Here is a 72,089-nt window from a genome sequence, read left to right on the forward strand (position 1 = left end):
TAAAATAACATAAAATATTTTTAGAAATATTAAATATTAAGTTAAGAATTAAAATTGAATTTCAAAATAAATATAATGATGTGGCAAGTGACTAGACCAAATATTAGTTGTCATGTCATTAAAAATGCACTTAAGTGACGGGGGACCTTAAAAAATTCACCTAAATTAAAAATGGGGATCTAATAATTGACTTTTTTAGTTTGGGGACTAAAAAGTTAAAATCATCAAAATAAGAAAACTAAAAGTGCATTTAAGCCAAAGAAAAAAGAACGAGATTTATGCTCTAAAATAACCTAAACTACTTCAAGTGTTTAATGCTACCAAAAATAAAAACTTCAAGTGTTTAACTTATTGCAAAATAATATTCAAAACCTTTATTTGTTTCAATTTTTTTTAGAAGTGTCAAAGTCCACATATAAATTATAAAAATTTAATAGATAATGACATTGTGAAACAAAAGTTATGAACAACTTATTTAAGAAAACAATTAAGAGTGTGTTTGGATGAAACATTTTAACGAGGAAAAATAATTTTTTAAAGTAATTAGTCAAATACCCATGTAGTCGCACGGGTAAATTTATTTGATATGATATAAATTGTATTTAAATATGTATCAAAATTCAAAATTAGCTATTAATTTTAAAATGAACAATAATTATATAAACTCAATTGTATTAAATAATCAAAATAATTATTGTTTAAAATAATATGTATTGTGCTGACAGTGACTCGTAAAATAAAAAGTTTATTTGATACAATATAAAATTTATTTATATACAGATGTAAATTTATTAATCAAATTCTATTGTTTGGACAAAAAATATGAAAAATTGCTATAATGACATAAATTTATGAAGTATTTTATTGAAGTCAAATTTAAAATATTTCAAATGACATTAAAAAGTCAAGAATTTGAAATTACTTCATAATTTGAATGTTAAATGGTTTATTATTAATTTTTTAAAATTTGCAAAATGGTTCTTATATTCTATAAAAATTACAAACTTACCCCCAAAATTTTCAAAAAATTATAAATAAGTCCCTAAATAATTTTTAAATTTTACAAATTGGTCCTTGAAATTTTCAAAAATTGCAAATTAGTCTATATTTTACATATTTTAAATTTGGCTCAAAAATCTTAAAATTTAACAATGAATCATTTTAATACTCCATCAAAACAAAATAATTTAAAATTAAATAAATTTCAATTAAATCATTTAAATTAGATTAAATTTTGAATTCCTTAAAAAATTTCAATTTCCATCTAAATTCACTCTAAGTGTCTAAATAAATTCACTCTAAGTGTCTAAATAATTGACACATACTGTTGGATAGGGAATAAGTAACATAGGTAATGGTTAATTTGGTTACACTACTAGAGACATATATTCAATTATTGTTGATGACATTTGGCTTAGAATCCTATGCAGATTTTTGGTTGTTTTATGTGTATACCCTTGAATGAATGAAGAAAATATAAGAAGGTAAGAGTAAATAAATTATCAAGAATCATCAAAAGAATAAAACTATGAAAAAAGAAATATATAATGACAATGGTGAGAAATTTCAAGGCGAGTCTTCTTCTTCTTCTTGAGTCGAGGATCAGTGCCATCATGTGATATAATAGTGCCAAAATTGGAAGCATATACAACAACAATTCAAAATATTGTATTTCTGTTGATCATGCGTAACATTTTATATAATTGTTCATAGACGTGACCTTAAAATATAATTTCTAAAATACTGTTTTGAATTTGGCCAAAATAATTCTATTTTGTTTTGCAATCGAGATGAATAGTACTTTATATATGATATTCATATATTTTTAATTTAATTAGAAATCTTTTTAAAGGTCCAAAGAGAGTATTCTCACACACAAAGCGGATAATGCTGTGTAGCTATAGTGGCGTTTATTTAAAGTTGATCGAACATTAATCGTTATTTATGAGAATTTGAAGTTCATACCATGTCCTTTAACCTCGACTTGAGTCAGTTGTTCGACTTGAGTAAGTTGTTCGAGCTTGTCAAAAAGTTTCACATTGCTTGAAAAACAAAACTAATAGTAATTTATACACCTCAATCCAACAAGGTGTTTTTCTAAAGGACGGAGTTATGAGATTTTCCATAATGAAAGCGGACAATATCCCGTAACTACAATGACGCAGATTTAAACAATATCTCGTAACTACAATGACGCGGATTTAAAGTTGATCAGAACATTGATTAAAACAAGATAAATCACTTCACAAAGAATTATTTTTGTTAATCATTATATATGTTCTTAAGTGTTAAATCTATTTGAAAAGAAAAGCTCTCTACATATAATTAGGGATGGTAAAAAAACCATACTCGAAAGTATCAACATATAAAATCCGTCATAAACACAGGACATATTGTTTAATAAATATATGCAGATAAAATAAATAGATATTTAAATATTCTATTTTTTATTGGATACAAATGTGAGTTTGATGATACTCGTATCCATATATATTCATATTCGTTATTAAATTATAAAATTATTTAAATATTATTAATTTTTTATTATACACTCTATTTTTTTCATCTTCTAAAAAAATTAGTCTTCTCATAAAAAAAAAATCCACTCCCACTTAGTACCCCCACTACCATTAAATTTTCTTGATTTCCCTTATTTTTATTAATTTTATTATCTATTTATCCTTCTTAATTTTAAGATAGCAAGCTTAATAAAAAATAATATTGTTTTTAAAATATAAATTAAATAGAAATGATCAAATATTATAATAATTATTAAAATGATTAAATATTTAATTTAATTATAAATTTTTGTTGATATGAAAAAAAAAAATATAAAAGAAATATATTTTTTGTGTATGAGTGCGGAATTGAGAAATCTCTGGCAATGGCAAAAAAGTCAATTTTTGGTTGGATAATTGGACTGGAGAATCTCTGGCTTTGAAGTACAAAATTTCTGATAAATTTCATGCTAATCTTACTTCTAAGTTGGCTGACTGGTGGAAGAATAATAATTGGTCTCTTCATGACAACTTCACTCTTGCTATGCCCAACATTCGTGACATAATCTCTGCTTACTTCATCCCTGATTTGAACTGTGAAGATTTCTTGGCTTGGAAGATGGCTTGGAAGAATATGGAAAATGGAATGTTATCTATTAAAATTGCTTATAAGGTTCTCAAAAAATCTTCTGGTGCTAATACTTGGTCTTCTTTCCCTTGGGACGTTGACTCAGCCCCAGCTCACTCACACTACTAGAAATTTGGCCTACGGCCACGCTAAAATTGTCCACAGCTCAGAAACTGTGGCCACATATATGATTTGGCCATGGTTATCAAAGCGTAGACGTATGTTATAAAATATTGAATCTGGAGTAAGAAACTGTGGCCTTTACTTCAATTGCCACGGTTATAGAATTGCGGATATTTTAAGCCACAAAGAAAAACCGCGGCCTTATAATTTTGACTAAAAATAGTGGCTCAAATCCAAAAATTTAGTGCCCGCCATGTTTTCCCTCTTTTCTTTTCGTTTCCCTCTTTCTCTTGTTTTATATTTTATTTTTTTAAAGATAAAATTAAAAAGAAAAAAAACTAAAACAAATAACGTAAAAGGGGATTAGGGTTAAGTGACCTTTAGATTCTTCTCTTCTCCCTCTCACGGTCGTGAAGCAGCAACGGCGCCGCCGGGAAAAGCCTTTCTCCTCCAATGGAACCTCTCATCTATCTCTGGTCTCCACGCGTTCTCAATCTCTCTCTCTTCTCAAATCCCAGGTTCTCTCTCGGTTCTCTCTGATCAATTGAAATCACGCCTCAACAAGAACAGAACACGCTAAAAACGAAGGTCACCACTCAGGTACGTCTTCGACTTTTACGCTTCGTTTTCTCCATATCAAATTTCCTCCTCTTTTGCTTCTGAGTTTGAATCGTCTTCTGTGTTTTTGGTCTTTGTTCCAGTTGTTGATACGTGGATGAAGTTGATGCGGGTTGAAGGTTCCTTCTGAGTTTGTGAAGACTTGAAGGATCGATCGAAGAAGATGAAGAGGGGATGCCGTTTTCTTTGAAGGTTTCATTGAGTTGTTTGATTCTGCAGTGAGTATAACATTGTCTCTTCCTGATATCTATATCAATTGCATTTCATTGAGTTCTTTGATTGTGGTACACCTTTTGTGATGTTTTTTGGTTGATTCATTATGTGTTTTTGATCTATCCAACAGGTCTGAGATTGATCATTTGACAGCCCTTATGCAGTCAAGGACTGTAGATGCACCTATTAGGGGAGAAGATGGAGAAACTTCAAAGTACTGTTGATCTTGTTCAAAATAGCTTGAACTTAGAGGTTATTTCTACTGCACTGTTTCTTGAAGTATTATGCGATTCTATTATGTATATGAAATGAATAATCTGATTTGACTGGTTGTTGTATTAGCTCTTAATTATTGTACTGAATTACAGGTGATCTATGGGGATACAGATTCAATAATGATTTACAGTGGGCTAGATGATATTGCAAAAGCAACTTCAATAGCTAAGAAAGTTATTCAAGAGGTAAGGTTTGACTGTTACTATTAACTATGCGAAGATCCTTTGAAACCTGTATGATGAACTCATGATGGGGTTGATGTTTATGTCACCTTTCTGCTTATCTTTTGCAACATGGTATTTTAGAAAAGTTCACCAAGAAGGAAACAAGAACCTCACCTTATCAAGTTCCTTCTCATGTGTATTACAAATGTCTACAAATATTGAGAAAAGCAATATAACTTTTAATTGAGATTTATTTTAAGATCTGTCTCACACTGAAAGCTCATGACAAGCATATATTAAAAAATGTTTTTGGGGAAAACCAAATTTGAATGTATCACTGTTGTCAAGGGTTTATTAGGGGCTGGTAAGACAACATTTATTTCAAATTTGAGAGCAAAAGAGAATCTCAGATTCTGTGATAGTTGCACATATATTATGTTCTTGACTATTTTACCTACAATATTTTCTTAATCAGTTTACTTGCTTGTGCTCAAGTTCTCGCACTTACTTATTTATGCTTGTGTAATTGTTTACTCAAATGAAATACTATTGTTTAAAGTTATTAGCTGATTTGTAAAAACTAGAAACAATCTTGTTGTTGAAAGAGTTATTAAATTCTTAGAGCTTTTATCTATACAGAATTATAAAGTCGGAACTACGGACAAGCCAAGGATCTCTGGAAGTCAAATGAAGTTTGTAAATGTTGGATCTCTGAAATTCAAAGGAAATTTGTAAATGTTGGATTTGAAATGGTTATGGAACCTTCAATTTTGATGTTAGGCGAACCAACTTCTGGACTGGAATGTGAAATGACTGGAATGCGGATCATCTCAACTCCCTCTAAGAGCTAGGAGATATGAAGTTCTTGAGAGTGAACATTTGCTTGGGGATTCCCTAGCCTCGGTAAATTTTAAATTCATGGATGTATCTTAGAAATGTTTTGTTCATTACCATTTGTAGCTTTGAAATTTTATTTTATTAACATGAAACAAAGCATCTCATGAGTGTAAAATTGGAACTAAACACATGCTTCACATTTTGTGTCACGTTAAATTGATTGTCACAACTAGAAAGTATAAAGTTTTATGTATATTGAATAATTGGGTCATTGGGTCATTTTGTGCTTGTGGTAATTGGTTCATGTCTGAGTAACTACTTGCACTAAACTGTATTTCAACTGACTAGACCACAATTTTGAAAAGGGAGTATGGTTTATCTTGGATACATTGTGCAGCCTCGGATAGCCTTAAAAAATAGATCTCAATTGGGCTGAAATTTTATGGCAAGAGACATTCTTACCTTCTTTGCGACTTGAAACCAAGAAGCAAGAAGAACAAGATTTTTGTACCTTTCATTTCAGCAGCCTCAATCTATTGTACTAAAATAGATTAAGGTTATTTTTAATCAACAAAATGAGCATAGAAATAAACCGTGGCAAGATTAATGGTTTAGAATGTACAAAATATAACCACGGTTTTAAATTTGTGGTCATAACCAAACCGTGGCTATATCTTGAACCAAAATTGTATGTTAAATTGAAACCGTGGCTTTACCATATGGCCACAGTTCTGTAATCATGGCAAATATAAACCGCGGCCTTAATCAAGCTACCTAAACCGTGGCCTAAAAAAGCCACGGTTGTAAAAAAGGCGTGGTCTATACCAAAAAACCGTGGACTTTACTTTAGGCCACGGCCGTATACTCCACAGTTGGATTTTCGTGGCCAAACCGTGGCCTAAGCGTTACGCCACGGTTATTTTGCATATAGCCTCGGTTTTCTGGGCGTGGCAGGAGGCCTTTTTTCCTGTAGTGCTCAATGCTTGTCTGGCGGCTCCTGCATAACAGAATCCCTACAGATGAAAATATTGCTCAGAGGGGTTTATCTTTTCCTTCAAAAATCTCTCTCTGTCATGGCTCTAATGAAACTACCACTCATTTGTTTTTTGAATGCCCTTATGCTACTAATCTTTGGAAATGGTTCAATGCTCTTCTTCCTATTCCTTCCCCTATATCTTCTTTGTCTGACTGCCTTCTTATGCTTAAGAAAGCTTGGAGTCCTCAAGCTTTGGCTGTGCTCAAGGCTCGCTTAGTGTACATTCTTTATCAAATCTGGCAGGTTCAAAATTTGCATAGGTTTGAAAACAAAAACATTCATTGGAAGACTTGTATCTCCAACATTATGGCAAAAGCAGATTTGGTTGGAAACTTGTCTCGTAAGAAGGCTGATGGGTCTTTACATAGCTTCTCCTTTCTTAAGTGTTTTGGTGTGAATCTTCATCCTCGTCCTCCCTCAAACACGATTGATGTCATTTGGTATCCTCCTGCTAGAGGATGGATGAAGTGTAATATTGACGGGGTTGCAGTCGGTTCTCCTGGTATTGCTGCCTGTGGAGGTATTTTCCGGGATGATCAAGCTAATCATATCCTTAGCTTCAGTGCTTTTTTAGAAGTTGGTTCCTCAATCATTGTTGAATTTCTGGCTGCAATTTATGCTATTGAGAAAGATAAGCAGATGAATTAGACCAAGCTATGGCTGGAATCAGATTGTATTTTGGTTGTGAAGGCCTTCTCTAACTCAAATTTGGTGCCATGGAAAATCAAATCTCGTTGGCTTACGTGCTGGGCATACACTCTTATTATTGATTTTAGGATCACTCATATTTTTCGTGAAGCCAATTTTTGTGCGGATTTTCTGGCTAGTATCGACTTAAAGACCAAAAGGATCACCTGGTTTAACTTTGTGCATAAAGATATTTTTAAGGATTACTTACTAGACAAGAAAGGAACCCATAAGCTTAGGCTTTGTTCTTAAGAGGTTTTGGCTTGGTCCCCTCTTGTGTTCTTTGTACTCCTTTTTATTTATGAATATAATCCTTTTTGATTAAAAAAAAAGAAGTCCGTTCACAAAGACGGGATGGATGATGAATTGTTACCTCTAATTAAATTTCAAGGTGGAGGGGTAGTGATATAGGAAGGCAGTGTGGAAGTGGTAATGCTTAAATTCACTTATGCAGAGATATAAGTGAGAAAATTAAATATTAGCTTAACTATAAAGTTTTGAAAAAAAAAATCTCATACCTAAACCAATTGTATGCTTTCTCTATCATGTAATGATTCTATGAGCTTCTTTACGAGTAAAATATGGTATTATAGTTGATGATTCAATTCACTCTTAGAAAATCGAGGATTGCTCTCTAAATCTCATGTGGTGCTTCCATACAACTAGAATTTAAAGATACATCTTCGGACGCACCCTTTTTATACACTCGCTAGTCTAATTTACTGAGATAGTGAAACACCTATATTTTGCTAGAATTTAGTCCTAAGATGCATCTCAGTATCTACACTACGTGGAGTTCGGAGATGCATTTTTCGTAAAAACCATTAATTTAAAACTCAGTAAGTTTTACGGAGGTGCATCTTCGAAACATGTTCTGTTTGGTCAAACTATAAAAAAATGCATAAAGTTGGAAAAATAACACAAATTAACATTCAAATACTTAACATTACATAGATAATCGTTAACATAACTTAACATTAAATTTCGTTATAAACAGGTGGTTAAGGACGTTAAAATATCTTTCAAATATATTCAGTTGATCTTGCAATCGTCGCATTCATTTCAATCAGACCCTTTGGTGAGTAACGATAAAATGTACTCCACTTAACCTTTAAATCTTCATTCATCTTTAGTTCAAACTTGAGGAACCATATCTTCTGTTTCTCATCAATCAACGGTGAATGATACTCGAGCTGGACAACTTTTCAATTTTCTATAAATCGCACAAGAGTTTTCAGTTTGGATTTCAGATCAGCGAGAGGTATGTCCTTTGAGACTTAAATTGAAGTGGGGGTTTTACGCTATTGAAATACAAAAATGCCAGATTTTGATATGTATTCTTTATGGTTATTGTGTTTTTATAAAGAACGTGGGATAAGAGACCCTTATTTATACAAGTTTAAGATTAATTTGGACTTTAAAAATAATATCCTTTGATAAGGGTATATTTCAGATATGCATATCCAAATACATTCTATTTTTTTACTGTTAATTCTCTGTGTGTATGGTTAGCATTAATCTTAGTAAAAAAAATTAGACAACATGTTAAATATGTTAGTCTAACTTGCAGAAAATATATGTTGGACATAATGTTGAACAAGATATTCTATCTACTGTAACTAGTATGACATGTCGAGTAAGATGTCCTATGCAAAGATCATCCGACATCTTGACTGTTTGCAAAGTTGGGTTTTTTGGATTCTATTTAAAGCCCAAGTCCAGACTAGAGAGGTGCTTTAAATAGAATACTACAAACTTAATTGAAGAGCAGGGCTTACGGGAATAGGCTAGGGTTTGTATACAAATTGTGAGCCTATTTAATATCATGTTGATAGAAGAGTATGACTGATTTTTGAGTTTTAAGTTTTGTCATGCATTCATAATCTGTTAAGTATTGAATGTATGTGTGTCATTTAGGTATTGTTGATACATGTAGCTAAGTGTGTGTTGCTTGTGTTTCAAGCTATTGTTCTTGATCAAAGCTTTTAAGAAGGATCAAATTTTTTTTTATTAAGGGAGTCTTAATCGTGTATTGTTTGTAATTGAAGATTATGGTAAAGGGTCGTCAATATTAGTAACTAGGGTAGTTATTGTGAGACATCACTGCTATGATCGGAAGTGAGAGGGGTTTCTCTTATCTAGGAAGTTGTTAGGTAGAAGTTACACTGGGTATGGATTAAGTGAGAAGGTTGTAAACTGGAGGTTGTTTGCATAATACTTCCATTTGACACTGCTAATAGCGGATTTCCTTCCTGACTTGGTAGCCCCCAGAGTAGGTGTTGTTGTACATCGAACTGGCTTAACAATCCTGTCTATTGTATGTTGTATCAGATCAAATGTCCCAACAAGTTATAGGACATCTGGAATTTGAATACCAAAATTTCAATTGGTATCAAAGCACACATCCTGCTCTGTATTTGGGTGAGACTCGAGGAAGATATTTTCTAGTTCAATGGACAGGGAAGAAGGATTTAATGATCAAATCCATGAAGAACAAGGAACACAGGTTCGTGTATGATAGAGGAAAGTGTGTGGAATCCTTTTACTGCAAATAATAGGGTACTATCTATGCATTGCAGTATAAAGTATCTGCAGAGACACTTAACTCAGACAAGATGTCTTGACATGTTTGAGGAAAGTTAGGAGAATTTATTTTTCTCCACAACAAACCTATAAATTTTGTGTGCAACATATGTGTGAACCATTATGGTCATTTGCCCTGAAGGGGAAGTAGTGTTATGAGTCATGGTCTGAAGATGTTAGTTATGATCTCTTATTGATGTGCTGATGTATTGAGTGTATGGTTGATATATTTTCAAACCAGTGTTTGGTCTGAAGTCAACTAGTTGGTGTTGCCAGTGTGCAAGAATTTTTATGACGTGCCTGAAGGCTGTTGAGGAACGTTGATGTGTGTTCCGCTGCATGGCGCCTAATGTAAAACTGGTTGTTCCTTGTCTTTACCGTTGAGATCTTAATGATATGCTCTTCAAATACCAATATGGGAAGAACATTAGGGTTTGGCTTCCTCAGCAGTCTTATCTCATGTTGTTGGGATATGTGGCAGACCCCTCAACCAACTCATTAAAGCTTCCAAAGATTCTTGAGGTTCATCTCAAGTCCACTTATAAAGGCACTTATCAATAAGTTTGATATGTTGCGTAGCAGATGCTTTGGACGCCAAACAAATGTGTGTTGATCATATATGTTTAGAACCTTCTCCTGATTTGGAAGGGGAGGCATCTGGGGTGTGCATCTAAGAAGTTTCTATCCAGGAAACACATCTTAGATAATTGTTCTGATCAAATAATGATCAACATTTTATTTACTCCCGAGGTCGAGCTCAATTGTCAAGGACATTCTTCCTCACACTTGGAAGGTCTTTCTGATAAAAGGAGCCCGATTTGTGTGATCTTGTTCGAGTGGAGCAGGTTCTGATTGAGTTGGTACAAATGGAGTAATATGTGTGTATGTGCACTAACCACGGGTTGTGTTGCTATTAAGGAGGAGAATGTATGATTCTCTAAGGTGTTATTGGCAGTTGTTGAAGGGAGCCCCAAATCTGAAGTTGAAGAGCTGTGAAGATTTGTTAGATATAATGTCTTGACATCCAGGTGTTGAGAATTTATTTTTCTCAATATGCCCGATAGTGTGTCTCATAAACAGAATGGAGGTTGTTTGTAACACCCTAATTTACCTCGGAGAATAATAAAAAAATCATAGTACAAAATTTCATTTAAAACAATCCATCACAAAACTAGGATGTCACATATCTTCATAACATAAACATTGCTCACAATTATTAATGGATACATAACACATTCAATATCGGATGAATCGATCAAAACAACATAATCCTCAAAACATATTTTGTTACGTAGTGAAAAATATTCATAATTCAAATAAAATCAACATAGCAACTTAATTCAACAATGGCCAACATCAATACTTGAGAAGGCCTCAACAATTATTCAAAGTCCAACAAAGAAAAAAAGGGTTCATCCCCCTAGTGTTATGTATCAGATCAACAACACCGAATCGAACTAACTGAAGGTAAACATCCTTCAGTCCTGATCACCTGCACGTTACCAACATAAGGGTAAGATTCAAACATAAGAGGTGAGATATCATAACAATATAAAGAAACGTATGATAATAAGTATATGAAGAATAAACTCATACACATTTCACCACTTCACAAAATCATCATCATCATCCATCAACAAGTAATACCTCGTGAGTTTAAGAGAGACTTTGAGAGAGGTGGACTTGAGAGAGAGAGAAATGTGAGTTTCGTATGAAGCTGATAAGCCGCGAGTTTGAGAAAAAACGTTGCGTTTGGGTTTTTTCTTATCCTCTTTTTGCGGGTTTAAGTTTTATTTCTGCATAAATGGTGGTAATTGCTGTGGGCCTCAGGGCCCATTATGCTGCATATACCCCCTGTTTTACAAAACTGAAACACATAATACCATTGGGCTTCTGGAGCCCTTGACCCATTAATTTGACACTATATCCCCCTCTATATGCTTTGGCTGAAGAAGAAAGGTTTTTGGGCCTGTCTGTCTTGGCCCTTGTGCCAGCCAGGGTGTGTGAGACCTTTTGCTGGTCCACACCCTTATTTTTGTTTTGCCCCTCCTTAAAATTTTCATTTTTCTTTATCATTTTAGTTTGTTTTCAGGCAATTTTTGTGTGATATTTTTTCATGGTATTAATATTTTTCAAATACATGATAAAATGACAAAAATATTAGATTAGAATTTTCTTTCTATTATTTTTTGTTAATTTGGTTGGTTGAACCGCATTGCTATGTTCCCTTAGGAAATGCTTGATTCAATTTAATCAAATTTGTTGATTTGATTAAATTGAACCAAATGTAGACTTTAGGTTTGAGCCATGTATGATTACTTTTAGGCCAATAATCTCATTCAAAAATCCTAAACATCATGTAGACTTGTACATGATAACAATAGGTTAGAAACTCCCATTTTCTCATCATTTTCTTTTGTACATAAAACTAAAACTCCTTCTTAAGCAAAATCCAAAAACACTTAACAAAATACAAACTCTTTCACAGTTAAAGGAGAAGTACTTATATATCTCTTGTTTAAGAGAATTACTTGAGGTATTCTCCTAACAAAACACCAACAAATATAATCTTTTTTTATAACAAGTTATTTACATTCTACTGCATCGAAGGTCGTGCCTAATATTAGAGTACGGACGTTAACGCCGCCCATTAAAAAACACAAACCAACAAAACTGTTGAGAAAAACTTGATAGTTTAAAAAAATGGTCTTTATCTTTTTTATGTGTATGACTATTGGTCTCTCATTCCATGATACTATTACTTAACACCCACCATAAATATTATTAACTTCGGAATCATAATGAATTGTCCCCTGATTATTGAAAGCTATTGGGAAAGGATACCTATCATCTAAATTGAAAAAATAAATAAAATTATTAAACTATTAATTTTTTGATCTTGTACTTGAAGTACTTAGAGCAAGCTTTGATTGACATGACAACAAACGGCAACCACAACAACTAAAGTTTTGGTTTTATAGAAAAGAGAAGATGCAAACAAGTCTAAAGAATAATGAGTAAATTATTCTGAAAAAGTGAAGATGTAATAAGAAAGATATGGTGTGCTAGCTTTAATCTTGATCAAAGCCAAAACATTAATAAAGCAATGAGAAAACATAAAAAAGTGTTTAGAATCATCCAAGTAGAAAAGTGACACTATGAGTGATAAAAGCTAACCCTAACCAAGTATATATGGATTATTGCTGAGTAATAATTACGTAGAAAGTTAGGTTAAAAGCAAAAGCTCACTGATTCAAGGTGAAAATGGGAAGAAGAAAAACGTAGAAGACAAAAAAGTGAAAGAAAAAGAAAAGAGGGGACCAAAGGAGAAGTTATTGGGCCAATTGAATAATTTTAGTGAATAGTTATGAGCTTGACCTTATATTGTAGATTTTACTTTTACCATTTGTTATTTTATTTTTAAGAGCTTAAATATTTATTAATTAAGAGTACAGAGAAATTATACCACTATATTATACTACCGCTCAATAATTATTTACTTGATATTTGTATTATATCATCATGTAAATTTTTATTTACCCATCTAAATAATTTGGATACTGATACTCCTTTGACTTGTCAAAAATAGAAGCATATTTGTGAGTTTATTTTTTTCCTGTCATTCCTAATTTTTTTTTAAATAATTTCATATTTATCCCAAATGAATTAATGATAGGGTTTTCATTTCTAATGAGTGTTTGCACTTTCACTTCTTCTTCTCTTTGTTTTTATCATATAGATTAAATAGTTGGAGAGTATGAATAGAATATAATTTGTAACACACTAAATGAAGAGGTGATGGTAGACTTTCGTGAGTTTGATTGTTGAAAATTTAAAATTTTCATGTTTGTTAGTTTATTTTATACGTTGTTTCGATGTTGAAAATTCAAATTGGTGTTCGTTCATAATTGAAAATAGTAAGTTAAGAAAGACCTTTTCTAGTGCGATAAATGTGAAATGTGATATGCGAAGGTGATGGTGGAAATGTAAAGGTGGCCCTTTAGGGGTTTGATTGTTGAAATCTTTGAATCTATATGTTTGTTATTCGTTTTACATGTTGTGGACGGTCCAATGTTGAAAATTCAAGTCGATGTTCATCTAGGATTGGTAATGGAGGATCTGAGATGTCGCGACCGACAAAAATCACAGAGTCGCTACCACATTTTCTTTGTTCCTAATGAATAGGGAAAATAATGATAAATCCTAAAGGAGAGATAAGACAGTTGTCGCAACCGAATATTGGGTTCGAGAGTCGGTTAAGTGAAGGTGTTAGATACCCCTCGTTTTCTTTGTACTCAAGGGAAACCTTCTCTAGTCTAGGGTTAAATGTGTTTGCTTGCTAAAGTTTGTTTGCCTATTTGCTATTTCTTTCTTCTATTTATTTATTTACAACGATTATTTACAAGGAGAGTAAAACCGACAAAATGTTAGTTTTAAGTTAGTCAAGCTTTTGCAATCTTAGGTCTATGTATTTTCACTGTACAATACGAAAATCAGAGTCTTGTTAGTTCGGCTCAATTTTAATGATTAGTTAAATTTAGTTTATGAACAAATCTTAAATGTTGAATTATGTTAGATAAAGAAAAAGTTTGATTCGTTAAATTTTTTTTTTTATAATAATTTATGTACAAGTCATGGATTATTTACAAGTGGGTGATGATGATAAAAATTGAGAAGCTTAGAAATTACGTACAAGAGTGAGTGATTATTTTTAATTAAAAAAATTAAACCTTTTTTATATTTTTGTATTTTTAGTTATTTGTAGCTAATAAGTAAAGTTAACTAACTAAAAATTAGAATAAGGTAAAGGACTAATTAAATGGGCATGTTATTTTTTTTGGATGTTTTTATAATATTAGAATAAATTAAATTAAATAAGTTATTAAATTAATTAAACATAATTAATACTATTCTTAACATTTAAGAGATTTTTTCATTGAGATGCATCTCCAAACGCACCTTATAATAAAGGTGTTTTTGGATATGCATTTCCGAAATAACCTAATATTAATTAAAAAAATTAAAATCAAGATGTATCAATTATATTGATTGTATTATTAATTGTATTAATCAGGATATATAATTAAATATATATCATTTTAATTCAATAGTTTTTTATTCAAATACAATGTTTATATTATTAATTGAATAGTTAATTATTACAAAAGAAAATAAATTTAAATTCAATAGTTTTTGAAATTCAACCGTTTTTTTTTTGAAATTCTATAATTATATATTTTTTTTAACAAACTAAAATTCCTTTATAGTAATGCTGCTTTAAGGGAAATTTAGTGTTTGTGTCTACTAAATGGCTGGATCTTCATATATCGCAGAGTTTGTAATGGTTTTTTGAAGTAACAAAATTTAAAATTTTCTTCAAAATAAATTTCTTAGGATCTGTTTGGTTCAAATGAGGGGGAGGAGAGAGGTTTTAAAGGGGAAAGGGGAGGTGAGGAATTTTTTTTAATAAAATAAATGTTTGGTTCAAAATAAGAGAGAGGAGGAAAAGACAGATATTTTAATTAAAAATGTGTTTGGTTCAGGAGGGGAGGAGGGGAGGAGTTTTATTAATAAATTATATTTTTACCCTTATGATCTTATATAAGTGATATAATATTCAAATATGAAAAATTCATAAATATTTTTTTGGTAATAAATTTTTTTAATATTAAGGGACTAAAACGTTATTATTTATCGTAACGTTAATAAACTGAGTAAACTTGATTCAGATTATAACTCTCTGACACAAATTAAACTATATGCTAATAACAATTTTTAAATAGTGAAGAATCATCAAACAAAACAAATACATAAACTAAGTTATTATTAAAATTAATAAGTTAATTTTTTAATAAAATGAATAAACAAACAATAAAATAAAGTGAATGATTTAAAATTTGATATAAAAGAAAATATAATAGGATAAATAACAAAATTAGAAGAAAAAATAACATAAAATAAACATTAAAAAAATAATAAAATAATGCAATGATTATGATTTGTATTAAGTAAAAAAATTAAAAATAATTTGAAGGTGGATAATAGTTATAATAAGTTAATGAGAAAAATCTTAAGATCATATAATGGAATATTTGGGAAATGCATATAAAAAAAAACACCATTTTTTGCTAAAATAAAAATAAAGATTTGGTAAATTGGGAGATATGTCTTAAAAAAAAATCTCTAAAAAATGAAATCTGATGCATTCAAAGATATATCTCTAAATTTTAAGAGTAAAAAAGTAATTGCACCAGAGGTGCTTGAGAAGATATAGAGATGGAATGAGAAATTTCCAAAATTAAATCAAAATAGGGTGTGAATAGAAATTGGGCTGAGAGATTAGTAGAGAAAATGACTTTGGGGCCAAGGCCCAATTACCTCTAAACCTTAATTTATTAAACAAAACAATATAAAACCAAAAAAAAAACAATTAATTAGATGTTAGGGGGCGGCGCCCCTTTTCCTTATGATTTATGAACCCTCAGATTGTTAAAAATGGTAAAAATAACAAGAGAAGAAAGAAAAAAAACATAACATTGACCACATTTCGTTGTCGGAAAAAGTGCCCGGCGGCTGGCAGCTCGAATGGTTCATCTTCCTTTTCATTTTTGCTTCAGAAGTTTTCTGAAACTCACATTTCATCTCTCCGATTGTGTGATTCCGGCTAATGCTTTCGGACTATATACCAATATCCATATTTATATAACAACCATACGCACAATTTAATAGTATAAGAATCGTAATGCACTTGAAAATGGCAGGGCTATTTTGAAACATCTACATTAAAAACAAAATTGACACCTATAAACCAATCTTTTAAAAATGGGATTGAAGATCACATCGGCTAAGCTTCTAAATTGATTCAATCTATTAAATCTATGATCGAATTCTTGGTTAAATAAAGAATTAAATATGTTTTTTTTTATAAATATATGAACATTTAATTTTAGGCTTAAAAGATTTTCTTAAATAAATAGTTTCTTTAAAAAAAATTTATGTGTTTTTAGTCATGTTATTTTTTAAAATTTTTAAAATTATTTAATTATTTTTTTAATTTTTTAATAATTTTTTTATACATGTTTAAAATACTGTAAAATATTTATTTACCAAATTTTAGAATTTTTTTAAAATGATAAGAATTAAATATGACTATTTTAAATTTCAAAAAATAATGATAAAAGTAATAAAAATCTCTACTTAAAAAATAATTTTTGATTTTTTTTCAAGAAACCTTTTTAAACGTTTTTAACATGTCTCTAAAAGAATCATTCAAAAATACACATTAGTTTAACAGTAGGGATTAAAACTATGTGCGTAATAATTTTATAGAGACAAAAAACATGTCATTTTTTTTATAAGGATGAAAAACAGAATTTGCTATTTTATAAGGACCAAAAACATATTTAACCCTTAAATAAATTAATAATATAAAACTAATTTTTAATATATATCACACATAATCATATATTCACAATTTAATAAAATAAATATTTTAAAAATCAATTACAAACTCAATACAACAATATTGAAGTACATAAAATAACACAACATAATTGTACGCTTCATTTCAACCTTCATTTAATAATTATTTGAATAAATTAAAGTATTACAATAAATTAAGTTAAACTAATTCAAAATAAAAATAAAATAATAGAACATAATAATTAAAATAAATTTCAAATAATTAAGAATATCTAAATTAAAATATAGAATACAAAAAATAAACAATACAATACACTTAACTGAACAACAAAATACAAATTCGAGTTAAACTACGACAAACATATGATAGAGTGTGGTTGATAGAAAAATATAATGGAGTGACAAAACTTATAAATTTGTATGTTTGTAATACAAACTCACACTACAAAAAAAAATCTCAGTAGTGACGTGAATATCACGCCACAAACCAAAAAAACACATCACAAACCAATATTTGCGAAGTGAAAATTCACGCCGCAGACTACTTTATCTGTTTTCAAATTTTTTAAATTTATTTAAGTGTTGCGACGTGTTTTTCATTTCGCAACTGTTTTTAAAAAATAATATTTAAAGACACCTCATGTGCCAACGTTCGTTTTAGTTTTTTAATATAAAAACCCTATAGTGACATGATTATCACGTCGCAACTCACTTTTTTGAGCCACGTGATAATCACGTCGCAACATTTAAGTGGCTATATCACACTTTTCTTGTAGTGTCAGAATTCTTTTTTGTGATTGGAGAAGGTATGTTAAGTTTTGATATTTACATATTAAAATTTTTAAGAAAAATGATCCATTTTGATGCATTTTTTTGAACCAAACGATTTTACAAAACATGCCCCGATTCTATGGTTCGAATCATTTTAAACGGTCCAATCCAATTTTTTCGATTCTACTCCAATTTTGACCCACTAGCGGTTTTAAAAAGTTTACCCAACCTAATTCATCTCCGGTTCACAGTTCAACTAGTTGAATTGGCTGAATTGATCCAATTTTTAAAATATTGTTGTGAACATTTTATTATCTCTTTTTTAATCACAAATCATTTGTAAATTTCACGAATATTAGAAAATATAATTAAAGCATAAGAAAATTATAAATTTCTTTATAAAATTATTTTTCATTAATAATATGAGAAAAATATATTTAAAAATAAAAAATAATAATAATATTTAAAAATATAATAGAATAATATTAATAAATGATAAATATTGTAAAACGAATGATAATTTAATGAAAAATTCAAAATAATATATAATAAAAATGGAGAGAGTAATAAAATAGGAATGCATATGTATAAAATAATTATCCTTTAATTAATATATTTTTTAACGATATAGGAAATTAAATGTATAAAATATCAATTGTTTAATAGGAAATTAAATGTATAAAATATCAATAGATATTTTATACATGTGAATTCCTATTTTGGATTAATTAAGTAAATTTATAAAATAAAATGGGAAATATGTTTATAAAAATGATTTCATTTTACATTTTATATTTATAAGTTAATGAAAGTATCAAACTACTAATTTACTAAATACTTTAATTAATTATTAATTATTAGCTATAAATTATTAATCATCGGTTATAAATTAACCACTATAAATTATTAATTAACTTATCGCTTATCAACCTTTTTTTTACTAAACAAATCCTTAAAAAAAATGAATTGAATAATTAGCACATGTGAAACTCAAAGATATTCTGAAAAAAACGTGTTCTCTCTTGGAGAATTATCATATAAATACAAATTAAATTACAAGTTAAGGAGTTGACTCAATCTTATTAATATGTAATTATCAATATATACATGTAAGCGTAATTATCAATATATACATGTAAGCAGTTTATTATACTAATTAAAAATATTAATCCCATCAGTAAGTACGTGCATTTCACTAGACAATGCTAGATTATGAAGGTTGTTGCATTTCACTTTGGTGGTCTAGTTAATTGGACAGTTTTTAATAATGTGTTCATCCTTTTTACTGTAATTGCATAATCTTTTTTGGAGGCATAATATCCAGAGCGCTTATAGCAAAAGCATTAATATGGGTTCTTAACCTTCCTTGTGCAATATATGTCACTCAGACAATAGTTAATTTTTTATTCTTCAATGATGGATTGTGTAAGAAGACGTTGTTCTTCATGTAACTGGTTATTGAGACACACACCCAATGAGTGTATTGAGTTTTTATGCATCAGATCAGAACGGATACCTTCAAAGTCATATATCAATTTCATAAGCAATTGATCTCGATTAATAGTGTCATGAGTTGTTTGTATCATACTTAGACCATGGGTATCGTACTTAGGCCATCAATACTTAAATTTGAATAAACATATCAACGTATTCAACCAAAAGATTCATGAGTTAAGAATAAAAAAGAGATATAGAGATTATTCTATTTAAATACTGATATGTCGTGCTCCAACTAGAATCTTCAGGTAGAATTGTTTTAGTTGTAGATTTTGTTCAAATAAGCCCACATTGTTGATGCAGTATTGTAAAGAGGAAGATTTAGAACAATATTGGGATTCATCGAAGAACATAAAAACATCATTTTATCCTTTACACATTGAATCGAAGAACATTGAAAATACCAAATTAAAATTTGAATTTCAAAAAGAATAACTAAAAAGGAAAACACAAGACCGAGAAATTTTGACAAGGCGAGAATACACTATTAAAGAACACAAACTTAAAGGTAGTTTGAAAATTGTGCTCTCTCTCTCTCGGAGAATTCTCATATAAATATGAGAGTGAAGACTCATTTTCGTCCTTCACAAAAATTACATAATCTAAATTAATCTCCCATGAAAAAAGGACATGATTTAATCGTTTACAAATTTTTCTTGGACCATATCAGTCTCTCTATTAATATTTTTCTCAAATCGATTTTTTCCTAGTTTTAAACCGTGATTGGTCTACCATGTTGGATATGACTTTTTATTTTTATTTTTTAAATACAAAATTAATTTTTATTTTTAAACAATTCAGATTAAAAAATATTGAAAAAAAATAAAAAATTCTTCCTATAAGGGGAGTTGAACCCATCAACCTTTAAGTCATATCATATGCCTTTACCACTAAACCAATGTACATTATTGATAGATAATTTTCATAATTTATAGTAAAATTAAACAATTCTAAATTTTACACAAAAAATTTCAATTAACAAACAAATATTTAGAATTTTTTTTAAAATAACCAAGTTTTTCAAAAAAATTACATAAATGACATTTTTTCACTCATTTTACACATTTTCGTCATCCTAGGTGGCGACTACACCTAAAAAAGAGACCAAGTCGCCACCCCATGTGGCGACAACACTTAAATTTAAATTTTTGTAAATTGTGGCGGTTCAAAACTACCATAAATATAATTTTGTTTATTTTTTGTCAATTGTGGCGGTTCAAAACCGCTGCAAATTTATTTAATATTTAAAAATGTTAAATTTACGGCAGTTTTGAACCGCCACAATTTATAAAAAATATAAATTTTAGTGTTATCGCCACATGGGGTGGCAACTTGGCCTAATTTTTAGGTGTAGTCGCCACCTAGGATGGCGAAAATGTGTAAATGAGTGAAAAAATGGTCATTTTTGTAATTAAATTGAAACATTGGTTATTTACGAAATTGTTTTGAAAATTTTGGTTATTTAAAAAAATTCAAATATTTACTTATTTCAAATAACTCAAAAATAAATATTTAGTTATTCAAATAATATACAAATTTTTTTTAAAAAAATTAATAAAATGTAAATCCTAAATATAATAAATCAAATAGAAAAAATTAAATCATATTTAAATTACTATTAAATTTATTTATTATTACTTTATGTCAATTAATTATTTACTTATTTATCAATTTTTAAATATTTAAAGTTAATTCAATTAAATAAATTTAAAAATAATAATTCAAATTTAAATATAATATTTAATGTCAAAAAAATATGAAACCTAGCTTTTAGAGTCTTCGTGATGGCGCAAGGACGAGGACGACCAAAAACAAAGGTGACCTTGCCGGTGGTGCAATCCATTCTGAGAGAAGATTCTGATACTTTTAATATACAAAGTAATGTAAATAGTGAGACATGGGAAGAGGCTAACAAGGTATTTCAGGAAGGTGGGATACTGAAATTCCTAGAAAGCGGTGGTAATAAAGCAACAAGTACTGATAAAGAAAATCAACGGGGAAAACTCTTGGTTGATATTATTGGTGGAAACCGTCTATCGGCGAATGGGATGAAAATTGAGTAATAGGAGCCAAAGGTTGTAGATGGAGAAACTGAAGTAGAAATTGAGGATGTGGATGTGGAACCTAAGATGAGGTTCTGGGAGAATACGCTAATCATGAATGTCCTTGGTAAAGACTTGAGTATGAATGGAGTAAAGAACATTATGGTCAGATTTTGGGGATCTGTTCAATTGCTTGAGCTATTTTATCATGATGAGGGATATTTCCTGATGAAGTTTCGAGGGAGTAAAGAAAAGGAGATGGTACAAATAAGGGGGCCATACTTCATACATAACATGCCAATGATACTTAAAGAACCCTTACTTCAGCTTTAAGAGGGATATGATCAGAATCATTCCAATTTGGATAAATCTCCCGAATTTCCCTCTATAGTTGTGGAGCGCATCAAGTTTGCGGAAGATTGGGTGTGCATTAGGTAAACCTCTATTTACTGGCGAATGCACTACTAAGAAGTTAAGCGTATCTTTTGTGTACATTTTGGGCGAAGTGGGTATTTCGCAGAAGGTAAAGGAGAGTAATGTGATTAAGGATAACAAATGTAAGAAGATCGCTCAACCTCTGGAGTTTGAATGGAAACCAAAGTATTGTGAAGCTTGTCAGAAGGTTGGGCATACATGTGTGTAAGAGAAACCAAGAATAGTGAAGCAATGGCAACAAGCAAAAGAAAACAAGAAGCAACAAGAGGAGGTTAGTACGCCAAATAACCCTATTGAGTATGCTTCTACTTCTAATGTATGGACACATGTAAACAAGAAGAATAAGGGTAGGACAGTTGAAACAGTGATCACATCTAACGAGGAGGAAATACCCTATAGTAATGTCTTTGAAGCCCTTAGGACTTGGAATGGTCCAACTGTATCACAGGGGTGGGGACATGATTGTAGCATGGAATGTGCAAGGGCTGAATAATGCAGGGAAGTGTAGAGAGATTGCAGCCCGTCTCGGAAATCTCAACCTTGAAATTTCTGTTATTGTTGAAACACGGGTGAAACATGGTAAAGTATTTAGTATTAAAAATAAGTTGGGAATAAGTGGTCCATTATTGATAACTACAATAAATATGTTAATGGTAGAATATGAATTCTTTGGGATTCTTCCGAAGTTAAAGTTGTTGAAGATTCCTGTTCAGACCAATACATACATGTTGGTATTCAATCGTTAGGAGGGGACTTGAGGATGTATTATACTGCAGTCTATGCTCAAAATTCATTAGAGTTGAGGAAAAGCAGTGGGTGGATATTGAGGGCATCCAGAACATGATTAACATGCCTTGGTTTGTGATGAGGGACTTTAACAATGTCATGATTGTTCATGATAGACTTGAGGTGTACCTGTTCATGAAAAGGAGTACAAGGACTTTATTGAAATGATGGAAAGAATTGGTCTCTATGAGAAGGAGTCAAGAGGTGATCACTTTACATGGTCCAATAAACATAGCATTGGAGCAATATAATCTAGGATTGATGAAGTTATTGGGAATGGGGCTTGGCATCAATTGAATGTGGATACTATTTTGAAGGTCATTAATCCTAGGGTATCTGATCATGCTCTGTTATGTTTTCAAAGTCAAGATCATAATCGACAAAAGAACGGGATGTTAAGATTTCCTAATGTGGTGATTAGTACTGAGGGATTCTATAAAGTTGCTGAGGAAAGTTGGAATAAGGAGATATAGGCGAACCCGATGTACATTGTCTGGAAAAAGTTACAAAGGCTCTAACAGGTTATTAGGGAGAAAAGTAAACCATACTATGGTATTGACAGACAAAAAAAAGATGTCAATGACCAGCTGAATCAGGCCTAGGATGTGTTGGTTCAAGATAGAATGAATATGAACAAGATTGAAAAAGTTAAGGAGCATACTATGAAATTTTTTAATCTGAATTGAGGAGAATTTGTTAAGGCAAAGGGCGAATATAAACTGTATCAAGTTAAGGGATGGTAATAATGTGTATTTATTTGCTAACTTGAAAATCAAATTCACTCAAGCTCATATTGGTATTATAAAGGATAGTTTGGATAGGAACCTTGTGGAAAAATAAGATATTAAGGAAGAGATTGTGCAGTTCTATAGTGCCTTAATAGGGATATCAGCTACTAGCCTGCAGAAGATAGACATTGAGGCCATGAGGAATGGAGCTCAAGTGACTATGGAACAAGGTGTCATGCTTAGTGCTGAGGTAACTGAACAAGAAGGGGTGGTTGCTCTAAAGAGCAATAAAGATGATACTGCACCCGATGGTGATGCTTACGGGGTGAATTTCTACAAGAAAACTTGGAGTATTATTAGGGCGGGTGTGCTGACACCATTTAGATTTTTTTTTCTCTAGAGGAAGGATGCACAAGCCTGTAAATAATACTTTGGTGACTATCATTCCTAAAACTAGTTTTGCTTGCAGGGTAGAGGAATTCAGACTGATATCGTGCTGCACAATTCTATACAAGCTAATATCTAAAGTAATGGACAATAGATTGGGCAGGATATTATGCAGCATTGTGGATGTGAGTTAGGTCGCCTTTGTACTTGGACAACACATACAGGATCATATTCTCCTGGCGTATGAGTTGATAAAGGGTTACAATGCTAACAGTAGGGCTCCTAGGTGTATGATACAGATGGACATACAAAAGACTTACGATAGCGTGGAGTCGAATGCCCTTGAAGACATCCTCAGGGAACTTAGCTTACCAAATTAGTTTATCAAGTGGATCATGATCATGGTGAGATTGGTTTCATACAGATACAAGGTTAATAATTCTGTCACAAGAAATATTCAAGCTAAACATGGGTTAAGACTACGGGGCCCCTTATCTCCCCTTTTATTTTGTATTAGTGATGGAGTACCTTCATAGAATCATGAGAAAGATGACTAAAAATCCTGACTTCAACTTCCATTCAAAGTGTGAAAAACTGCAAATCATTAACATAAGTTTTGTGGATGAGCTCATTATCTTCCTACAAAATGTAAATTTTTCTTCGGTAATGTGGGGAGTGATACCAAGTAGAAAATTCTGACAACCACATTCTTTGAGGAGGTAGCCTTTCCTTTTAAGTACTTAGGTATACCTCTAACGACCAAAAATTTATATGTGAATAGTTGTAGTGTGCTGGTGGAAAGTATAGTGAAATGAATACGACATTAAAGCTCGAGACTTTTTAGATTTGTAGGTAGAACGCAACTTATAAGAAGTATCATCTTTGCTTGTAGTAATTACTAGATATAGGTCCTTTCGTTGCCTAAGCAAGTAATTAAAAGAATTGAGGAAATTTGAAAATCGTATTTCTGGTATGGTTTAGAAGGAATGACAAGGAAGTCCCCAATTTCCTAGAGTAAGGTGTGCATACCTAAGAAGGTGAGTGTTGAACCTAGTCTAGCAAAAATATTGTGGAACATGTGCGGCAAGGCACATAGTTTGTGGATCTGATGGATTCACACGTATTATTTAAAAGGAGACAATATTATGACTATGCCCATGAGGAATTCGTGCTCTTGGATAATGAGAAAGATTATGAAACCTAGAGATTAGGTGAGTAACATGAGGTCATGGCAAACTATGATACAGGGCATGAAATATTAGTGTAAGAACATATACATTGAGTTGGTTGAGGTTGGTCTTGTGGTTCAGTGTAGAAGCCTTATGTATGGGAATCTAGCTAGAGCTAAAGCCATTCACACAATGCGGATGGTCTGCCATGGCCGGTTTACTACGAAGGAAAGGCTGCTGAAAATTGGACTGCTTAACAATAATCTGTGTGTTTTTTGCAGGGATATTGAAAGTGTGGAACACCTTTTCTTTTCCTACCCAACTATGAGGAAAGCGTGGTTCATTGTGTTGAACTGGTTGAACATTGATCATAGCCCGTAGGGATGGCATGATGAGATGCAATGGATCATGAATAGATGCAATAAAAAAGGCTGGAGAACAAGGATGCTAAAGTGTGAAATGGAGAACGCTTGAGTACTGATATTGTTGGCTTAAAGGTTATAGTGTGATTCAGATAGCTTAGAATTGTATCAAAATGAGGCAACACCTTAGTAGATTAATGAAGTCTTAGGTCAATGATTCCTTTGTTGGTCAAGGTTTTTTGGATCATATGGGATCACATATTTGATAAGTGTTAAATTGTATATATTTTTGTATAGTTTTACGGCACTTATCATATCTTTTTCCTCAACTTGTTCGTGAATGCGTACATTTTCGTTATATTTGTACATATTACGTATTACTTTTTTTGATTTGTTTATGTACCATTTGACCTTTTTAAATTTATTTTGTAGGCATTGATGCGTATTTGGAGCATGGGCAATAAAGTGTCAAAGACACAACTTTAAACGCGCGATTTTGAGCAATTCATCAATGAATAAGACTCACAACAAATATGATAAAAATCATCAATTTGGTTTATATTTATTCATTGTTAGATAGAGCATTGAATAGGATTTCCAACGCTTCAAACCGGGCGCAAATCGAAGTTACGGTTCTCAAGTTATGGTGAATATAAGATTTTAAGTTGCTGTTGAGCGGACTTATAGGGTTATGTGCGCTAAGCGCGGTCTGCGCGTTTTGTAAATTGTATAAATAAAATTGTAAATATATTTTTAGGGTTATAATTTTTGGGTTATTTGTTTCCAAAGTCATCACCTTCATTTTTCTTAGGTTAGAGCTTAGAAAACAACACTTGAAGGTTGTAATCGGATGATCCGGAGTCGAAGCTTCTTTGCTCGTGATTGACACCGCGAAAGATTTGGTTTTATTCTCCATTTTTATCTTCGTAAGCTTCATTTGTTGGGGTTTGTTTGTAAGTATATCTTATTTGTATGTATATTTATTGTTCATGGTATTGTATAAAATCTCTTTTACAAATCAATGTTGATGTTTATCCTTGTTTTTGCTTTGTGCATGGATTTGAGTTGCTTTAGATATAAACTCCTCAAATCTTGTTCTTGGATGAATATTTGCTAGGTTCTAGACTCTAGAGAGATATGTAAGCTTAGTATTTGTTTTGAGTATCGACTCTTAATGCCTCCGTGTTAGTTGAGTTGCGTGAGACATCGCCGACGAGAGCAAAACGGTTGATTTTTCACTTTGCGATAGACATAAACTTTGTGTGAGAGGTACGTAATGATGTTGACAGGTGAACTAGGTTGAGTACAACAGAGTGATGAGTTTAAGTATTTAACGGGTATGTGAAATTCAATCGCCAAAGTTCTATCCTTTCCGAAGAATTAAATTCCTTTTCTGTTCATATGTTTAATTCCCGCATTTACCGTTTTAAACTCATTCAAACCCAAACTAAAGAATGCGAGACTTGTCGAACGACAATTTGATAATCACTAATCTTTGTGAAAAATATATAATAAAACTAAATAAATATTTACTTTTGCTTGCCGCTTTACCACTTGATTAATATTATGTAATTGTTTTCTGAATCCTATCAATGAAGTATTTACTTGATATAAAAAAAAAGATAATATTTAATAAATAAATATTATCTTATTTTTTATTTATTGTAAAAATGCACTTTACACTGTTACTTTACACTGCCACTTGATTAATTGTTTTTTGAATCACATAAATAAATATTTACTTATTTTAAATTAAATAATAATTAATTAATTTAATAGTAATTAAATTAAGGGAAAAAAGAAAATGCACTGACAATGCATTAGAATAAATCTTATTTTTAATTTTAAAAAACTGAAATTATATGGCAAATTAAAGTATTTTGATTAGTTGTATGTGTAAAACTGTTTTACACTGATAGTGCACTATCTTTAAACTCTTATATTAATTATTAAAATATTTAATTAATTCAAATTAAACAATCAATTAATTTTTAAAAGAATTTATTTTATTCAAATAGATTTTAGTAAATTAGTTTAATAGTAATTCAATTAAATATTTATTAATTTATTTTTATTTAATTAATTATATTTAAGATTTACGTTTTATTAATTTTATTTTTGAAAATGTGTATTATTTGAAATAAATAAATAAGTAGTTTTTATTCTAAATTATTAAGTTAAGTATTTATCATTAGAAATATTAACAACATAAATTAGAAATTTATTGGTCATGTTGTAAAGTGATTATCATTTAACTTGAAGGGAGTTAGGTTCATATTTTTGTTTTAAATTCATAATTGTTTAATATTATATATGCTCAAGTCACCACACTCATTTCCAATGTGACACTATTATCCACACTCACACTTGCATTATTCTCAACACTCCCCCTCAAGTGTAAAGTGATTATCATTTAACTTGAAGGGAGTTAGGTTCATATTTTTGTTTTAAATTCATAATTGTTTAATATTATATATGCTCAAGTCACCACACGCATTTCCAATGTGACACTATTATCCACACTCACACTTGTATTATTCTCAACACTCCCCATCAAGTGTATCAGTTGACTCTCTTCAACTACATGTATTTGTTGACTCTCTTTAACTACAAGTAAGCCGGTCCCTTTCTCGAACCAAAGGTTCATAATACCAGTGTCGGCCCTGAGGCAGGGCAAGAAGGCCTACTGCCCAGGGCCTCTTAATTCCAGGGGCCTCGTAAACTTTGTTATTGCTATTCATATAAGGTTCTTTGTTTTATATGCTGTAATGAAAACATGAAAACATAAATAAATATTAATAGGTAAAAATAGCATAACAAGACTAGTTTGTGATGTTTTACGTTTCCTTTCTTCTCTTATTTCCCTGCAGTGATTAAATATTATATGTTTTTTTTTTAAACTTTAGCATAAAATAATATTAAAATAAATATAGTTATATATTTTCAAGATAGTATAGTAGTTATTGCAAGTAGGGGTAAGCAAAATATTTGATTGTGAGGCTCAAATTCATAATCAAATTCAAATCCGTTTTAAATATTCAAATATAATTAAATGGTTACTAACCGGTTTAATAATTAACAGTTTGGTTATCCATTTATATAATCTGAATATAATTAGATGGTTATTAACCGGTTAAATTATTTTTGTTCGGTTATAATCCGATTATTATCCAATTATAATCTGGTTATTAACCGGTTAGTTTTATAATAAATTTTTTAATTTTCAAAATAAAAAATATTTTTAAAACTGGATTTTTTTTAAAAAACCGGTTATATAATCATAACCAAATTTATAACCGATTTTATGACCAGTTTTGATAGAAATGTAGTTATAGTTATAAATTCAAACCATTTAAATGGTTTAAAAATAAATCGTTATGATTTGGTTTCTAAAAATAATCAATCATGCATACCCCTAACGGCAAGATAATTGAGGCAAATATGGTCTATAATTGAGGTTAGTATGAGTCTAAAGACTGACTTGTCACATCATCCCTAAAATATGAATAAATGTTAAATGGGTTGGTTTTTTGGTTTTCTATGGATTGAGTTTATACATTTAAATTGGTAATTTTATTTATGTAATATATTAATTTTATTGTTTTTTGCAAATGTTAATTTTATTTATGCAATCTACTAATTTTATTGTTTTTTGTAAATGTTAATTTTATTTGATAATTATCGCTTAATTTTTTTTTTTCTTTATCGGTTCAACTTAACTGCTGTGAAATTTATCAATTCAATTTCAATACTGCAAAATTTATCGGTTCACTTTCAACACTGCAGAATTTATCAACTTTAATTTCAGGTTCTAAATTTATTTTTATTATTCCTATATGCCTCCTAAGATTAGAAAGTTTGATCTTGGATGTGAGAAGCGTAAGAAAAAGAAAAGGTATTTTTTATTAGGGATCCACTTTTATTATTCGCCCTGGGCCTCTAAAAAGTCAGGACCGGCCCTGCATAATACTATTTGTTACCACAACAATCGGGAGAGGGTCGAGTCGAGAGCATTGTTAATTTCCGGGACATACCGTTTGAGCAACACACCTTTGTGGGAGACACACCACTTCTCCACCAAAAACCTTAAGGTGATAGGTGAGTGGGTTCTCCCACTTATATATGCTCAAGTCACCACATGCATTTCCAATGTGGGACTATTATCGACACTCACACTTGCATTATTCTCAACATACCTAACATATTCTTTACAAAATCATTCCGAATCTCCAGATGAATGGAATCAAAAAAAAAATTGTAGCACCCGTGCCAAGCGCAAAATTCGCCAAAAAATCGGCACAAGTGTTACCTTCCATAAAAATGTGAGTGATGATTAAATGGGAGAGCCTATCCTTGAGAGTACAAATTCTCCAACAGTTTCTAAATATTAAACTAACTTATGGTTGGTGAAAGCTTTGACAACCACGCTAGAATCGGTTTCAATTCAAAGCTTGAACCAACCCCTATTATTTCTATAAGTAATTTTTGGGTTTTTTTTGTTATTTTTAAATATGAATTTTGAAATAAAATTAAAATTAAAAATAAAAATCAAATTAGTATTTAAAAATTTAAAATAAAATTCATGTGACGGTCCATTCACGGTTTATAAATAAATAAAAAATCAATTTGAAAAAATATTGACAGAATAAATAATATGATGCGGTTAAATTTTGTAAGGATTAAATTAGATCCTATTTTTATAAAGGAGTAATTTGCATTTTGTAGGTTTTATGAGGACCAAAATGGATTTTCATTATAAATATAATTTAAATTACAAAAGTTAAGTGACTGACTGAGCCTTGTAAATCTACAATTGTTATATATTTATTAGTGCGGTTTATTATTTTAATTAATAGTATTAACCATAGCCCAATAAATCCACTATGATAATATATGCATTTATGGCTTTATTATTCTAAAGAATAGCAATTAAAATTATGAGAAAATGAATGATATATTGAGAGTGTAAAAAAATTTTATACTATCAACCAATCACGATCATGTATCTCACCAAGTCAAACTGTTGTTTTTAAATTGTTTAGATGATATGGCAGAATGATATATTTTCATTGAATTATAGTGTAAAAAAAATTTACATTCACAATGCATCTCAATTAAACTCTAAAATTATTCTAATTAAATTTATTGACAATGCATATATAAATCCAAAATTATTTTAACAACTCAACACTTTTTTAAAGAAAAAAATATTAATAATAAAGAAAAAAAATCTGAAAAAGAGGATGACTAATCAGAGAGTTGACACAAGAAGTGTCGAAAGTTACACACAAAAATAAAGAGATAACAGAGAGATAAAAGTAAAACTACAAGGTCATAATCGAAAGAACCGCAACGAAATAAACCCCAAACAAAAGGGGGCCTCTAAGAACTACACATGAAAAAAAAAGCTAGATATCAAGCCAACTAAACCACCAACGTCGAATAAAAAACCAACAGGAAAAAAGAAAGGACCACATCCTTCCAAAACGAGACCAAAATATGGAACCACTATTGATTAATCCAAAAGATGGAATTTTGAAGTTATTATATGAAGATGCAGGAGTTCTCTGATCTGCCCAAGAATCATTTCGAAGTAGGGGTGAAAATAGGCTAGGCTAAGTTAGGCTTTAGAAGGTCTGAGTTTGACCTACAATAAACTTACAAGGACTGAGTCTGGCCTATGGCCTACTATAGGTTCTTTTTTTCGGCATGGCCTGACATTTTTAAAAACTTGACCTGACCTGAAAGCCTATTTAAAAGCATGTTTGTTATTAAGATTTTTTATTAATTCATATTATTTAAGAAGGCTTATAGGTGTGAAAGCCCATTTAAAAGCATGTTTCTCATTAAGATTTTCTATTAATTCATATTACTTAAGGAGGTTTATAGGTCGGCATATATATGCATATATATGCCGACCTATTTAACATTTTTTCTAATATATACGCAAATATATGCCAACATATTTATCATTATTTCTAATATATATGCATATATAGACCAACCTATTTAAAATATTTTTAATATATATGAAAATATAGACCGACCTGTAAGGTTTTATAGACTTTTTTTTTAATAGCCTAAGGCCGACCTATTTAATCAAATAGGCTTTAAAAAAACTTAAGTTTGGTCTTTTTATTAAATAGGCTTGGTCTTACCTGATCTTAAATAGGCTAGGCTATAGGCCCCTGTAGGCCGACTTGGCCTATATTCCCATCCCTATTTCTAAGGCAAAAAAAAAAAATTTTCTCCTCCATATTTTTCACGTTTGACAAAATATTCGAAAACATAACCTCATTTCTAGCTCTCCATATAGTCCAAACCATCATATGGCAGATAATCGAAAAATATCCCCTAGATTTCGTCCTACTTCCGAACAAAAGTAAATTCTCGAAAAGAAGATTAGGATCCCTAGGAAGGAGTGCAACCCCAACCTGATAAAAATCTTATGACAAACACTACTAACTAAGTCACATGAAACAAACAAGTGAGCGCCGACTGTATGAAATCACCCCAAAAAGAACAAACAATAAGATTTGGGGTCAACAATCACCTTTCTCTTAAATAAATTTAATTTCTCTAGTGGGAAATCTATCGAGGAGGAGCTGTCTAGAGAAAACAATCACCTTAGATGATGCCCAACTGCTCCAAATTATTGAACGAGACGAAAACCCAAGGGATGAGGAAAGGTTTGAATAATTAGAAGAAGTCACCAGATAATGGTAAGAGGAGGCCATCAAAAAAATACCATCCCTAGCGAACTTCTAAACCCACTTATATTCGGTCTCCATGGAAAAAACATGCCCTCAAATGATCGAAAGGAAATCATCAACGACAAGTTTCTCATAAACAAAGAAAGGTCTCTTCCATCTAAAATTTCAAATAAGAGTCTCATCTACCCACCAACATACCTCTTCTTCACTCCCAACGAGATAATATCAGTGATCGTGAACAATCTAGAGAAACTAATATTGAAAGGACACTCCCTCGGGATAATCAGCACATTTTTGTTAGTAAGATGTATATATTATTATTTAATTAAATAAACAATGACCAAGGGCATAATGTCCAAGTAAGGTAACTAATCTTGTGCTTCTAAAAAGTGTGTGCTGTCTGCTTGTATGACTGATTGGCTGATCTAGATACAACTGATTACAGGATCTCTTGCTCTACTGGCTAATCACTTTCCTACTTTTCTTCCAAAATGTTCTCACAAAACAGAAAAAAGTGCCATCAAATTAAATACTAAGAAAATAACAAACAAATAAGAAGCATTTATATAAACTTATTGATATAGAAAAGCTTGTATCAAACGTTATACAAGAATCTATAATTCTGTTAAAGAAAAAGAAGGAGAGAGAAATAAAAAACTCAAAGATAAGGAACTTTGGTTCTTTTTTGTGTGTATTTATAAGCAATGATGGTTGTGATGAGTGAAAACACTTTTACAGAAACTAGAAGAAGAAGAAGAAGAAGAAGAAGAAGAAGAAGAAGAAGAGAAAGAAAACTATGTCACCAGTTGGATTACCACCAGGTTTCAGGTTTCATCCAACTGATGAAGAACTTGTCAATTATTATCTAAAGAGAAAAATCAGTGGTCAAGAAATTGAACTTGATATCATTCCTGAAGTTGATCTTTATAAATGTGAACCTTGGGAATTAGCAGGTTCTATACTTTCTTTCTTTTATTTTTCATATAGCAAATTTACACATTCACATGTTTCAATATCATACAAGAAAATGTGTATATGCCATGCCATTAATCTGGTTATTATGAAGTAATCTTGTGCTTCTAAAATATGAAAATGTCACATTATTGAACATATGGATTCAAAAGCTTATAACATAGGTTTAACTAGTTTGCTCACCCTTACGCCATGCTAACTAAAAAAAAGATGGTTTTAAATTGTGGTTGAGAAATTTGATATTGTAAATTATAGCATTCAAACGCATGGTCGATGTTACGACAATTATAGTTGCAATACCATTTTCAAGACCTCTAAAATCTTTATACTGTGATCTTAATTGCAGCTGCAAACCACAATTGAGAAGGCAGTATAAATTTTTAGAAATATTTATGAATCTATATACATGTATGTGTGTATATTTTCCATATTGACTGATACTTTTCTTATGGAAACATTTTTTGGTTATGGATAGAGAAATCATTTTTGCCAAGTAGAGATCCAGAGTGGTATTTTTTTGGACCAAGGGACAGAAAATACCCTAATGGATTCAGAACAAATAGAGCAACAAGAGCAGGTTACTGGAAATCAACTGGAAAAGACAGAAGAGTTTCATGCCAAAATAGACCTATTGGTATGAAGAAGACTTTGGTTTACTATAGAGGTAGAGCTCCTCAAGGAATTAGAACCGATTGGGTTATGCATGAGTATCGTCTCGATGATAAAGAGTGCGAGGACAACTCTGGATTACAGGTACATATAATATAACTTATGCATACTTGCGCGGAAATTGAATCCTATATACTGTCGACTTTACGGTGCAATGCAACTCAAGTTTAAAATTATGTTTGTAGCAATTCTTGTGTGAACAAATTTAGTTAAACATAACAAATAAAAAACTTCAAACAAATCAAAATATGTTAATTAGAAAAGATTAATAAAGTCCTTGTTAAAGATTAAAAAAATATCAGTCATGTGTAATGAGTACATTATGATCATATAATGTAGCTGCATTGTGTGTTTTTCTAAGATGTGTGACATAGCTTTTCGGTTTATACATGATTTAGTAGTAGATATAGAGCTAATAGGTTTTTACTGTTAGCTGTCATTTTAAGGTTTTAAAAGATCGTCCGTTACCGCAAAAATGATCGGAAGGTGTTGATACAGATACCGTTATTCATCGTTTTAATGGTAAAGAACAAATTTTGATTAATTCACATTGCAACGCCCACAACTGCAATTGCACCCGCAATATTGACGGCATTAGGAAATGCATTGGACAACTTTGCTCATGTTTTTGTTGTACTCATAACCAGTCTTTGGTGCCCACCTGACCCTTTACCTACTTTCACAACTCTCTTTTTTTTCTTGTGTATATGCACACTTGTCACCATATGAAAAGCATGAAGTTTGATTCTTAACACACATTAACAAAAGCATTTTCATGCTTTTCTCAGCTATAATCACAGTCACATACTGTAGAACCACATTGAATAGAACTTGAAATTATAAAGAATTTACTGAACTATCAAAGAGTTTAGTTAATTTGAACAATAGTAGAACGTGAAAACTGCATGGTGTGCATGGAAAGCTTCAACTTTTCTAGTTGCATAGTTTTCTCTCTCTTCTCTTATGCATATTACTTTAAATTTGTTTATTATAAGATCCTCTATAAACGTATAACTGACATATTCTTTACTTGTGATCCTATAACATCTCTATATGACAAAGTTCTATTCTACTGCATCTTGTGATTTCTTTTGTTAATCTAATGAGACAAAAGTCTCGTACCTACTTAATACTTATGATCCCTATCATCACTTTCTTTTCTCAATTTTGTCATTCTTACTGTTCTTGATCTTGAATTATTAGATTCTTCTGATAAGCCATCAAGGCTTGTACACCCTCATAAAGCAGCAATTCTCATATATATCACTTTCATTTTATGTCGGTTACTTTTTGCTTTATTCTTGTACACAAAATTAGACCATTAGATACTGTATATTATACTCAAGAAACTAAAAATAAAATAAAGCTAGTAAGGGATATAGTGAAACACTTCATCACCAACCGAATAATGCTTTAAATGTTTAAGCCAGAATAAAAATAAGCTGAAAATATATTATAAACATGTTATAAGTTATTTTCATAAGTCTATTTTACACCATTGAGTTAAGTCGAATTCAAATTCTAATATATCTGATGCAATATATTCTCATATGTGACTATATGAGTAACCTAAAAGTGTCTTAAAGTTTCCACTTGATTACATAGTAGTATCATTATTATTGCTCTTAAATAAGAAACATAAAAAAAAAACATTTAGCATCTTTGAATTTTTAAGCCACAGACTTGTTTAGACACTGTCCTATAGGGTTTTAATACAGTGTAGAACTGTTTAGGCCACAATTGTTGACTATGCACTATACACTACTTAGATTCGGTTTGAAAATAGCATATAGACATGTCATAAATTGTTTTTGTAGACTCTTTTTAAGAATCTTATGTTTGTTTCGGTAGATAAATTCAAATAAATCAATTCAAACATGCTCTTCATAAACTTATTGCAATGCAGGATACTTATGCATTGTGTCGCGTGTTCAAGAAAAATGGAATTTGTTCTGATATGGAAGAGCAACAAGCGCAAGCGCAATGTAACATGTCACTAATAGAATGCTCACAGACCATAATCAACGAGTGCGAACAAATGTCTCCGGACATACTTGGTGCATCGTCTTCATGCTTAGAAGAGGAAGACAAAGATGATTCATGGATGCAGTTCATTACAGAAGATGCATGGTATTCTTCTAATGCTGGAATGGTTGGTGGTGAAGAAGTTTCACATGTTACATTTACAAACTAGCATTTTCAAGGCTCAATGGAAATCAAGATTGGTGGTGAATTAAATAACTTGAATGCTGAATATATATAATTAAATATATACACATTTTATCATATATATAATATAATAAAATATTATATACCTTACCATAACTGTTAATTAGTAAGAGATTTAACTTTTGTATTTTTTTTCTTTTCTGATTTTTATACTTATAATTGGTGATGATGGTTTGGTTTGGTTTGGTTGGTGGACTTGTTTAGGGTCATATTATAAGGCATTGGTTTTTTATATATTCATTTTTGTACTAAACCTCAATCTTTGAGGTATATTGGTTTTACTTGTGGAATAATGATAAATCACACAAGTGTTTTTCTCATTGTATTTCTCTTTGAGAAAGGAATTATATATAACAAAGAGCATAACAATTTGGCAATATGTATTTTTCTGTTTATTATTGCAAAATTGATTTAATTTACATTGGAAATAGTAACTACAAAAAATAGTTAGAAAGAATTGTATAATAAAATTACATGAATAGTTCAAAATTGGACCAACATACATAACATTAAGTGTAAACTCTTTGATATTTCATGTCAAGAGAAAATTAACATCCAATCACACCTTCCACTTCTCAAATTCTTCTGACTTTAACATGAAAGAGCTAGCATTTCGATGTCCGCCACCTCCGAAGCCCTAATAGAAGATTCTCAAAAGAAGTTAGATACAAGTCCTATTGAAAGTATGAAGCACAGACAATTAGGCATGTCTCTGTGTCCGATACGCATCGGTTACCGCACGTGTTGTGTTAGGTGTCCATGTCAGTGTTTGTACTTCATAGATTAGATTGCAAGTAATATATCACATGTTAATATAAAAGTCACACAAGAGATGCAATTAGCAAATTGATGAAGGAATAACCTGAGAGATGGGAGTTGTATCTTCATTGTCCAAACTCCTCAGACTTATTTTTAGCTTCTGGTTATTTTCAAGCTCTGGAACATTATATACAACAGCTCCAATACCCCTTAAAGTATAATAAGAACATAAAAAAGTATTGTCCATGAGAAAACAGAAAACTGGTTACAGAGATTCTTCGCCAATGCAAGATAATGAGATATTGAAAGCGAATTAAATCACTAAGTTAAAAAAGAAATATTGAAAGCGAATTTCATGTTTGAGTTCCTTTCCATCAGTTCGGCATACAAAATTTCAACAAATGGTATGATGGAACTGGATCGGAATACAGTGACGAAATGGAAGAGATGTTGACAGAATCCTCTGTCTCTTGACTTGTATCCAAGAACCAATTCCTCACACCCGCCCTTCAACATTGACAGTTCTAATTCAGCTTCCTCTTAAAGCACCCCTAAACTCCATTAACTATTCTATCCTTCGAATTTGGATATCTCCAGTTTGGATTCCACAACAGCTCCCAGATCACGAGTTTTGATACCAGTTGATAGAACTGGGACATTACATTGGAAAGTTACTGATAATAACCTCTACCTCTTGACCTATACTAAAGTGATACCAATGTTGTCAATCAAGGATCGTGGAAAGTAGCGGTTTGCTACATAACATTGTTTGACAATGTTTTGTACTAATATATAGCGATTTGTTCGAATTCCACTAAGCTAAAGTGCCTCTATAGCCGCTATTTAACAACACTAAGTGATACAAGAAAAAAGATGAGGAAACACAGATACAAGACCTCCCGTATGTTTCTATAATATAGCAACCTCTATAATACTACAACCCGGATATATCAGTACATATTAATGAAGGGATTTTTCCAGGCACTCGAATGAGAAATAGTATCCATATAAACAAGAAACAAAATAAACAAACCTCAATTTCAATTTCTGGCTTTTAGTAGCTAACTGGTGTCCTAGTTCACTCCTTAACTCGGAAAGTGCAGCATCTGCATAAACCGCCTACAATACAAGCACAATTAGTTGAAAGCAACAAGCATACAATTAGAAAATCTGAGTAGTTTGTATTCAAAAAAAGGAGAATTGTCAACTGTGGATCGAGGAAAATAGCAATTTTCTAAATTCTGCTCTGTAATAGTGATAAAGCGACGCTATTTAACAACATTTTCATACTAAAATAGTGTATCGCAGAACAATAGTGATTTGTTTCAACTCTAGCATACTGCAGCACCACTATAGCCTTCTATTTAACCACATTGTTCAGAAGTTAACATTAAGTTTGGAGAGAAACCTGGTTGTGTTAAAAAAATTTACACTGATGAATAACTAAGACGGAAGTAAATTGCAAATGAACGGCCGTATGAAATGTGATTACAAAATCAAAGCATAGAAGGGGAGTAGAATGGAAGAAATAGAAAGAGATCAAAATAAGGAAATGTCAGTCATACCAGGCAGTGACCATATGCACCGTTTCCAAGGGAAATTTCATATGAATTGCTGAGACAATCGTCGATTAATTTTTGCTTATGTGACAAGCTCACCGTGCCTTGACTAATAACAGCATCCAAGTCCAATGAAAGCAACTATCATAATTTTGAAAAATGTCAGTTAATTTAAGTATCAAATAGTCTGTTTGGATACGCCGTGGTGGCATCGAACTGGGACAGGTGCAGGCATGAATTTAAAAGTTTGAGAAGATGTTTGCAAAAATTTTGTGGCCCTTCAAATTTAAGTTTAAGCAGAAGCAATAACCTTAAAATTCGAGTTACCTGGTCGAACAAGGAAGGGTTTATCCGGGCATCAAACTCAATGTTCAAATCCTTCAAACCACTGCTAAAAGCTTTGCTATTCTCAAGTCTCCACCTCCAAAGATCCACGTCTTCAATGTACTTAAAAAGTTGCCTCGCACGCTCGAACTCACCAATCACCGAAGGTTGCTTCACCACAACACCAGCATCAGGATTCACAAGCTTATCTTTGAAGTAATCAAAAGCAATAGTAGCCCCGCTTCTCTCCATGTCAATAACCTTGGTCACATTCTCACCAAGTGAAGTATCATCACTACAAAGGCTCTCAAGTGCAGTTTTGTGATGGTCCAAAACAATCACTCTAGAGACACAACAAAATAATCTTAGTTGATACAATCAAATCTTCCTCGATTCTCAAGTAATCATAATAACAAAAATAATGGTTTGAATATATTTTTTGTCCCAACAAATATACTATCAATATTTCATTTTAGTCTCCATTAAAATTCGTCTGCTTTAAGTCCTAAAAGATAGAAACTTTTGCTTTTGATCCTTATTTTAGTTTTAGTCCCAGTAACATTTGTTCAAGTTGCTTACATATAATATATCAACAACAACCAAGCATTATCTCATTAAGTGTAGTCGGCTACATGGATCAACTTTGGCCATAATGTTCTAATTCAGGAGATAATGAGATAATGCTTCTATCAAAGTTTACAACCAAGCATTTCTCTTATAGTCTTTCTAGGTCTTTCTCTTCCTCTAATTGTTTGACTTCTCTCCATCTGATATATTCTTCAACAACAGAATTTACATGTCTTCTTCTCTACATACCCAAACCACCTAAGTCTATTTTCCACCATCATCTGTACTATAGGTGCTACCTCGACACTATCTCTAATTTTATTTCTAATCCTATCATGTCTAGTCTTACCACACATCCAACGCATCATCTTCTTCTCTGCTGCATTTATTTTATTCTCATGTTGATCCTTAACTGTCCAACATTTTGTCTCGTACAACATCGTAGGACTAGGTTTCGAATAAATACTTGCAACTACAATCTAAGACATGACATAACAGTTTTTTTTATGTTGTGGATATCGCAATTGAGGCAGCACTGATCCATTAAATATAACTCTCCTTAATATCAAGAATTGCGATACCGCAATTGAGGCAGCATTGGTCCATTTAAATATAACTCTCCGTCATATCAAGGATTGCGACTCGACTGCAACTGCTACCCTACTTAAAACTATGTGATAAGGACTAGTTGAAAATTAAAAAGCATTACAGAGGACCATAACAAAACAAGGACCAAAGTCAAAATAAAACTACATGGGAGCAAAATATATATAAACCCAACTTAGGAACTCTGGTACTATAAAACAAGGAAAGTGAAAAACAAAGTACCTTGGAACTTTAGTGGAGATTTCATGAACAAATCCAGGTGGGCCAACGAAATCTAGAAGATAAAGATCAGTAATGTCATTCAATGGAAGGTCTTCAACTCTGAAAAGGGTAAACAATAAGAAAACAAAAAGTAAAAAACAATGGTGAGAAAGATGAAAAGGGTTATACAAAACCTGAGAGGAGAATAGACAGTGTTGGGAAAGAAGAGAGGAGAGAATAAGGAAGTGGCTTTGAAGTAGAGATGTGCGGCGAGAGCGGCAAAAACGCCGTCAGGACAAGGGTAGTGATAAAGTATTGCAGCTGAACACTTCTTGGTGTTCATGTTGATGGTGTTGGAGATGTGTGGTTTGGTTTGAGTCAACAACGTTGTATGTTGGAGTGTTGTGACATTAATTAGTTATGTGAGACGCCGCAAGCACAACAACAACAACGTTGTTTTTTCTCCTATGTTGAATTGAAAGAGCGGTTTATTCGTGTTTTGTTGTTGTTCAGTTTGAAACTGAAAAATTTAGGTTTAACACTTTTTAAGGAGGTTTAATCTTTTAATTTTTCAAAATAAATGGAGTAGAATGAAGAGGAATGGAGTGAGATGAAATAGAATAGAATGGAGCAGGACAAATTTATAATTCTATTATTTGGAAATTTATGACGAAACATGTAAGTTGTTCAATCGGTTAAATCGATGGGAAGAAATATGGTGGTAAGTGATGGAATAAAAACACTTCTGTGGTACTTTTTAAAATACGTAGTTCATCCTCAAGTGGGGGATGGGGGACCAAAAAATATATTTTAAAATGTGATACATAAGTATTTTTTGAAATATTTGAACCAACCTTATGCAATATCTATTGATTTATCCAAGTAAATAGATTATAGGGTTAATAGTAATTCAACCCCTGTAATGTTAGCGAATTTTGCTTTTCTCCCCTCCCTACCTTTTGGCAACGGTTTGTCAAAATCTGCTTTTGGCAACGGTGGGGGTAAACCAGAACACGCTCATATTACAGGGGGTAAACTACTATTAATCCTAGATTATATTTGAAAGTGATTTATCATGGTTCAAACATGAAAAATAATATATTTGAAAGTGACTTAAAATGGTTCAAACATGAGAAATAAATTTTACAAATACATGATAAAAAATAAGCATTTTATGCATTTGAGTCAAATATTTGTATGATAATTTGATAACTTTAACATAAATGAATGCATGCAAGTGAATTATGGAAAATATTGAGCACTAATTTATCAATATGAATTACATGCTTATACCTCAATAAATCAAGATCAATGCTAATGCTAGTCTTCAAAATATAATTCTTGAATTCTTTGATGCTAGCTTTTACACATGATGAATTTTGAGTACTTGATTTGATTAAAGTTGAGGCTTTTTTCGTACTTTTTCCATGATCATTTGATTATTACTTTGTCTTCATCAAAACAAAATAGATGGAGAGTCTTGACTTTACAAAATATACATCCATATCATCATCATATATGTTCGGAAAAAAAATATTTTTGTTTTGTAAGACGATTAAGTATATGCCCATATATATTTGTTTTATCTAATTTTTTAATTTTAAATATATTTATATATTCTAAATTAAGATATGGATGAAGTAGGTCCATATACAGGTCGTCTTTGAGGCTGTGCAAGGCGACCTACAGCACATAGCTTCATACTTTTTCAGGTTTAAGCTATGGCAAAGGGCCTCAGATTATATCTTTTACTGCTAATTTACGCTTAAATATGGCTCCTTAAAAAAATTTCACGATTCAACTGAAGATAACTTCAACTTCTTACACAGGGTCTTTCAAAAGTTTGAGACGACTCTGTCCATATATTATGTTTTGCTGTTTTGTAAATTACGTTTTCTATTTTAATTTTTATCTAATTTTTTAATTTTGAATATATCCATATATTCTAAAATAAGATATGAATTAAGTATGTCCATGTATCCTATTTTGTTGATTATGTATTTTTTTATAATTTTTATCTAATTTTTTTTAATTTTAAATTCATGATAGAATTAAGTATAAAATTTGACTTTGCGGCTCTTGACATCTCGAGAAAGAATTATTTGCTTTGGGCTCTACATGCTGAATTCCATCTAAATGCATAAGGTCACAATAATGCTATTAAAGAAGAAAATAAGTCATTTGATTAACAAAAGACAAAAGCCATGATATTCCTTCGTCGTTATCTTCATGAGGACCTTACAAATGAATATCTTACCGTAACTGATCAAATTTAAAAGAGAGATATGCTCATCAGAAATGGGTTATTCTACCAAAAGCTCGTTATGATTGGATGCATTTACGCTTGCAAGATTTTAAAAGTGTAAGTGATTATAATTCTGCAATGTTTAGAATAACCTCTAAGCTGACATTATGTGGAGAAAAAGTAATTGATGAAGATATCTTGTTTGATAAATACTCTGATTTGATATCTTGTCTTCTTGTGGCTGAACAAAATAATGAGCTCTTGATGGAAATCACGAGGCTCGCCCCGCAAGTACAGCTCCATTCCCATAAGTGAATGTAGCAAGACACGGTCATTATGTGAAAAATCATGTTCGTGGTCGTGCCCATAATTATGCTAGTGATCTTAATTTTGATCATAGCTGCAATGGCAATCATAAGAATGTATATTTTCACCAGAAGTGAAAAGATACTGAAAAGAATGAAAAAGGTGGTCAGAGTATTATAAATAAAAAATATTTGCTAATGAAAATGGTGATCCCGATTATGGCAATATGGATGTTACTCATTTAGAGATTGGTGATTTCTTTGTTGATTCAGATGAAAAAATTGACCACCTTATTGGAGATGGAACTGTCAAGAAATAGAAATTATAGAATTTTTCTATTTATTTTAGTTATTATGAATGCTTTGAATTCTCAATGTTTTTTATTTTAAATTCAATGTTTGCTTCCTGTTTTTTAATTTTAATTCCCTATGATAATAAAGTGTGTTTGTTTTCTGTTTATTTACATAATTTATTCTTTAAATAACTTGTATGTTTAAAGTGTACTCATAATTCATAATTTTTTTAAAAATGAATGTCGGCACTTGTGCCACTAATGAAGATATTTTCCTCGCTGATAATGCAACTACTCACACAATTTTCAAAGATAAAAAAATATTTCTCTTACTTAGTAAAGCGAAAAACTGATGTCAGCACTATATCTGACACCTTAAAAATAATTGAAGGCTCCGGAAGAGCCAATGTATTGTTAAGTGGAGGAACAATATTACACATTAAGAATGCACTATATTCCTTTAAATCTAATAGAAATTTATCAAGTTTCAAAGATATTCGCCTAAATGGCTACCATATTGAAACAAAAGATGATGGAGGTATTGAATATCTTTGTATTACACAACAGAATTTGGACAGAAAATGTGTAATGGAAAAGCTACCGCCTTTTTCCTTGGGCTTGTACTACACTTATATTAGATGGACCCCACACATCTGTATGAACTAGATAAAATGGAAAAAATACTTAGTTTATCACTAACGGAGAAAGGTACACGCTTGTGTTTAGCAAGCTCACACACCTCACAATGAAGACTCTCAACATCTAATGTTTTAAATCAAACATGAAATAACAACTTAATGATTCTAAACGAAAGATGACCAAGGCAACAATGATATAAGAGAACCTTCTCCCTATTGGTCTTTATTGATTTTGGAAAAAATAATTGTTGTTGAGAAAATGTGGGCTTGAATCTTTGTTATTCAAGTAGTAAAGACCATTCCATTCTCTAGCATTTTCAATCATCCTCTTTGAATTATTGTTTCGAAAAACACAAGAGTTATTATAGAAAATAACATTACATGATATGTTTTTTGCGAGTTTATGTATGGAAATTAGGATAGTATTCAATTTTGGGATATGAAGGACATTGTTATGAGTCAAGGATGAATTAAGTTGAATTGTTCCTTCACCTACTCCAGTTATAAAGGTGTCATCTATAATGGATATTTTTTTATTATTGGGGCAAGTTGAATAAATGGAGAAGTGTGTGGGTAAGGGTGTCATAAGGTTAGTGACTTCAGAATCTAGTATCCAATATTGTTTAAAAAGTATATCTAAAGCATTAAGTCAAAATGAAAAAAATGGAGAATTGCCAAATGGAAAATATAATATAAATGTACCTGGATGTGTTAAAGAACAAGTACCTGTTGGTTTCTCCAATTTACTGAGGAGAGATCTCACCTTTTCTACTCCACTTAGGTTAAGGTACACCCCTCTTTCTAGACAGTCTCCAATAGTACTTCCAGCCACGTGTGCATTTCTCCCTTTCTAGATAAGTCTTTTTTGTCCCCACTCTCTATTAGGAGGCCTGCCATTAAATTTCCAATATTTTTCTCGAGTATGATGAGGCTTGTTTAAATAAGTACACTACACCCTTTCGCCATTCTTCTCGACATAAGTTTCTCCCAATTTCATCTAATCAACTAACATGGTTGAATTCTTCTCAACTAGCATTAGTGAGCTTTCCACAGGTGGTGGTATCAACATTAATTCCCTTATACTTTCTTCACTCCTCACTATAGACACTACATCATTAATGTTCGATACTTTTTCTTTCCAAGAATTTGTACTCTAACATGGTTAAAGTCAGAGTTGAGTCCTACGAGAAATTCGTAGACTCTATCTTGCTTAATGTACTCCCTAGATGTTGTCGTATCTGTTGTACACTCGATTTTGATGACTCTGTAGTGGTCTAACTCCATCCACAAGATTTTGAGGTGATTAACATATTATATAACTATTTTGTTACCTTGTAGAGTTCCCATTGTTGTTCTGATATCATGTTTAGAATTTGGTTTAGCTTAACTCAAGCCTACAAAACCGGCTTTAGAATAAGTTTCTTCTAATGCTTTCCAAATCTCCTTTGTCGTACTTAGGAACATGCAAGTGTTACTAATTTCTGGAGTCATTGAAGCCCATAACCATGCAATGATCGTTGAATTCTGTGTATCCCACTTCTCAAATTGGGGATTCGTCTCTTTGGGAGGTGCGTTTGTTAGGTGTTTTCTTTTACCTTTACCTTTCAAGGTCGTTTTCACGAGTTGGGATCACTTCACATAAGTCTTTCCATTAAACTTGTAAACCTGAGGAATAATAGGTAATTATGATTTAGACTTGTGCATATTTGTGTCATCTATACTCCTAGCCATTGAAGAAATTCATAAACAAATGCAAGTAAAAAAACCACAAGCGAGTGCAAGGTTGAGAAGTTGACGGAGATATGTGCAACTATTCAAACAGTGATGATGAACAATACCATGAATAGTAATTGCGAACAATACCCTTTAATAGTACAAATTAGTATCCCCGATGAATAGCCTCGGGAACAGTAATGATGAACATTGCTGAAATGAAGGCAATAACCACAATGAAGGTGGCTAGCGTTTTTGACAAAAGAATCACAATTAAGGCATTTAGGGTTTTTTATGCAGAAGCGAGACCCTCTCGAATGGTAGCTCGTGATACCATATCGGAACGGAATAATTTAATGATATTATTGTAAATATACAAATACTAATTTCTTTAAATAGATACAGAGATTTACGGCCTAATGTACCTTACTGTAGATCCAAACTTAAAGTATTAGTAACATTAAAAATAAGAAAATAATTATTTATAACACAAAGTACTTTTAAATTATGGAGTTACTATAGATCCAAACTTAGATTACTAATAACATTAAAAATAAGAAAATAATTATTTATAACACAAAGTACTTTTAAATTATGGAGTTATGAGTTGTCATATATTTGATGTGTTAGACGTGTTTGGAGTTCAGTCTCCATTACTTATTATACAAATTCTAAAGTCGGGAGTTTTTTAAACTCTAACTTTGACGTGTTCTAGAGATGATTTGTTGTGTATTATTTTAGAAAATAAATTTGGGAATTATTTCGAAATTTCGCTGTGTGAGTTCTCATGGGATGTATTAAACGATTTTAGAATATAAATTTGGGAATTATTTCGAAATTTCGCTGTGAGTTCTCATGGGATGTATTAAACGATCTCCTTTTTGAAACAAAAGGAGGGGTGAAAAGTAGTGCCCACAATATAGAGTTTTTTCCCCCAATTTTTGAAGCCCTATTTTGTTCAGGCCCATATAAAGAAAAACTTCACTCCTCAATTTTCTTGGCATTGTAGAAGAAATGGTTGATCCCGCTACTGCTACTATGGCTAACATTGTTGTTGGAGTGCCTTCTCTTTCTCTTCCTTCATTATACCTAACAAATTCAAGTACTTTCACTCTCAACTCCAAAATTAAGACCCAAAACCATAAACTTCATCTCAACTTCTCACAAACCAACCACACAACAATCCCATTTCCATCATCAGAATCACTCAGAAGCAGACGTAGTTGTTCTGTGTTGGCTTGTCTTCCTCCTGCTTCTGAATCCTCATCTTCCAACACTACACCCTCTTCTACTTCTCCTTCAACTAGGCTATATGTCAGTGGTAAGTGTTTATGGGTCTTGCCACAATTGGGTTGTGGTTTTTATCTATGTCAACAATTTTGCTTCTTTGTAACAATTGGAGAATTTTGTTGAGGGCGTTCTTATTTGTTGTGTTTGGATTGATGATATAGGGTGAAAAGTTTTGGACATAATTCAGCTGTGGTTAATTAGGCAGTGTGTTTTGTTTGATTTTTGGTTCCAATGTTTGTTTATCTAGTGTATGATTGGTTCTATGCTGGGGAGAATTAATTCTGAGTGAATTGATTTTTGTAGAATTGATTCGGGTTAAAAGTGAGTTAAATCTAAAATTATTTGTATTTAGATAAATTTATGTAAAAATGAGTTGATTTCGGTTTGAAAATCATGTTTAAACTCAAAAACTACAAATTGTAGCTTTAAGTATAATAAAATCAATTCTACTTTAGAATAATCAAACAACTTAAAATCATTCCAAAATCAATTCTTCACCTCCAAAATGTTGTCTCTTCCAAAAGATAAATTAGACATACACTTAGTGAAGCAACTTCTTAAAAGGTGACATAATTTAAGCCTTTTCATTGTAAATCATGTAAGCATTTTATCTGTACTGAGTTTCATTGCTCATATATCTTCTGTAATTACTCTTGTTTTGGATTTCTTTGATATGTGACTGCTTATATGCATATTTTCTTACTTTAGTTTTACACATGTTGTTTCATGTTTCTTTAAGGGCTGTCATTTCGTACAACAGAAGAGAGCTTGCGAAATGCATTTAATAGTTTCGGTCAACTCGTGGAAGGTAATAGAAAATTTCATTATGTGTCTCTTTGTCTGTATTGTAATTTGATTACAATCTAAATTTGAAGTTTTTCATACATCATTCACTTGCCGATTTTAATCGATTTGTAAGCGACGGTTTTCATTTTTCATGAAGTATTCACTTAACTATGAACAGTCAATCTAGTAATGGATAAAGTTGCGAATAGACCAAGAGGGTTTGCTTTCCTTCGTTATGAAACCGAAGAGGGATCCAACAAGGCTATAGAAGGAATGCATGGAAAGGTATGATTTTGATGTTTCGACTATTATCTTAATGCGCTACCGCTGCAAATTTGAATCTGTCTTTTAACTTTCTTATTCATAATTGCTACATTTTATTAGCAATGTCTCTTTATGATTTGAAAACATGACTGTTGTGATTCATGATTTGAATTTCAATTTGATAACTACTGTGTTTGTAAGCTATGTTTGACAAGATTGGAAACACTTTTGCAGTTTCTGGATGGTAGAGTCATATTTGTGGAAATTGCCAAACCAAGATCAAAGCTGACACAAAGATTCAACCAGAACACTATGTAGTGATAGTAAAGTTCCATACTACATTATTTACTCATCTCAGCTTGCAATATGAAGAATCATAGTAAAATTGGATTAACTTTCTACATTGTACTTTGATACTGTTCATAGTTTTCAATTTAAAACCATGTTATATGAAATAACTTCATCCGTGTCTTGTGTATTTATGTAATAACTTTGGTTGTAATTTTTAGAGATGTTAATTAATGTATTTGAAATGTTGATTTAAACTTTTTCCAGGATAGTAACATTGTCTTTTTGGTACCAATCATTGAGTAAAGAACACCAACATCTAAATTCACTGAGGCAGAAACAATGCTTTTAAAAAAATTAACTGAATACAGAAGAATATCCAGATATACAGGTTTGCTAGAGGTAGCAAAACGGATCCACCCTATTGACTATGTCCGTTTTTTCTGCACTTTAGTATCGGACGAGATTTGCAATGGTGACTATAGGTAGGGGTGTTCGCGGTGCAGTTTGGACGGTTTTGACGTAAAAAATCATCCGAACCGCAAGAGAAACAAGTGTGCGGTTCGGTTTGATTCGGTTGACTTTTAGAAATAAAATCAAACCAAACCAATGCAGTTTGGATTGGTTATTTTTTTTTACAAAAAATTATTTAGGCATACATACACATATAGATGACAACATAACTTTACATTTATTCATTTATGCGTTATCAAATAACAACAAATTTTATCATATTTGGATAATAACTTTCCATTTAATATATAAAAATAATATTAGATAAAAATTGATTAAAAAACATAAAATAGTAGCATAAAATAATATAAAAATATTATAATGAAATAGAAAAAAAAAAGAAATATTAGAGAAGATGAAAAAGAAAAAGCTGAAGAGATGAGAGATGAGAGATTAGATGAGAAGAGAAACATTAAAAATGTAATTAGAAGAGAGAACAATAGAATAAAAATAATAAGATAAAAAAAAAGAATTTAAGAGATGAAAGACTTAAAAAAGAATAGGTGATATGTACTTGGAAAAGAAGATGAGAAGAATGCGCGATACCGCTAGGAGAGATTTGAGAAGACTTAAAATTTAAACCTTAAGTGCAAGGAAGAGAAAATCATTCGTAATCGTAAGGCTAAAGCATAATAGGTTTCAGTTTGGGTTGGATACAAGTTAATTGAAGTTTGGGGGTTGTAACATAATGCGGTTTGGTTCAGTTTGTAAAATACAAACCCAAACTGAACCGCACGGTTTGTTAAAAAATGGCCTAAACACATTCGAACCAAATGCGATTTTTTGCAGTTTTGATTTGGTTTGGTTCGATTTTACAGTTTTCAATTGGACCGATTTGATTTTGAACACCCTTAACTATAAAGGTGGCAAAACGGGTCCGCCTCATTGGATATGTGCGTTTTGCCCACAATTTAGTGAGGGACGGGCCAAAGGTTGAGGCTCGCACTCTCTAATGCATACACTCCATCCCATCCCATCCTATTTTTTTTTGCCGCCATGAACATTAACATAAATTTTATATTTTTAAACTTAAAATTATTAAAATTATAGTAGTACTCACGGGCCCGTCCCACCCTTGTGGACCCGCCACACTCTCTCTTTTAGTGCGAAACGGGACGTAAATGCCATTTGCCACCCCTAAGTGACTGACAGCTCATGAAACTGAAATTAATACACCTCATTGAATTTCTATAGCCAATTGTCACAAGAGAAAAACACATGCTTCCTTCGTGGACCTTAATCATTGATTCATGCAACTATAGATACATAAAGATGCTAAAAAAAGGAAGAAAATATTGAACACAGAAAATAACAAGAAATTTGCTGGTATGTGTACCTATTTACTGTAAAATGAAACATAAGAATTATTAGACATCAAGTGAACAATATTCATATTACAAAACATTGCAAAAAGAATTGAAAATCTGAGATGCTTAACAATTAGAAACAATTAGATCACAGCTACCAAAAATCAGTTCCTTATTCTCAGCAACTTTTTTCTTTGACAACCACAATGAACATTGCAAAAAAAAATGGAATAGAAAGCTATGAACACACACGAGCCCTTTGCCCTTCTCTTTCTTCCAACCCAACAATTAAAGAATTTTCGTCTCTTTCGGATACACATCTTTTATATGGTACAAACCCTCTTCCAGATTTCTTAAGGAACACTCCTTCATGTTGGTGTTTTCGACTTTGAGTATCATCAGTATCTGATGAATTGTTCTTGCTTTGATTTTCCATATCACAAACTGATCCGGTATTAGAACCAGTGCAAGAACTTTCCTCCTCTCGAGTTCTTACCTTCAAACAAGGCCTGACAGGCACAGGACTTAAAATCTGATGATTGCATGGCTTGAGGCTCAAAGCTGGAAGGCCTTGGTACAAACTCCAACACGGTAAAGATGATCCGCATTCGCCAACACTGCACGGATTCTCCTTCTGTTGTTCCATACTTTGACAATTACCACTACACATGCCTAGTGATAGCTGTGTAACAAGTTTCTCTGATTCCTCTTCTAAGCCAGCTTTCTCATTCTCAACAGTTTCATCAGATTTGATGTCTATTGTTTTCTGAGTATCAACCATAGAGACTGTTCTGCCAAACAGCTTAATACTAGTGATCTGTGGCATATTCGCAGCATCTTCCTTGAAACATTGAGTTTCTTCCGAAGAAATAATCTCCGACTTCTGTGGTAACACGAAAGAAATTCAAAATCAGTAAAGTACCGTTTGGCAAAATCATAAAACATCATGCAATTTATCATATCATCATACCGTGCATATAATTGGTTTTAAGTCAGTGGATAAAGGAACTGAAGCTGGAGTTCCTTTCTCTTCCTCCTCGGAGGATTTCGATGTCTGGCAATCGTTTTCTTTTTCAAGAGGCGACAAGCTGACTGGGTGAATCTCAGTGGTACAAGAGTTTGGAGAAAGGCATCTGTTTGCCTGTTCAGAAAATGCTGCTGACCCGAATGCTTCCGAACCAAATGCAGATAGTACCGAGGTTGGAGATTGGGTGTTGTTTTCGGCAACTGACAAGTTAATCGATGGAGATGTTTCCGATTCATTTAGGACGGACTGCCCTTTGAAAGAGTCAACAGGTTTGCGAGGGTACGGATGAAGAGGTTTCCTCTTCGGCCGAGGAGGAGGTATGTCAATTGGCTGAATAGGACTTTCAGCGCTGCCATCAGGTTCCCGCACAACCTAAAAAATAAATCGTCTCGTTAATTATGTTACTAATTAAAGTATCAATGATTAAAGTCTAAATCTATGTTTATAATACTCATTTTACAAGTGAGAATTATCTACTAAACTAAAATGTATTAACCTTAGAGAAAAACTTTTGAGCATGGCTTCGAATCTGAACTGCAGTTTTGGATCCTATATGTTCTGCATGAAGATTAACAGGGATTTATATCTAACTTGAATACATGGAATATCATTTATTGTAAAATTAGTTCAACAAATTTTGTTCATAAATTTTACCTTCAATTTGACGCCAGCCACGGCCATATAATTTCAAAGCCTCGACGAATTTTTGATGTTCTTCTTCAGTCCACTTCTCCCTTTGTTTAGTGATGGTATACGGCTTCCTCGCCTGTTGTAAGTTGAAATAAATTTCAGGACAATATATTCGTTCAAATTTCACTACACTAATATCTCACTACACTAAGCCTGTCGTAAATTGAAATAAATTTCAGGATAATATATTCTTTCAAATTTCACTACACTAAAGCGCTGTTTAACAATGTTGAAAACAATATTTTCAATAACGATTGTGGAAGGAAAATAAAACAACCTTGGGAGTCTGGTCATTTCCAACAGAAGGTATATCCTGCGACTTCGCAACATTTTCAGACACTGCTCTACCTTTGGAATGACACTTACTAACTGCGCCGATTATAGCAGACTTTGTGCCTTCAACTTGATCCTACATTCAAAGAAAGTTAATGATTTGAAAAACCGTTATGAAAAAATTTGAAAACTAAAGATATAGACAAGGGATTGGGACTAATTTCATGATGAAAGAAATTGATGCTCACTAGAATATGTTTGGTTTAAAGAAATTGATGAATTCATATTGAAAGTCGAATCAAAACCCTCTTTTACTATGAAAAGAGGAAAAAAGTCTCCGGAAGAGTGGAGGATTGAATGTAAGATGGATGAAACCTGCTTCATACCAAGCAGCAGCATGTTAAATAGACCTAAGTTCAGTCGTTCTTCGCGTTCAAATCTCACTTACTATCTCAGGCAAATACACTCACAAAAATAAAATATTCAGCGATATTTCACTAAGAACACTATGTCAAATAATTTTATACATGAAAATGATCAACTAAGGTGCATAATCAATTCACTCGAAATTAATTTTTTTCACTGCAGAACAAAACATCAGCTCTATAATCTCATTCCTAAACTCTAGGGAACAAACAAGGAATCAAATGAAATACTAGTTTCCTAAAAATTAACCTTATTGAGCTAAGAACTTCACATAACCAGAATGATTTCAGCAGACCATCTCTTTGTTCTTACCAATGTTTTAAACCGAACCATAACAATCAACCAGTTAAACAACTGTGAACAGGTGGTTCGATGTTTGGTTCGGTTTTTAAAACATTGCTTAATAGCTTTAGATGCTGATCAAGTTATGAAAATGAATTACTCTACATACACAAAACCACAAAAACAAAAATCAAGAATCAACCTTGTATAATATTTTCAGACAATGCAAAAGTAAGATAAAAAAACATCAAAGGGTATTCAAAACAAGCTCAAGTTTGAACTGTTACTTGTCAAAATTAAAATACCTTAATCTCCATTGTAGCAAAATCAGAGCCAATCCAGAACACCCTATTCTTCACAGATACAAACCTAATAATAACAGCTTCCACCAATCAATTCACATCTAAATAAAGTGAATCTTTTTGTAAAAAATAAAAAATAAAATCACATATTAAAATCCACAATCTCTTGATTTTTCCATATAATAGCAATAAACAGCTCATAGAAAATTCTAAAAATAGAAACTGACAAAAAAACTACAAAACTACCCTTTTTCACATCAGATCAATCAGATTCTGAATGTTGAGAACTTCTTCGAAACAAAAAAAAAAAAATCATTTTGGAAATTTTTTATTTTTCAGAAAATGGATACATACCTTGTGATTTCAGCTGAAGCAATCGAGTTTGTGAGAATCGATTTTCAAGTAAAAACGTAAACTTTCTTGGAATTAGGAGAGAAAGAGCGAATGAAGCAATGGGAAAGATTTGAGCTGAGAGAGGAGAAAGAGAAGAACAGAACAGAGATTATAAATTAAAAAATGAAAAATTAAATAAATAAAAAAAATAAAAACCAAAAAAAACGACAGCGTGACACGTCAGATTAAGAAAAATTTTGTACAAAAAAATAAAAAATGAAATGAAATTTCCATGGAGAGTTCGAGAAAACCTGTGAATTTGTGGCTGAGAATGGTCTAAGAGCAAGGACACGTGGCGCGTTGTTGTGATGTATTTTTTTAATTGGCAAAAATTAAAAAATAAAAAATAGTAAAGCAAAATTGTGGTGGTTCAGATTTTTTATTTGTGGAAGAGATTAGTGCAGAGAAGATAATTGAGAAGATATTTTTTTTGTTGTTTTTTAGTGTCCCTTTTTGACTTCTTGTTTCACTCGCATTTAAAGGGCGTGAATCTCACTCGCTGTTGTTCTTTAGGGTTTAGGTACAAGTATTGGATGATAATGATATAGAAAATTAATTAATTACATCAAAATATAAAAAAGAAAAATATGACTTTTTATAATTAAAAAATATTTTTATTTTTAAATTTATTAAAATTTATTGAATAAATTAAAAAACTCCTATTAAAATTTAAAAATTAAAATAGCTAGAGGTATTATCGTCTATGTGGTCCCTACCGTACTCTCTTCTACGCTTTATGACCACGTCAGCTTCCACTTCCCTTTAGTTTACTGTGAAAGCCAACCACTTAATGGTTCTTATCTTCATTTTGAGCCTTTTCTTATTTATCATATTATCATAATTATATTTAAATTAATATTATAGACATATCCATAATCTTTTAGAAATTCCCCTTTCAACTCTTAGTTACAACTTGCATAATTTATAAGCATATATACAAAATTTGCATTCTCATGCTTAGTGTGATCACTTTTTTTAATAAGTATTTTTGTGGCATTACATAATATACCTTTAAAGAGCATGCGTTGGATATTTGTGATTAAATATATATTAAATTATTGTTTTTTATATAAATATAAAAATTTCTTGATATTAAATTATCTAGTATTTAGACCTAAAATAATAATATTATTTCCTCCGTCCCAAAATAAGTGTCATATTTGACACTTTCACACAAATTAAAAAAATGTAATAAATAAAATAGAGAGAATTGTAAATTTATTAAATTGTCCCTTTTGTTTATTGGTGTATTATAATTATCATTAATGCAATGTGAGAGAAATAATAAATTAAGAGTAGTAATTAGATGATAGAATTGAAAGATAAAATATAAAAGTGCATTGGAAATTGGATATGACACTTATTTTGGGACAAAATATTTTTTAAAATATGACATTTATTTTGGAACAGAGGGAGTAATTCAAAAGGACATTTTGGATGTATCTAAAAAGTTATGCATGTTTGGTTGCGGAGAAAAAAAAGTGTTGTGCCTTTCTAATATTCGATTATGGTTTGGGGCGAGATCTTAAGATGGTTGAATATCTCTACTGCATTTTACGATTCTGCCTTGCAAAAAATTTACCAGTTTCTAGATTTCCCTAATAGTGGTAAGGTGACTAAAGATAGGTTATGCGTCATTTGTTTCGCATGCATATGGTCTGTGTGGAGGAGGCGAAACAAGAATTTTTTTAGGAAATTGGAAGGAGAAGAAGTAACATTTATCAAGGATATTTAGATGATATCTTTGAAATGGCTTAAGAGTAGAGTTGGCGGATTCAATTACAATATCAATCAATAGATTACAAACCCAACTGTGTGTTTAGGATGCAATAAATGTGAGGATATTGAGATGAATCTTAAAAATGTCCAAGTTGATGTATGAATGTGATCTATGTTGGTATGTGCTGGCAGTATCTTTTGTTTGTGCAGTGTATTGCAGGTGTACTGCATCTTCATAATAATGCAGCAGTGCAATTTCTAATTTTCGGGGCTGAATTGGTCTGTATAAAGGCTCAAATGGATATTGACCAGTGTTGCATCCTGGGTATGGTTGTGACAAGATCAATTTCTCTGTCAATCTTAATATTGGTGATCAAATGTTTATTTTGTGTCTGCATTGATTTTGGAAGTGTACATAAAGATGGTCGATTTGTGAGTTTTTCAATCCAGGTTGTAGCTGAAGTTTAATTTGCGAAGTTAGTAGGGGTTGGTATGAGGAGCATTGGTTTATTTACAAATGGAGTATTTTTTCCGAGTCTGCTGGAAAGTTCCAGGTGTGATATTTTGAGGGCAGTAAACAATTTCTATTGTTGCAAGATTTTGAGAACTTAAAAGGTTTTTATGGCAATATGGTGCAATAAGCTTAGTTATGGATATATTTGTTTAGGATGAGTTGTTTGCAAATCATTGTGAGTTATTGGTATATCTTAGTGGGAGAATTGAAATGTATGGGTTGATATGCATACGTTTGTAATGGTATTAGATAATCTTTTATGCTATTTTGTAGTAGGCATGTCTTCTGCCTTATTTATCATTTATAATATAATTGGTGTCTTTTGCTTTTAGAAAAAAAAATAAAACAATGGGTTCATCAAGAGAGAGAATCTAATAGCCATATTTTGTAGTATAACATATCAAGTGAGAGCATTTTATGAGAGATGAGAAGAATAAATATTAACCATTGGGTTCATTAAGAGAGGGAAATTAATAGCCATATTAATAGATTAACATTCTCTCTTGGTAAATTCAATGATTGATATTTATTCCTCTCATCTCTCATTATAAAATGCTCTCACATGATATATATATATATATATATATATATATATATATATATATATATATATATATTATTCTGAACTAACCCAATTGTCTTAAATTGGCCCAACCCACTTATTAGTGTGAAGAGGACGAACCTTTCATTCGACCGAGCAGGACTCACCAATAGGTCTCCCACAACATAGGACTATCCGAGCACGCCGGGCCTCCGTCCCAGCCAACGACTAGTTCTCTTGCTCGGCTAACCAAGACCTTTTCCACTGTTTCCTATATTTTGGGCCCGAAAATCACGCCCAAGCCCACAAAAATAGGACGACCTAGTCCACCTCAAAGATAACTTTATAAATAGCCCTATACTCCTAGAGGACGAGGTAATCCAAACTTTTCCCAAAAACTTCATGCTTTTTGTTGTACCTTTGTTCTCTTTCTTACTTTGGCATTAGAGTATCTTGCAGGTACAACCCCATTTTTTCTCAACCATCACCGAAGATCAAGCCGTCGTTGCTGGCCACCTGTTCTGACTCATCCCAAACACTGGAGCCGTCTGTGGGAAACCTTGCTTCCCCGTTTCTCTTTCTTGCACCTTCTTGATCACTTTCTTGCACGACCAAGAATCCAAAAACAAAAGCTATCACCTTCCATATTTCATGGTTGACGACAACGAGAATTCTTCTGTTCTTGACACTACACTTGCTCAAATGGGCAAAAACAATGTTGAACTCATCGTACCTCCCTCCAACAATGATATCTCTCAGCCCCGTGATGGCATCACGACCTCTCCCTCCCTGGAAGATGCCAAGAAGACTCCCATTTTCCATCATAGAAGTACCAACGGCAAGGGTCATCAAGATCCTCTTCTTGAGAACACTCTCTTGACGACAAAGCCATCCCAGGCCGACTCGACCACGAGTGCCATATTCGCAGCCCTGAACCAGACCAATACTCTGATTCGCCAGCACAAAGAGTGGATTGGGGCATTAGAGCAAAAGCATCGTGCCAAGACTCCTCCTCGTAGACATTCACGTCCTGAGCAGGTCTCTCTGGAATCCAAGAAGCGTCATCACTTTCCTCCCCAGCGCGAACACCACTCTACTGCGACCAGGACAAGCAAAGAAGATCATCGCTCTCTTTGGTGAACCCCGTCATCGCGGCCGTAGGGATGTTCAAGAACGGCTTCCCCTAGACCCACTGACCACCGTCTACACCAAAGGCGAAGTTACAATCCTTCCTCATCTCCCATCCAGAGGGACGAAGAGGAAGAACGTCGGGGCCCTCTGTCCCGAGCAATACTGGAAACACCCCTGCCCATCGGGTTAGAAAAGCCCCTTCCTCTGGGTACATACGACGACACCTCGGATCCAGACGAGCACATCAAAAATATTGATGCTCTCCTCGATTATCGCGGGGTCTCCGGTGCTATAAAGTGTCGATTGTTCCCGACCACGCTGCGCAAAGGCGCAATGACATGGTACATAAGCCTTTCGGACGAGTCCATTACGTCTTAGAAGGGCCTCGACAAAATATTTTCCAAGCATTTCACGGCTTCACGCAGACATTCCAAGTCTGAAGCCACATTAGAGGCCATTATCCAATGGAAAGACAAGCCGCTCAGAGCCTACATTGAAAGATTCCACAAGGAGGCCGTTCAGGTATCAACTACGGCCAACATGAAGAAGTATCTGCTGGAAGGGGGCCTCCGACCTCGTTTTGATTTCGCCAAAACCGTGGGGATAGAGATGCCCGCCACACTAGATGCCTTTTTTCTTAAAGCACAAGCATACATATAGTAAGAGGAAAAATAGGCCACCCACGCAGCCCGGGATTCCCGACATGAGGAGAATAGCAAAAGTGCTCGACAGGAAAAGGGTTCTTGCAGGAGAGCTGATAAATAGAAGGAAGACAAGACCCGGGACTCCCAAAATGACAAGGGCCTCCCAGAAAATTTCGAGAGTATACTCCCCTGTGCGCATCCCGTAAACACATCTTGACCGAATGCGTTAATTCCGAGTTCAAAATAGTCGGGGTTCGTTTTCCAAACCAATTACCTGCCCGGCCCAATGTGGATAAGTCAAAATATTACCGGTTCCACAAGAGTCATGTGCATAATACAGAAGATTGCATCCATTTGAAGGACACAATCAAAATACTCATTAGAGAGGGGCACCTAAAGTAATATGCTAAAAAGCAAGAGGCGCCCAAAGAAACAAAGACAGTTGCCGAGGAAAAGCCCTCGTCTGAAGATACTGCTGCCCTTCAGGTTTCTATGAGCATTACCCGTCCAAAAGACTTCTACGTCCAGTATGGAAGCCATCTCACCCCGTATGTAGGATAATATTTGCAAGGGTTCAACGACACTGTCACCAAACCATGGGGATTTGTAGAGTTGATTGTGTCATTTGGAGTGGCAGAGACGGCCAGGGCCATCAAGGTTCAGTTCCTAGTCGTCGAATGTTTGTCCATATACCAATGCATCTTCGGACGACTGACCTTGGCAGAGTTGATAGTTGTGCCCTCCACTGTCCATCTCAAGATGAAGCACTATACAACTAAAGGACAAGTAGCCACTTTACATGGAGATATCAAGGCGGCTCGAAGGTGTTTTGAGGCATCCGCTAAAGGTCTCATATCCATCAAAGTGACTTCTTGGTAAGACGTAAAGCTACTACTGCTCACCAACTCTGAGGCACCAAAGCCATTACCACATGTTGACACTGTCGATCTAGACAACTGTTTCTTCAGGGAAACTGAAGAACGGTCCGAGGCGAAGAGTTCTTCAACGACCGCTGCCGAGGACCCATTGCGCCCTATTCCTGATAGGGACTTTGAGCTTATCACACTCAAAGAAGACCCGAGCAAAGGGGTCAAGATCGGTACTGACTTGGCCAGAAATCAGTTAAAGGCATGTCTTCGAGAAAATGCAGATCTATTCGCCTAGAGTGCCACTGAAATGCCCGGTTTTGACCCTGAGGTCGCCTCCCACCATCTGACCATTAATCTAGCATGCAAGGCCGTTGCCCAGATGAGGAAGAAGCAGTCCCCTGCGAAGACGGTCGCAGCCAAATTAGTTGTCAAAGACCTCTTAGAGGAAAATTTTATTTCAGAGGCCACGTATACTACTTGGCTGTCCAATGTTGTATTGGTAAAAAAGAATAATGGAAAATTGCGAATGTGTACTGACTATACTTATCTCAATAGGGCTTTCCCTAAAGATGCATACCCCTTCCCGAGCATAGATAAACTAGTAGATAACTCTGCGAGCTTTAAACGGCTGTCGTTTATGGACGCGTATTCGGGATACAATCAAATCCCCATGGCTAAGGCAGATAAAAAATACACAGCTTTCATGACGAACTTGGGCAACTATTACTACAATATAATGTCCTTCGATCTAAAAAACGATGGAGCAACATACCAACGAATGATGAATAAGGTATTCCGAGGAGAAATCAGAGATATGATCGAAGTCTACATGGACGACATGATCGTCAAGTCCCAAGAGGAAACCGATCACGCGCTCCATCTTAAATTGGTCTTTGAACAGGCTAGAAAATATAAAATGAGATTCAATCCCGAGATATGCACATTGTTAGGTGCCAAATTGTTTTAATATTTAGTTTAATTAGTGGCACCTTTCGACCGATTTTATCGAGTATGCTTTTAATTCTCTGAAGTTTTAGATAATTATTTATAGTTTATAATTTTTAGCTTTCATTTTATGTTAATATGTGTTTTAGTTATGATTGTGTAGGTTTTGGCCAATTTTGGGAAGTTTGGAGCTTGTCTTGGCCTTGATTGAAGATTCCTGGGCAGAAGTATGCGCGCGTCGCGCGGTGATTAGGGCGCGTCGCGCCCTGGGCAAGATATTTTGGAGCTTCAAACCAGAGATCTGCGCGCATCGCGCGCATGGGCGGTTTATATTTTTTAAGTGTAATGGCGTGTAGCGCGCTGGAGGACGCGACGCGCCCTGGACAGATTTCAGAAAAGCTATATAAAGAGATTTTCAGATATTTTAGTTGGTTGGTTAATTTTGAGAGCTCAAGAACACTTGTCTACTGTAGCAAACTGAGAATTGGAGATTCGAAGCTTTGATCGTCGATTAATCGTCGTAGATGCTTGTTGATCTTCATCCTTTCCTTCTTAAGCAAGCTACCATTCTCATGGATAGCTAAATCTCTTTTGTATCAAGATAAGATGTAATCTTCCTAGCCTTTTGTATGTGTTCTTGTAAATATATTATGTATGAACAAGGGATGATCAATATAGATGGTTTAGTTTGTTTATTAAAGCTTTTCTATGGTATAAATGTTTGAGATATCAATGTTTGTAACTAGACCTAACTTTATCATTTATCAAACTATAAGTTGAAGACATGGATTTAGAGTTTGATGTTTACTTAGTATCGGTTTTAAAACGTTATGTGTATTGTTTAAACGATGGAGAAATCGTCGGTTAAACAATACGGTAAATCTAACTATATCATTGCGGACACGGATGATATAGGCGTCGATACGTAATTATGTTGATCGTTACCGGGTTCATATACGTATATTTATAAGGAGACATACAAATTTAGGTCGATGAAATCGAATCTTGATACATTTTCTTTAACTTAGAACTTTCATTACTTTACTCTTTGCTACTAAAATTGTGAATGATCTTTTGCAAACCCAAACTTAAAGAAACATTAACTCAAGACAAAATAGGCTATAGAACGGCGGTAATATCGCAATAATCCCTGTGGATACGATATAAACGAAAAGTACACCACAATACTCTTTCAACAAAATGGCGCCGTTGCCGGGGATTGTTGTTTAGATATTGCAAGCATTGCAATAGTTTGTTTTGAATCGAGTCTTATAATTAATATCTTGTTTCTAAATTTATTTCCCTTGTGTTTGTTAATTTGCTTGGTTAGTTTTTTAGATTACAGTTTATGCGAGGACGTATACCTGCAGATCAACTCCTTTTTGATCCTGAGATTGAAAGGACTGCGCGTAGAGAGAATAGCAAAACTCGTAGGAGGAGACAACTAGCTAGGGAAAGAAGACAACAACAAGAAGCATCTTCTTCTTCAACTTCAGTTGAAAACTTGGTTGAGGAAGAAATGGCTGCGGATCCTCCACCTCGAGGGCCTTGTGTTAACAGCCCTCGTCTCAATGCACAATTTCCTCGTGATCAGGCCAATGGAAGAAACTCCGAAATGAAGACGGGGTTACTTCAATTGTTATACCAAAATCCGTTCACAGGGGCAGATCACGAGGATCCATTTACTCATCTAACAAAGTTCTATGAGATCGCCGGAACCATTGGTGCTCCGGAAGCCGAAGAAGAACAGGTGTTTAGGAGACTCTTTCCTCATTCCTTAATTGGAAAAGCTAAGGAATGGTACCTTGATCAACCAAATAATGTCATGACAAATTGGAACGAGTTAGAAGAGAAGTTCTTGGATCGGTTCTTTCCTCACAATAGGTTCATGGAAGCGAAAACTTCTATTGCGGTGTTCTCTCAAGGTTCGAATGAATCTCTCAATGAAGCATGGGAGAGGTTCAAGTCCATGGTTAGAAAATGCAAAGGTCATGGGTTTGATGAATTGTCTCAAATCCATATCTTTAGGAATGGACTCCAACCTCAACCAAAAACTCTTTTAGATGCTACCGCGGGTGGTTCGTTGATGTCAAAAACAGCTACTGAAGCAATTGCTATCATTGATAGGATGGCTTTGAATGATCATCAAGGGCAACACAACCGTAGTGCATCGCAAATAAAACCAGGAGTTCTTGAATTGAATACTAGTGATGCAATACTTTCTCAAAACAAGTTATTGACACAACAAGTAGAATTGCTCACTCAACAAATGTCAAAACTTCCTCAACAAATCAAAGAGATACATGGGATCCCTTCTAAAAATCAACAGGTGATGTGTTGTGAATTGTGTAGGGGTGACCATCAAACTGGTTTTTGTCCTCCACCGGGTGAAGAGGTGAATTATGTGTCTAATCCTAATCAAGGACATGGTGGGAGACAACAACAACAACAACCTTACAACAATAACCAAGGTTACCAACAAAGAGGTAATCAAGGTTATCAACAAGGATGGAGGCCGGATGCGGGTCCATCGAATCGTCAAAATCCTTATCAAGGTGGTTACAATCAACAACCTCAACAAACAAAGCTTTCAATCGAGGACACTCTTAGTCAATTCATGCAATTGCAAATTGCAAGCCAAAAGAGTACGGATGCCGCAATAAAGAACCTTGAAACTCAAGTCGGGCAATTGTCAAAGCAACTTGCCGATCAAAACAAAGGTCCTTTTCCGGCTACTACACAAGAAAATCCTCGTGAGCATTGTAAGTCAATTCTAACTCGTAGCGGTAGAAATATTGATATGGGTGTAGGAGAGATAGTTGAGGAGGAAATTGTTGAGAGTGAAAAAGATAGGGTGATCGAAGTAGAAAAAAATGTTGAGGGTGATTTAGTTGAAAATGAGAAAGAAAAAGAATTAGTGGAAAAAGAAAATCTTGAGAAAGTAGTAGAAAAAGAGAGAAAAAAATTGAGTGTGAGTGAGAAGGGAAAGAAGAAGGATGATTCTATTCAAGTGAAGAAATTACCTTACCCTCCCGGTCCGTCAAAGAAAGAAGATGCAAAGCACTATGCTCGGTTCTTGGACATCTTTAGCAAGTTGCAAATCAATGTTCCTTTTTCCGAGGCATTAGAGCAAATGCCGATGTATGCAAAATTCATCAAAGACATCATCACTAAGAAGAGAAGATTCTTGGATCCGGAGGTAGTAACGGTGAGCTCTTGTTGTAATGCGTTAATTCAACGCACTACTCCGATAAAATCAAATGATCCTGGGCGGGTAACCTTACCGGTGTCTATTGGAAATGTTCAAATAGGCAAAGGATTGGTGGATACCGGCTCTAGCATTAATTTAATCCCATTGTCTATGGTGAGAAGGTTAGGAATTAATGACTTGAAGCCGACAAGAATGACGTTATCATTAGCGGATAAATCCACAGCTCATCCTCATGGAGTTGCGGAAGACTTGCTTGTCAAGGTTGACAAATTTTAGTATCCTGTTGATTTTATTGTCATAGACATGGAAGAAGATCCTGAGATTCCATTGATCTTAGGAAGGCCTTTTATGAAGACGGCCCGCATGATGATAGATATTGATGATGGCTTAATGAAATTAAGGTACCAAGATGAAGAATTATGTCTTGGTCTCTTTGAAGCCATCAAGCATCCGAGTGATGATGATGATTGTTTTAGAATCGATGCTACCGAAAGGGCTATTATGAAAGTGGAGAATCAAATGCACTTGTCGAATCCTCTTGAGAAGACTTTAATGGAAGCTCTTGAAGTTCTCACCAAAGATCAAGAGAAAGAAATTGAAGATTGCTTGAGAAATTTAGAGGCTTGTGATGAGATGAATCCATTTGAAACTCAAATTGAAGAGTTGAAGGATGAACCTAAAGTTGAAGAGCAAAAGGTGGAGTTGAATGTGTTACCGTCTCACTTGAAATACGTGTTTCTCGGTGACAATTCTACTAAGTCGGTTATCATTAATAACAGTTTGTCTAGCAAGGAAGAGCATCGATTGAAGGAAGTGTTGATAAAGAATCAAGAAGCAATAGGATGGGTTTTATCTGACTTGAAGGGTATTAGTCCGACCTATTGTATGCATAAGATTATGTTAGAAGATGATTTTCGGCCCGTGGCACAACCTCAAAGGCGATTGAATCCAACTATGAAAGAAGTTGTTAGAAGAGAGGTTGTGAAGTTATTAGAGGCAGGGATGATTTATCCCATCTCCGATAGCAAATGGGTGAGCCCGGTGCATGTGGTTCCTAAGAAGGGTGGATTGACGGTTGTGAGAAATGAGAAAAACGAGTTGATTCCTTCGAGAGCGGTGACCGGGTGGCGTATGTGTATTGATTATAGGAGGTTGAACCAAGCAACAAGAAAAGATCACTTTCCATTACCCTTTATGGATCAAATGTTAGAGAGGTTAGCCGGAAGAAATTTCTATTGTTTCTTGGATGGTTATTCGGGATACAATCAAATATCAGTGAATCCGGCGGACCACGAGAAAACTGCTTTTACATGTCCTTTTGGCGTTTTCGCATACCGAAGAATGCCATTTGGACTATGTAATGCTCCTGCAACATTTCAAAGGTGCATGCAGGCTATCTTCTCTGATTTGATCGAGAAAAGCATCGAGGTGTTCATGGATGACTTTTTTGTGTACGGGTCGTCATTTGACTTGTGCTTGAAAAACCTTGATGTGGTGATGGAAAGATGTATTGAAACAAATTTGGTTCTCAACTGGGAGAAGTGCGCTTTCATGGTAACTGATGGGATAGTCCTTGGCCACAAGGTATCTTCAAAGGGGCTTGAGGTCGATCCGGCAAAAATCGAAGTTATTGAAAAGCTTCCCCCTCCGGTGAATGTGAAAGGCATAAGGAGCTTCTTGGGACATGCTGGGTTTTATAGAAGATTCATCAAGGATTTCTCCAAGGTCGCAAAGCCTTTGAGTAATTTGCTCAACAAAGGTATGGAATTTAATTTTGATGAATCATGTCTAAAAGCTATCCTAGAACTCAAAGAAAATTTGACCACCACACCCATAATTGTCGCTCCTAATTGGTCGCTTGAGTTTGAACTCATGTGCGATGCTAGTGACTATGCGGTTGGTGCGGTTTTAGGCCAAAGGAAGAACAAACATTTCCATGCTATACATTATGCGAGCAAAGTTTTAAATGAGGCACAGGTAAACTATGCCACAACCGAAAAAGAATTGCTCGCAATTGTGTTTGCATTGGAGAAGTTTCGTTCTTACCTTATTGGTTCTAAAGTGGTGTGTTACACTGATCATGCCGCAATCAAATATCTTCTCACCAAGCCTGATTCAAAACAGAGGCTTATTAGGTGGATTCTTTTGCTTCAAGAATTTGATCTTGAAGTGAGAGATAAGAAAGGCACTGAAAATTTGATTGCGGATCATTTATCTCGGTTAGTGAATACCGATGTGACAAACAATGAGAAAGAAGTGAGGGAAGAATTCCCCGATGAAAAACTGTACATGGTACAAGAAGTTAGACCCTGGTTCGCAGATATGGCTAATCACAAAACATCTGGCTGGATACCAGAGGATCTAACTTGGAATCAAAGAAAAAAGTTTTTGAACGATGCTAATTTTTATGTTTGGGATGATCCTCACTTGTTTAAGTTGAGTAGTGACAATCTTTTGAGAAGATGTGTCGCGGATGAGGAGACAAAAAGCATTTTGTGGCATTACCACAATTCGCCATATGGTGGTCATTTTAATGGTTTGCGTACGGCCACAAAAGTCCTTCAATCGGGATTTTGGTGGCCTACTTTGTTCAAAGATGCTTACCACCATGTTGCCTCATGCGACAGTTGTCAACGAACTGGTGGAATAGGGAAAAGAGAGGAAATGCCCCTCCAAAGTATTGTAGAAGTAGAAGTATTTGATTGTTGGGGCATTGATTTTGTTGGACCATTCCCTTCCTCTATGTCAAATGAATACATCTTGGTAGCTGTGGATTACGTGTCTAAGTGGGTGGAAGCGATTGCTTCACCCAAAGCGGATGGTAAGACCGTGATCAAATTTCTGAAGAAAAATATATTTTCGCGGTTTGGCTCACCAAGAGTACTAATTAGTGATGAGGGATCTCATTTTTGTAATGCCCCGCTTGAGAAAGTGTTGGAGCAATATGGAGTAAAGCACAAGGTAGCTACTCCATATCATCCACAAACTAATGGGCAAGTTGAGAGGACCAATAGAGAAATTAAGAGAATTCTTGAAAAAACTGTGTCTAGCTCTAGGAAGGATTGGTCGATGAAATTAGATGAAACCTTGTGGGCGTATCGGACCGCTTTCAAAGCACCGATCGGTCTTACACCATTCCAAATGGTGTATGGTAAAAGTTGTCACCTTCCCGTAGAACTAGAGCATAAGGCATATTGGGCCTTGAAGCTTTTGAATTTTGACCACAAGTTGTGTGGAGAGAGAAGAAAAATCCAACTAAATGAGTTGGAAGAGATGAGATTGCATGCCTATAAGTCTAATTCGATTTACAAGGAAAAGACCAAATTCTATCATGATAGTAAGATTAGAATTAAGGACTTTAAGGTAGGGCAATTAATTTTACTCTTCAATTCCCGGTTAAAACTTTTTCCGGGAAAGTTGAAGTCGAAATGGTCCGGACCGTTTTTGGTCAAAGAAGTGAGAAGCCAAGGGGCTATTGTGATAGAGGACCAAAAATCAAACCAAGAGTGGGTAGTTAATGGTAAGAGGTTGAAGGTTTATCGAGGAAGCGATTTTAATCGTGAAACTTGTGTTTTATCGTTTGGCGATCCTTGATTGCCTTTGACCGTCGAGCTGACCGACGTTAAACAAAGCGCTCTTGGGAGGCACCCCAAGTTGTATATATTCACTTGTATTTGTGTTATTTGTGCAGGTGGGAATTTTGAGTTGTCGTCGAGCGAGAAACGATCTACCGGTATTTTTGGGCGTGCTGAAACAATGCAGTTTTTCTGCTGTTTCTGGTGTAGCGCGCGTCGCACCCATATGCGCGCGTCGCGCGCTATGTGAACTCAAGGACCCCTTCAAGGCAGAGATGAGGGCGCGTCGCGCCTATTTTGCGCGCGTCGCGCGCTGTACATATTTTTGAAAAAAAAAATAATTTTGATTTGGGCCCACCCATGCTGGGCCCGACCCGGTTTCGTTGGCAGAAGGTTTAGCTAGGGTTTTGGAGGTCTTTGCCTCCATTCCACCCTTTCTCCTCTTTGTTCCAAGAAAAGAAAAACAAAACACAACACACACTTGTTCATTTAGATTGTTGCATTTCCTCACTATTTTTGTCTCTCTACCATCATCAATCATCAAGGTATGTTCTATCTTCTTCTCTATTTCCATTAACTTAAGTTTTAGAACTTTAAGTTTTTAGATTTAGGAATTTTTGATAGATTTTGAAAAACTAGGGTAGAAAACAACCTTTTGCTGTATCTTTAGCCTGCTGGAACCCTTAGAAGGGAGGAGAAGCAAGTTCTTCTCTTCTGTTTTGCAGAAAAATGAAGTTCTTTTCTGGGTTTCGCAGGGCGCGCGTCGCGCCCTGTTCAGCGCGCGTCGCGCCCTGGGTTCAACTTTGATTTTTTTTTTATGCATTCTGTGAAGTTGTATAGGGTCTGTTTTGTGATTGATGATGAATGTGGATTGATGTAGGCTATTAAAATAGAGGTTATGCTAACTTTGTTTCAATTTGTGTGTGTTTTGTTTGATTTGAAATTGTGCAGGAATGGCACCCTTTTTGAAGAGAAAGAAGACTGGTTCTGGTGAGGGATCTTCCTCACAATCTGGCAGGTTTGATCGGACGAAGTTTCAAGGTCCGGAGCAAGAGGCGAGGTACCATGAGCTCGAAAGCCGAGTTGTGTGGAGTGAACGCACTGTGGTTCCTATTGACCACGACCACTTCCAAAGGGCGTGGACTGCTTTGTCTGAAACATGCTGGGACAAGTTGTTCACTCCACCAAAATTCTATCAGGTGGAGATTGTCAGAGAGTTCTATGCAAATGCCTTGCCTCCGAGCAGTTGGGTAGGTACTGAAGCTTACCCATTTAGAACGTGGGTGAGAGGTAAGACCATTGACTTTAGCAAAGAGGCAATTTTTGATTTTCTGGATAACCCTCTTTCTTTGGTAGAAGAGTGTGAGTACCATCCCAGGTTGAATAGAGGAAACTGGGACGTGGAGAGTATTAGGGAGATGATTTGCAGGGCTGGTTTCACCTATACTCTGACTAAAGCTGGGCTGCCAAAGACTTTTACTCGTAGTCAATTGACGGAGGAGGCTCAGTTGGTGACTTCGGTGGTCCTTTACAACATTAGGCCACGGAGTCACACTTCCTCCCTCACCATTGATACTGCAGGTTTGGTTCAGGGTATTTTGAATGGTGATAACATTGATGTGTCTAGGATTGTGGCGAATGAGCTGAAAAGAGTCGCCCTGAATGGGACTCTTCATGGTGATGGGGTCAAATGTAGGTTGATTTTTCCTGGATTAATTATGGGTTTATGCAGGAAGGCTGGTGTCCGGTTTCCATCTAGGGGTATGATTCCCATGGATGGTGTTATCGATGATGTGTTTGCTAACAGGTACTGTTTGCCTGGAGGTCGTCCTTTTGGTGCTGCTGCTAATGCACCTGACCTTCCCGATGCTACTCAAGCTGTTCCGGTTGCTGCTGCACCGCCTGCTGGTCCTCAGTATGGTGATGCAAGTGATTGGAACTATCAGATGCACATGGCGCATCAGAGGGCATTTATGTTTATGCAGGATTCTATCCGGCAGCTTTCTCTGCAGCAGCCTGTTGGTACCAGGGATGATTTATCTGCTTATGCTTCATGGCCTGAGGGCAGGCCAGATCCTGAGGAGGGGATGGCTGATGATGATGAGGATACTTCTGATGAGGAGTAGATTTTAATGCTTTCTTGTTTTTATGTTTTATTGTTTTTTTTTTAGTTTATGTTAGAACTTGTTAGTTAGTTGTTTTAAATTTTGTTCCATCCTTTGGATGAGGTACTTTGAAAGGCTAAGTTTACGCCTTTGGATAGTTAACACCGGGTGGTGTGATATTTTTTTATTATTTATATAAGTTCAGTTTACTTTATTTATCGCATTTATTTTTTTTAGTATTTATATTTAAGATATAATTAATTTTTATAAGTGTCCTGATGATTAATTAGTTGGAACATGAATTTTTGTGTCACGATGAATTTGGGTGATGCAACGCAATTTGAGTGGTGATGATATAAGTTGAAAACTGTACATGCAAGGTACATCCTTTATCGTTTTGTTTATCAAGTACCGTTGATTCTGATGCTTTTAATTGTACAAATTATTTGTCATTAATTTCTGTTGATAAAATTAGTTCAATTGTGAATCACTTTAGCCTAGCTGTAGTTGTGAGAAGACTTTCCACTATGTAGATATATAATAATTGTGTTCAATACCAGCAATGTGCGTTTTAACTCGTTTTTATTATGATTAATCTTGCATTTATTATTAAATTGTGTTAAGCATGAAAGTGATCAAGGCGTTTTGTTCTGCACTACGAGTATAACTTCTCTACCATATATAACCTACCCGGTGAGTGTGTGTGCATTTGATAACCATTTGAGCCGTTTTTGCCAAGATTCAATCGGTATCAATTCCTTGTCTATATTTGCCGATTTTTGATTTGAATCTTGATGATTTTCTTTCAACCTTGAAGAGCACCATTAATTGTGGTTAGGAATGATTCCTTTTCGCCTTAGAATAGAGAGCATTCGTGATTATGTGGTGGTAATATTCAAGTTGGGGAGAATAAAAAAATTTTGGTTGTATTGGTAATGAGAAGTAAATAACTGATTGCTCAAGAGAAAAAAAAAAGAAAGAGAAAAAGAAAAAGAAAAAGAAAAAGAAAAAAGCTTTGTATATAGCTAGTTCCTTTAAAATAAAAAGGTGAACTCTTGAGCAATAATCTTGTATGATCTGTTGATAAAGAGGTGTGGATGTAAGTGTATTTGAATGCTCTCTTAGGTATTGACCCTTTCGATTCAATGGCCGTGAGATATGACACTTCGTTGTTAACCAAGCCAAGCTACAACCCGAAAGTCCTTAGTGATTCATGCTTATATACTTTTTTATTTATTCTGTGCTTAGATGAGTTCATAATTAATTTGGTATGTTTGCATCATTGTCTGGTGAGTGTTAGGATCCTCCATTTTTGTTCTCTCAAGAGGGAAGTGCGTAGGTGTGATTCATTTTTGAACTTCTTTTGCTTGTGGAATTTTGGACATAAAATTTGTATATAGGATTAGCATTGTTATCATGGTACTTCGATGGAAACTGGTAAGGATTGATCTTTCTGCACTGTTGGAATTTGAACCACTCAATTGTTCTTGTTTCTGCCTAGTTGTTTCATTTGTGAAATTTTGTGTTCTTGGTAATTTATCATTGTTTTGTTTGAGGACAAACAAGAGTTTAAGTTGGGGAGAGTTGTTAGGTGCCAAATTGTGTTAATATTTAGTTTAATTAGTGGCACCTTTCGACCGATTTTATCGAGTATGCTTTTAATTCTCTGAAGTTTTAGATAATTATTTATAGTTTATAATTTTTAGCTTTCATTTTATGTTAATATGTGTTTTAGTTATGATTGTGTAGGTTTTGGCCAATTTTGGGAAGTTTGGAGCTTGTCTTGGCCTTGATTGAAGATTCCTGGGCAGAAGTATGCGCGCGTCGCGCGGTGATTAGGGCGCGTCGCGCCCTGGGCAAGATATTTTGGAGCTTCAAACCAGAGATCTGCGCGTATCGCGCGCATGGGCGGTTTATATTTTTTAAGTGTAATGGCGCGTAGCGCGCTGGAGGGCGCGACGCGCCCTGGACAGATTTCAGAAAAGCTATATAAAGAGATTTTCAGATATTTTAGTTGGTTGGTTAATTTTGAGAACTCAAGAACACTTGTCTACTGTAGCAAACTGAGAATTGGAGATTCGAAGCTTTGATCGTCGATTAATCGTCGTAGATGCTTGTTGATCTTCATCCTTTCCTTCTTAAGCAAGCTACCATTCTCATGGATAGCTAAATCTCTTTTGTATCAAGATAAGATGTAATCTTCCTAGCCTTTTGTATGTGTTCTTGTAAATATATTATGTATGAACAAGGGATGATCAATATAGATGGTTTAGTTTGTTTATTAAAGCTTTTCTATGGTATAAATGTTTGAGATATCAATGTTTGTAACTAGACCTAACTTTATCATTTATCAAACTATAAGTTGCAGACATGGATTTAGAGTTTGATGTTTACTTAGTATCGGTTTTAAAACGTTATGTGTATTGTTTAAACGATGGAGAAATCGTCGGTTAAACAATACGGTAAATCTAACTATATCATTGCGGACACGGATGATATAGGCGTCGATACGTAATTATGTTGATCGTTACCGAGTTCATATACGTATATTTATAAGGAGACATACAAATTTAGGTCGATGAAATCGAATCTTGATACATTTTCTTTAACTTAGAACTTTCATTACTTTACTCTTTGCTACTAAAATTGTGAATGATCTTTTGCAAACCCAAACTTAAAGAAAAATTAACTCAAGACAAAATAGGCTATAGAACGGCGGTAATATCGCAATAATCCCTGTGGATACGATATAAACGAAAAGTACACCACAATACTCTTTCAACACACATTCGATGCCCAAGCTGGTAAATTCCTTAGTTTCTATCTAATCGAACGAGGAATTGAAGCTAACCCGAACAAATGTAGGGATTTTACCGAATTCCTTACATGGAACTCAAAGAAATCCATTCATTGAACGGAATGCTTACATCACTATCCCGTTTTGTGGCCAAATCGGCCTGGCACACTTTCCCCTTATTTAAACTCCTACGAAAGGAGGCTGCATTTGAATGGACGGATGGGTGCGATAAAGCCCTCATCCATTTCAAAGAAGCTCTGTCGCGACCACTTATCCTGTCCCGATCGGACAACGGGGAGGTCTTATACCTATACCTAGTCGTGGCAGTTGAGGCAGTAAGCGTTGCCCTCATCCGAGAAAACCAAGAAGGGCAAAAGCCTATATATTTCATGAGCAAGGCACTTCAAGGACCAGAACTCAGATATCAAAAAATAGAGAAAGTGGCACTGGCGCTGATTGTAGCAACCTGCCCTAAAATTAACCTTTAGAGTCGCCACCTATTCTGCCAAGGCGAATAGGAAACCTTTATACAATTAAGAGATTCAGGATAAGATACTATATTCAGGTCAAGGGAAGGTGTTAGGCACCCTCAACCCTTTCCTAAGGTTTGCACTATAAGGTTAGGTTTATGGCTAACATAAAGAAAGGTAACAGACAGTTTAAAGGCTAATTATATTGAAATGACTAGAGTTTGGAGGAGGGGGACTCGCCTTGGTTATCCAAGTGCCTACGTATCTCTTTAGGGAGAATCAAAGTCAACGTAGTTCAGGGAAGGGTTGTACGCCCTTAGGATTAGAATTTGATTTGGGATGGTTTGAAGGCTTTTTGAACGGCCCATCGTAGTTTTGAATAAGGATGAAAATCCGTAGTTTGATTTGAAGTGTTTTAGGATTTGGGCCTACAACCCTGATTTTAATTTGTACTATTAACCGCAATGATCATAAGATTCGATCACCATGGTTAAAAGATTAGTAGTTGTATCGTTACCAATTTTAATTGATGGATTCAATTATCACTAATAACGAATAAAAGTATTTTTTTTAGAAATTTAAATGATTTAATTTGTATCATTATCCCTTGTAATCGATTGATTCAATTAAAAATAATAATGAATTTAAGATAAGGGAAAAAGGCTAATCATC

General features: G+C 33.6%; 5 protein-coding genes and 1 long non-coding RNA gene across 7 annotated transcripts; 4 read left to right on the plus strand and 2 right to left on the minus strand.

Annotated features, from left to right (window-relative positions):
* The first annotated feature begins 3,601 nt into the window (after positions 1 to 3,601).
* LOC131647709 (uncharacterized) lies at positions 3,602 to 4,557 on the plus strand. Of its 2 annotated transcripts, none has more exons than XR_009297919.1 (4): positions 3,602 to 3,849; positions 3,951 to 4,085; positions 4,211 to 4,332; positions 4,468 to 4,544. It is a non-coding gene; the product is annotated as an uncharacterized LOC131647709 (long non-coding RNA). The 2 variants fall into 2 exon arrangements; XR_009297918.1 differs by having other exon boundaries at positions 3,605 to 3,849; positions 4,449 to 4,557.
* Positions 4,558 to 6,336: 1,779 nt separating this feature from the next.
* LOC131650923 (uncharacterized) lies at positions 6,337 to 7,041 on the plus strand. Its single transcript, XM_058920623.1, has one exon. It carries the CDS (start codon positions 6,337 to 6,339, stop codon positions 7,039 to 7,041), a length of 705 nt encoding a protein of 234 aa, XP_058776606.1.
* Positions 7,042 to 32,732: 25,691 nt separating this feature from the next.
* On the plus strand, positions 32,733 to 36,133 carry LOC131653337 (NAC domain-containing protein 54-like). Its single transcript, XM_058923448.1, has 3 exons — positions 32,733 to 32,928; positions 33,423 to 33,700; positions 35,523 to 36,133. The coding sequence occupies exons 1-3, from the start codon at positions 32,772 to 32,774 to the stop codon at positions 35,808 to 35,810; spliced, it is 723 nt and encodes a 240-aa protein (XP_058779431.1). The 5' UTR covers positions 32,733 to 32,771; the 3' UTR covers positions 35,811 to 36,133.
* Positions 36,134 to 36,270: 137 nt separating this feature from the next.
* LOC131653336 (uncharacterized) lies at positions 36,271 to 40,408 on the minus strand. The gene is made up of 7 exons (XM_058923447.1): positions 40,056 to 40,408; positions 39,883 to 39,981; positions 38,491 to 38,830; positions 38,170 to 38,304; positions 37,638 to 37,723; positions 36,708 to 36,813; positions 36,271 to 36,482 (listed from the first exon to the last, which is right to left on the minus strand). Exons 1-7 carry the CDS (start codon positions 40,202 to 40,204, stop codon positions 36,405 to 36,407), a joined length of 993 nt encoding a protein of 330 aa, XP_058779430.1. The 5' UTR covers positions 40,205 to 40,408; the 3' UTR covers positions 36,271 to 36,404.
* Positions 40,409 to 46,006: 5,598 nt separating this feature from the next.
* On the plus strand, positions 46,007 to 47,997 carry LOC131647710 (organelle RRM domain-containing protein 6, chloroplastic-like). The gene is made up of 4 exons (XM_058917564.1): positions 46,007 to 46,376; positions 47,085 to 47,153; positions 47,310 to 47,416; positions 47,630 to 47,997. The coding sequence occupies exons 1-4, from the start codon at positions 46,070 to 46,072 to the stop codon at positions 47,711 to 47,713; spliced, it is 567 nt and encodes a 188-aa protein (XP_058773547.1). The 5' UTR covers positions 46,007 to 46,069; the 3' UTR covers positions 47,714 to 47,997.
* Positions 47,998 to 49,535: 1,538 nt separating this feature from the next.
* On the minus strand, positions 49,536 to 52,995 carry LOC131653338 (protein REVEILLE 7-like). The gene is made up of 7 exons (XM_058923450.1): positions 52,858 to 52,995; positions 52,507 to 52,570; positions 51,498 to 51,629; positions 51,185 to 51,296; positions 51,027 to 51,088; positions 50,474 to 50,902; positions 49,536 to 50,386 (listed from the first exon to the last, which is right to left on the minus strand). Exons 2-7 carry the CDS (start codon positions 52,516 to 52,518, stop codon positions 49,742 to 49,744), a joined length of 1,392 nt encoding a protein of 463 aa, XP_058779433.1. The 5' UTR covers positions 52,519 to 52,570; positions 52,858 to 52,995; the 3' UTR covers positions 49,536 to 49,741.
* Positions 52,996 to 72,089: the final 19,094 nt, after the last annotated feature.

This window comes from Vicia villosa, linkage group LG2 (genome assembly GCF_029867415.1).
Source record: "Vicia villosa cultivar HV-30 ecotype Madison, WI linkage group LG2, Vvil1.0, whole genome shotgun sequence".
NCBI lineage: Eukaryota > Viridiplantae > Streptophyta > Magnoliopsida > Fabales > Fabaceae > Vicia > Vicia villosa.

Coding starts and splice junctions, on each gene's coding strand:
- LOC131650923 (XM_058920623.1), top strand. CDS start 6,337: ATGCTTGTCTGGCGGCTCCTGCATAACAGAATCCCTACAGATGAAAAT.
- LOC131653337 (XM_058923448.1), top strand. CDS start 32,772: ATGTCACCAGTTGGATTACCACCAGGTTTCAGGTTTCATCCAACTGAT. Junction 32,929..33,422: donor TGAACCTTGGGAATTAGCAG/GTTCTATACTTT, acceptor GGTTATGGATAG/AGAAATCATTTTTGCCAAGT. Junction 33,701..35,522: donor AGGACAACTCTGGATTACAG/GTACATATAATA, acceptor ATTGCAATGCAG/GATACTTATGCATTGTGTCG.
- LOC131653336 (XM_058923447.1), bottom strand. CDS start 40,204: ATGAACACCAAGAAGTGTTCAGCTGCAATACTTTATCACTACCCTTGT. Junction 39,982..40,055: donor ACTGTCTATTCTCCTCTCAG/GTTTTGTATAAC, acceptor TACCCTTTTCAG/AGTTGAAGACCTTCCATTGA. Junction 38,831..39,882: donor ATCTCCACTAAAGTTCCAAG/GTACTTTGTTTT, acceptor TTGTGTCTCTAG/AGTGATTGTTTTGGACCATC.
- LOC131647710 (XM_058917564.1), top strand. CDS start 46,070: ATGGTTGATCCCGCTACTGCTACTATGGCTAACATTGTTGTTGGAGTG. Junction 46,377..47,084: donor AACTAGGCTATATGTCAGTG/GTAAGTGTTTAT, acceptor TGTTTCTTTAAG/GGCTGTCATTTCGTACAACA. Junction 47,154..47,309: donor TTTCGGTCAACTCGTGGAAG/GTAATAGAAAAT, acceptor AACTATGAACAG/TCAATCTAGTAATGGATAAA.
- LOC131653338 (XM_058923450.1), bottom strand. Junction 51,297..51,497: donor GAAATGACCAGACTCCCAAG/GTTGTTTTATTT, acceptor AACTTACAACAG/GCGAGGAAGCCGTATACCAT. Junction 51,089..51,184: donor TGGCTGGCGTCAAATTGAAG/GTAAAATTTATG, acceptor ATCTTCATGCAG/AACATATAGGATCCAAAACT.